This window comes from Panicum virgatum, chromosome 3N (assembly GCF_016808335.1).
Source record: "Panicum virgatum strain AP13 chromosome 3N, P.virgatum_v5, whole genome shotgun sequence".
Taxonomy (NCBI): Eukaryota; Viridiplantae; Streptophyta; class Magnoliopsida; order Poales; family Poaceae; genus Panicum; species Panicum virgatum.
In genome coordinates this window covers 37,396,494-37,468,582 of record NC_053147.1, presented here as the reverse complement: position 1 = coordinate 37,468,582, position 72,089 = coordinate 37,396,494, and the positions used below count along the sequence as shown (strand labels likewise).

The window sequence follows — 72,089 nt, the reverse complement described above, 5'->3', positions numbered from 1 at the left end:
TGACTCTGTCAAAAGAGGCCTACTTACAATACAGACTCTGGTTACAAGGAATGTCCTTTATAACCTTGACATGTGCGCCTCACTAAAAACTCCATCCCAAAAATCCTGTGGGAAAAAAGGGAATGGAGAAAAGAGCACGCACATGCTTCGATTTATATGAGTGCCAGCCTTAGATCTTTAGGGATTTGACTTCGCAGATAGCTTTGCTTCTGAGTTTCGAATGGTGAGTGGCTTCTTATTTGAGCTTCAGGCAGAGCTCCATCTTCTAAGATGAACTGGTCCTCCAGTACACCCCCACGGTAGTCTTCATCACCGAGAGTCAATGTGGTTGGAGTCGTCGTGGCCGAAGCTTGCCGTAGCATCTTCGAGTCTTCTCTCACGAGCGCCGGACAAGACATCATCATCTAGGATGAACTGGTCCTCCAGTACACCCCCAGCCCCTCTTGGCTGGTGCTCGTGAGATAAGCTTCACATATAGTGGAAGTAGTTGACGTAGATGTCGCAGAGATTGAAGTAGCGGTCGAAGGTGGCGAGCCCCTCAAGCCGAAGTAGCGGCGAGAGCAATGTTGGAGGTGAAGCCAAAGGTCCTGGCGAGCCCCTTGAGCCGAAGTGGCAAGGGTGACGTCCAAGGTGAAGCCGAAGGTCCCAGTGAGCCCCTCGAGCCGAAGTGGCGAGGGCGACATCGGTGGTGAAGCCGAAGGTCCCGGCGAGTCCCTATAGCCAAAGTGGCGAGGGCAACGTCGGTCGTGAAGCCGAAGGTCCCGGTGAGCCCCTCGAGCCAAAGTGGTGATGACGATGTCGTAGGAGAAGCTGAAGGTCCCGGCAATGCGAAGCTTTCAGCACCAAGCTTTGCCAAATCTTCAACTTGTATGAAGTTGATCCGACGATTTGTACCTGAAAGAGGTGATGTATTTGCAAGGGTGTAGAATGGTTCGGCGACCATTTCTCGAAGTTAACCATAAACATAAGTGCTTTTTGCACCCTCCTTTGTTTTAGTTAGCCGAAGGTGTTTTGGCTTCGTATTCCTTAGGATCGAGAGCCCCTTGGCTTTTTTGTGCTTGTTGCACTTTTCTTTTTCTTAACCGAAGGTGTTTTGGCTTCGCATCCCTTAGGATCGATAGCCCATTGGCTTTCTTTTGAGGTCATAAGCCTCTTAACTCCTTGGAGCTATTCTTTTTCTTTTTCTTTTTCTTTTTTGCCATGCATGATGATGTCTTCATGCAATGTGATGATTTGATGTGTGCTTTTGATGCATGTGAATGGAGATAGATGCATTTGCATAGGTACCACCAAAAGAGATCAATTCAATAATATGTGAGAGCCGAAGGTCGATGAGAGATAACTCCTGATGAAAATTCATATACCATGAAAAACAATATATCAAGTACTAAGGTTTAGGATGAAAACCAATATCCCTGCAAAAGGAAAATGAAGGTCTAGCATAATGGTGTGTTAGCCTGATGCGGAAGAGGAATACTCACATTAATGATAACCTGCATGCTAGAGAAAAAAATTCAATATTCAAGATGTAACTCCTCATAGGCCCCTTGGGACCAAGTGCTTTGAGTGAAGCCTAGATTGGAGGTCATAAGATGTTTCAATTTCGAGACCCTTAGGTCCGGAAGCCACTTGGCATTAGATTGCTTATTGCAATTTTAGATAAGTATGCAAAGTTCACAAAGAATGTGAGCTTTGCTAACTTACACAATTTAAGCATGCAAGATGCGACGGTCGATGTTTGCAACTCTTTGTTGCTTCGACCCATGATAAGATTGCGAATAACCTTATCTAATGTCAGTAAGATCCATAGCCTTCTCTGAGGTAAATAAAAGCCATAACTTTATCTGATCTTCTCTAAGGTCAATAAGAGTGATAATCTTCTCTGACCCTTGCTGAGATCAATGTGAGTGATAACCTTCTCTGACCTTCTTTAAGGTCAATGAGAGTGATAACATTCTCTGATCTCTGAGATCAATATGAGTGATAACCTTCCTTGACCTTCCCTGAGGTCAATAAGGGCCATAACCTTCTCCGGTGATTGATGGAGATTGAAAACCAGTAAGGTATTAGCCTTCCCAAAAAGCAAGTATGATAACTTCTTGCTAGAACGTTTCCCATGATGAGATATTTTGCCAAACCTTCGCTAGGTACTTAGTAGAAAAGTCTAGACTTTCTGTGAGGACCAATAGAGATGGAGTATTAAGAAACCAATAACTCTTCCTTGCGGCAAGCAAAGATCACTACAACATACTATTTATTCTGTGACAGTATTTTCGCGACGGTTTCAAAAAACGTTAGCAACTTGCTCTCATGTATATTAAGCCCAAAAAACTGTAACATTTTATCAATTCTGTCACGATCGGGCCCAGTAAACTGTAATGTTTACACAAATCTGTCGCAAACATAAAAAAAATTATCATGAAAAAATTAAAAATAAAATGACAACATGAGGAGCTTGAACCCAGGTCTTGAGCCCCATCATCAATAAAGTGACCTACCATTGCACCACACGTTGGAATGTTATAATGTTTAGTGAAAAAATTAAATTCATATTAAATCTATTAAACGAGCTGCGATTCCCCCACCTCCGCCCAGTCACCCGACCACCTACGCCAGCTCCCCGGCCACGTCACCCGCCCCGGCACCCAGCCAGCTCCCCGGCGCCCAGAAATTATAATCTAGCGTGGCAAAAAAATTGGGCGGACGGCGGGTCTCGAACCCACGACCTAGAATTTGGGAGGCGGCTGCGTTACCACTGCGCTACAAGTCCTGTTTTGTTGTACTCAGAAGTTTGGCTTAGATATACTTAAACATATGGTTGGTTAAACTCAAGCACTTGGAAATTTCCCCGATTCAGATCCAGTCCGATGGCGCCGCCTGCCTCCCGACCACCGGTCCCCGCGACGCCGTCGCCGCCTGTCTTCCCGGCCACCAGTACCCCGCCACGCCGTCACCGCCGCCCACCACATCTTGCATCAACGGCTGCTAGAGGACGACATCAACGGCATCACACGCTTGCCCACCATTCCCGCCGAGCGTCTCGTCGTCCAGCGACTGGCTGCACGGCGTGCGTGAGTCAAAGCAGCGCGAGGAAGAGAGAGTTCTAGCATGCGCCATTGCTGCTGCCACTCGTGCTGTTAGCTGCTGCGGTGGCTCGCTGGTGTCAGTGTTGGTGGCTACTGTGGCTGAAGCAGGCATTCCAAGGGCATCCAGTGACACTACAGGTATGAAATTTCTTTCAATTTGTTGAATGTATAGCTTTGAATTAGTGTAAAGTTGTTGATTTGTGTCTTTTTCTGCGATGCATTCTTAGATGGATCGGAGTTGGGTTCATGGAAGATTGTTTTCCACTGAACACATTGATGGTGTCAGACAGTTTATGAGCTTCATTGAAGGAAAATTCAGTGAGAGCGTTGAAATTTTGTGCCCGTGTGCTAGATGCCTGAATCAGAAGTATCTTTGTCAATCCCTTGTGAAGAAGCACATTTTGATGAATGGCATGGACAACAGCTATACTCGATAGATTCATCATGGAGAGAGCTTCAATGTTAATGTTGTTGAGCACCCAACTGATGTCCATGACAATGCTGATCTTGCCGGTTCCAGCCAAGGGGGAAATGTGAGAGAGGATGATAGTGCAGATCATGCTGGTTTCAGCCATGGGGAAAATGTGAGAGAGTATTATAGTGCTGATCGTTTGGAAGGGCTTTTAGGGGACCTACATGCTGCAGCAGAAGAAGAAGAAAGACAGGATGAAGAAAATGAGGATGGTGATGCAGAACCTCATGACAAAGACTCATTTTTGAAAATAGTCATGAAAGAGGCAAAACGTCAGCTTTATCCTGGATGTACCAAGTTTTCCAAGTTTGCCTTTGTGGTAAAGCTTCTTCATATGAAGTCACTATATAGGATAAGCAATTCTACCTTTTCTGCAATATCGAAGCTATTGGCTGAAGCATTTCCAGAACAGAATATACTCCCCAAATCATATAATGAAGCAAAGAATCTTTTAAAGGAATTAGGTCTTGGATATGAATCAATACATGTGTGCTACAATAATTGCGTGTTGTTCAGAAAGGGCTATGCCCACCTTGACAAATGCCCCGTTTGTGGTATGTCAAGATGGAAAGATGAAGAAAGAAAGAAGATTCCACAGAAGGTGTTACGACATTTTCCATTGGCACCTAGGCTAAAGAGGATATTTGCAACCAAAGAAGCATAAGAACAAGCACAATGGCACAAGTTGAAGCGGAAACCTAGTGAGAATGAAATGGTTCACCCAGCTGATGGTGAGGCATGGCAAGATTTTGACAGAGAATTTCCGGATTTTGTAGATGATGCAAGAAACCTTGGCCTTGCTACTGATGGGTTCAATCCATTTTCAGAAAAGAACGCAAAATACAACATGTGGCCTGTATTTGTGGTGCCATACAACCTCCCACCTTGGGCATGCACGGAGGAGTCGAATTTCATGATGGCTTTGCTTATTCCAGGTCCTAAATGCCCCGGGAAGGACTTTGATGTATTTTTGGAGCCTCTTGTGGAAGATTTGCTCGAGCTTTGGACTAGTGTGCCTGCTTATGATGCTCTTACTCGCAAAATGTTTAAGCTTCATGCTGCAGTTTTGTGGTGCATCCATGATTATCCTGCTTTGAGCACTCTTTCAGGGCGTACCACAAAAGAGTATTTTGCATGTACTCACTGTGACAAGCACCCTCTTACGTACGGCCTGTGGAGCAAAATTGGGTACTTTGGACACTTCCGTTTTCTTCCAGAGGGACATCCCTTGCGGAGAAACAATGAAATTGCTAGACTTCATGAAAGCAATGATCCACCAGGTGAATTCTCTATAGAAGAGTTGCTGGCTGAATTGGAGAAAGTTGAACATGTTAGGCCGGGGAAGCTGCAAGGAGGTGTGAAGAGGAAGCATTCTGAACTCGAACGTGGTCGTGTGAAAATTTGGAGCCGGATGGTTAGTTTATGGAAGTTGCCATATTGGCGTAAATTGAAGCTAAGACACAATCTCGATGTCATGCACATTGAGAAAAACATATGCGAGAGCCTGATTGCCACAATTCTCAATATAATTGGGAAGACAAAGGACACAGCTAAAGCTAGGCTTGATCTGAAAGGTTTGGGAATTAAAGAGGAGCTGCAATTTAGAGAGGATGGAGATTCATGTGAGATGCCTCGTGCTCGATATACCTTGACCAATGATAAAAAGGACTTTTGTGAATTTCTACGACAACTAAAGTTTCCGGATGGATTTGCTTCCAACATCTCAAGATGTCTAAATGGTGATGGGACCAAGGTACAAGGGCTAAAAACTCATGATTGTCATATTCTTTTGCAATGATTGTTCATTTTACTTCGGCGCCTCAATATGTTTATGATGAAAGTGACTTTGATCAAATGGTGTGGTATGTGCTGAACAACTGTAGTCAAGCTGAGAAATATGTTGAGTAAGTTCTAATAATCAATGCCTTGTATATATATAGATGAATCGCTGTTAATATAAATCTTGTTTGACTCCAGCTTGTTTTTTTCCAGAATGTTTAGAGAAGAACTAGAGGGAGCAGGGGCATCTAACATTGAAAAATCGCTTCGGCTAGGATTTCAGAATTGGTTCAGGAACCATGTAAACTCACATTCATACTATTTTAGCCATATTTTTACTATAGATTCTAATATATATGTGTTGCACGTTGACAGGTCATGAGGTTGAGGAATATTGATCAAGAAGAGGTGGATGATGATCTCTTTGCCTTGGCATGTGGTCCTGATTTCAGAGTCAAGAAGTACTCATGCGTTGTAAATGGTGTGCGGTTCAACACTATTGATCATGACAAGAATAAGAAGACCCAAAACAGTGGAGTAATGGCACAAGGGGCACATAATGGTCAGCCCATTGATTTTTTTGGAACCTTGAAAGAGATCATCCAGGTAGAATATCTAGAGGATGATAGGTCAGCAGTTTTGTTTAAATGTGACTGGTTTAAACTGGATGGGAAGAAGAATGGACTCAGAGATGATGGCTTTTTCAAAAGCATCAATATTGGAAGGCTATGGTACAAGAATGATCGTTTTATCTTGGCCACTCAGGCTAGAAAGGTTTTCTATTTGCCAGACACCAAGTGGGGAGAAAATTGGCAAGTTGTCCAGACTTTTGACCATAGACATCTTTACAATGTGAGGGAAATTGAGAATGTACGCTACAGTGCTCCTGCATATCAAGAGGATGAGTCACGTGAGGAGGATGGTAGAAGACAAACAGTTTCAAACACTACATATGACCAGCCTCTGAATAGAGATGATGAATAAGGCATTATGTTTGAAGCTGCTGATATTGCTCACCTCATGAAAGAAAGAGAGCAACAAGCACAAGTCAGTGATGGCGAAGACGATGAGGATGACACACTGTTGGAGTACTGCAGCGATGATGAAGGTGGTGCTGAAATTGACGTCGACAGTGATGATGAATAACAAGCAGTACTCCAACTGGGCATTTGTATCATGTTGTATTTGTTTAACAAGCAGACATTATAGTGTTCCTGATCTGGGCATTTATTTAACAAGCAGACTTGTTTTTCTTTAACAAGTAGAATGTAATCCTTGAAAAGAATGTACATGCTGTGTCCCATTGTCTTGCTTTGTGCAGAATGGACAAATGATAATTTCTTGTCATATATAAACATGGCAACCATCACACAGAACACAAATATACCAGTCAGGTTCAAGAGATCATAGAGTTTTCATTTCAAAGATCATACATAACACAAATATACACAGCCACAAGGACTAGAAGTTCATTTCTAAGATCACACTAGCACTAGAGGGTGTTATAGATGCTTAGAGGGAACACAAGAACAGACATGGACAAAAGCATTGTGACCCATCCACTACAGTCCACCAAAATCAAGCGTCGACTATCATCTTGCGTGCATCCACTAGATGTTTCTTGCCTTCTTCAACGCCTTTATCAGTGCACGCTGAAGCTCATTCTTCCTAGCCTTTTCCTTTGCAAGCTCTTTCTCAAGGATACTATTCTTCACCTCTGCCCATGCGTCCACCTTCTTCCTAGCCTTTTCCTTTGCAAGCACTTCCTCAAAAATACCTATCTTCACCTATGATGCAGCTGCCTCATTGTGCAAGTCCCAGAAGCTCATGTGAGCCTGCAAGATGTAAAAAAACAAACTGATCAAAATAGTACAAGTATTCATCTATTTCTGAATGCAAACTTGGTATAAAAATTAGCAAACAAAGTCATCTATTATAACTGTTTTAGTAACACAGTCATCTATTATAACTCTTTTAGTCTGATATCATTCAACTCTACAATGACCTCTTGATGGTGCTAAAGCCGAGAAACTTTGAACATGTACATCAACCTCAAGATAGCATAATGACCAATTGGTATAAAAATTAGCAATGGCATAGTTATTCGGAGTTCTGAGCTCTGTTTTGCATAGCAAACCAGACATTATATACAAGCTTTGCATAGAACTAGTAATTACAAACAACATGATAAGGGTTCTAGATCCAATACTTAATCTCATGAATACACTGGACACAAGCAGGCTGGACACAAGAAACTCTCTTCCAAATTACACTTCTTGGCATAAGCATTTAGCAACTAGCAATGCATACCAGGTATAAAAATTCTGAAAAAAATAAGACATATTGTTGAGGAGGATAACCTTCTCTGTATCCATGGACGGCGAGGTCACCTTCTTCTTTGTAGCCTTCTCCTTCCCCATCTTGTGCAGAGACACCGAGCTTGTTGAGGAGGAGGGGGAAGCGTGGCGGGCCTCCTGGCTACCATTGCTGCCTTGCAGCCGTGGTGGAGCCACCCGCTTCTTGGGCGTGGAAGAAGAGGCGCCTGTCTTCCCTGCGCCCGGCTTCTTCCCCGCGCCCACCTTCTTCCCCGCGCGTAGCTTCGTCCCCGCGCCCAGCTTCTTCCCTGGCAACCAACGGCCGATCTTCTCCTCTCGGAGTTGTAGATCCACCATAGCCCGGCGCTTCCGAGACGGCATCCTCCGTGCATCGCCAAGTCATGGAGGGAGACGAGGCGCGGCGGGTGGACTTGTGGCCGGAGAGTGAGAGGAGGGGCCGGAGAGGAAGAAGAGGGGGCAGACAGATAGAGGCGAGGCGGAGAGATAGAGATAGAGGAAGAGGAGGTGAGGGGGCGGAGAGATAGAGAGGCGACAAGGCATCTTATCTCACAGAAGGATAATGTGATAAATAAAATTGTATATGGGACCTTGCCGAATTCACTCTCATAGCGCAATGGTATGGTCGTTGGTTTGGAGCACGGGATCCACGGTTCGAATCTGGGCAGTCGCCCCATTTTTTGATGTTTTTTTTCCGTTTAGTAAAAAAATTGCAGCATCCAGGTATCGAACACGAGACCTGCAGCTATAACGCGCCAAGACAATATCACTGCACCACTTCTGTATTCGGTCATCTCCGATGCATTTAAGATATTAGTAAAGCCACCTCCCCACCTGTTGTGTCGGAAGGAAGAACACAGGAATAGTGCGTATTTTCTCTTTTAATCTGCAATCAAATTTTGTATGTGGTTTTTCTCTGTCATACGTAATCCAAATTTGGTGGGTTTTTTTTTGGAATTTTTCTAAAAATGCTATCTTTCCATTAATGACCTTTTTTAGTATAGATTCCTATTTCTCGCATGTTTTTTATATGTATTATCTTGTTCCTTATAAGTACAACAAAGAAAATATATTTGTTTTCCGTAACCATTCGCCATGAAACTTCGTATTTCGTAATATTAATGTAAACACAATGTTATGATCATTTTTGAAAGGCATATGTGCTCAAACATGTTCTAAAGTATGGAAATCTTTAATGTTCAACTAACATTGTATGAAACTATGTGCGAGATGTAGCCATTTATAAACAATGTATGTTCTTCCTTTATCACCAACATCTCAAAATTTTATGAAAAGTTTAGGGACCCAAATTAAGTTTCCATGTCAATTTGTAGGCTGTTTAGACCATATTAAGATGTCATTAGAATTATTACATCTGAAAATTGAGATATAAATTTGCATTATGTGATGTAAGTTCATTATATGTGAAAACGGTTGTAACTGATGTTATTTTATTCAAATACTGCATGTCAAATGATGAATTTTTGATATTTTTTTCTGAATTTTTGGGTCCTGTTTTCTGGGCTTTAAAATTAGAGGAACATTCAATTTGAGCTGTTTTTCTATTTTAGTTGTGATCAAACCATAGAAGCTGCAAGGGTGATCCTTGTCTTAGATTGTTACCTACATTTTTATCTACACATAAACTTTTTTGGTTAAATTTTTGAACTTGAGTAGCTTAGGCATTTGAGAGGGATGCAAGTTTAATTTTAAAAATGGTGTCGGGCCCACGAGTCAGTCTATCAGACTCCCAAAATGAGCAAACGTGCGGGCGCCATCGCCCAAATCAAATCGCACCAGACCAAAAATTCCCAACTAAATTGACTATAATACCCACACATTTTCACTTCCACTAGTCATCAGTTCAAGGGCACACTCGTCTTTGTCCCCGCCACCTCTTCTTTATCCCCCTCCACCTCTTCTTTTCCCAGCCGCCACTGCCACACTCCCACCAAACCCTAGCCGCCGCTGCTGCACTCCCACCAAACCCTAGCCGCCACTGCCACTGCCGCACCCCATCTCCTCCAGATGCGGCGAGGAGCCCCGGCGGCGGTGCCCCGCTTCAAGGACGGCAAGGGTGCGGCCCGCGTCAAGGGCACCTTCTCCACTGCCACAGCGATGACGTCTTCTGTACACCCGTCTCCACCACGCCACTGCAAGGACACCTTCTCCACCGCCACAGCGAGGATGCCTTCTCCACACCCGTCGCCACCACACCACTGCGACGACACCTTCTCCACCGCCACCACGTCGTCAACTTGCAAGAATCCCAGTGCCACCGCACTAGGCGCCACTTCAAGGACCTCCACCATGCCGGCGAAGGGTGGACCAAAGAAGATACTGCAAGGGCCTCGGATGGCAGGTTTGTGCTCATGTTCACTCTGGACTCGTTTAATTAGATGCTCATGTTCAGTCTGTTAGTGCATGAGACTGTTAATCTGAATGAGTACTTATGCTTGATATGTTAGTAGTTGTTCGTAACAAGTCAGATTCTTGATATGTCAGGAGTTGTTAGTGAATCAGATTATTCATATGTTAGTAGTAACAATCAGATTCTTGATTCTTGTGAATGAGTAGTTGTTTGTGATTAATTGTTGTTCATGAATCTTGGGTGAGGTGCTAGTTAGATTACAGAGTACTTTAATTGCAGTTATATTGCAGAGTAGAATTCCTATGTCATTATGGACAAACAGTTGAAGTTCTAGCACTTTACAAATTAACCATATCTTTAGGCACTATACAAGGATGCTATTCCCTTTTGCATCCTATACGTCCATTTCCTGTAGGCTTGTTGTTGCTTTCCTAAAATGTTATACCTTGCTAACTGGTCAACTAATTTGTTCCTGTTTTCTCTTGTCACTTAGAAACTCCAACTACACTCCTTCCATACGAAGAGGTGCGCCTTAGACAGTGTATGCAGAACTGTGCAAGGCTACAACAGCTTGGGATTTCTTCTACTTCGATTTACCCAAACAGGTCTGCCACTTCTCAAGAAAAGAACAAGAGATATCAAAGAGCAAGAGATCAAGACTCGGGATCTGAGTATGATCCTTTACAAGATGATACTGCTGGGGACATATCAGATGGCACTGTAGAGGTGATAGTTCTCCCATATTCTCAGGGCTTCAATTGTACAGTGCTTTACTAATGCAATATAATTCTTTGCATACTCTGTTCAGTAATCCATGCTTCTATTTCAAACAGGGCTCTAAGGGGAAGGATCGCAACAAAACAAACAATGCTTCAGATGGTCCTCAAGGAGTCAAGTTTCAGACTCGTAAGAGGGTTTATGCAGTACAACAACCTACTAGATGTACAAGGTCAAAGAAAAGCACTGCACAACCTAATGCAAGTATTCCAGCAAGTGACAACATTGTTGTGCTACCCTCACCAACTACATTTGAAACTTTTGACAACTTTACAGACTGCACGCAACCTGGTGCTGCTGCTGAAGGCTAGTTCTAGTACCATGTTTCTTGTTGTCATTCTATAACCTATGATTACATGTTGAATGCAATCTAACATGTTGCTTGTTTTTAGATGACGGATGTGATGCCAATCCCCAGTCTGATGGTCATTGTCACAGCCATATGGTCAATGAAGGTGAGTCTTATGTATCAATGTAACTTTCTGCTACTTTGGGGGTTGCATGCTGAATGCATTCTCACTTCCTACCATTTCTAGATGGTTTTAACCAGCATGAAGAAAACACCATGGATGAAGGCGACAACCAGATGACCCATGAAGGTGATTGTTTGCTCATTATTTGCATATCACCTAACTAATTTTATTGCTGAATGCTAATTGCAATTTCAATGATCATTTACAACCAAGAGCAGAGGAGCCATGGAACCGAGGACCTAATATGGGACGTGGCCTCCAGAGGATAAACATAGCTCGTCGTGGCAAGCTGCCGATCATCATACCTGAAGGGCATATCAGGCCTGTGACACAGATGATTGCTGCAAAGTATGCAACTGAATGCAACATTGCTGTAAGGGGCCATGTGCCAATGCTCATATGCTGGAAGGATTACAAGAGAAGACCTGTTGTTATTCAAAACTTTTTGGGATGCCTACGTGTAAGTAAATTCTCAGGGCCTTTACCCCATTTGTGTCTCTAGTTTCAAATCTAGTTGTGCCTTTTTTTTTCCATTATTGAACTACACATACTATGTGTGGCTAGTGCAACCTTGCCTAGACATGTCCTCAAGCTTAATGGTATAAGTTGTTGAAATGGATACCGTTTTGTCTGTTACTTATCTGTACCTGCTGAGTTTCTTTTTTATTCAAGTGCTGGTTAATGCAATATATAGCACATGAAGTAAAAAAAATTGCAATAGTACATGCATCTTCTCTAAGGTTTTCAACAAGCCATCATAACAGCTGCTCAGCTTGTTTCTCTAAGGTTATAACACATTTGCTGCTGTAATGTCGGTCTCATAAATTATATTTCTTATACATAAGTTTTTCCATCTGAATAGGCGAAGTTCGACATCAAGACAGATGATCCTACAACAAAAAATGGTTGTATTGAAATGATGAAGATTGCAATTCGCCAACAACGACACCGGTTGAAGGAAGAATATTTTGATCCTTTTCCACTGTATCAAGTTACCAAAAACTTCACCTGTGAAATTGACAACTGATGAAGACTGGCTTAAACTTGTGGAATCATGGAAGCCTCCCAAGAAAATGGTATGAGAACCAACTCTTGCGATGTACATGATACTTTGGCACTTGGGTAATAACTTGAATTGTGTATATAATGCAGGAGGCATGCCAAAAAAAACAAGGACAGTCGGGCCAAGGTCAAGTTCCCTGCAACAACCGGCTCATGTAGCTACCCTATTTTTGTAGAAAATTTGGTAAGTTAGCCATGTCAATAGTGAATGTCACATGCTTGCGTATCCATTTTGTTATGTTTTGATAGTTAATAAAAATGTTTCTAGTTTCATTGATAGGTGTACAAGGTCTGTTCTGCTAGTTAATATAAATGTTCAATTTTTTTGAAGTGAATTTGCTGTTCAATTTTGTTCAACTGAACTTATTGTTCTGCAGGTACTTAATATAGATGTTAAATGTGAACTTGTCGTTTCTTAACTGAACCTGCATCTTAAATGAACTGGCTGTTTATGTGAACTTGTTGTTTCTTTAAATGTTTCCTATCAAGTTTTGTGACCAATCAAGTAATCTTGCTCCATATATAAATTTTTCTTAGGCAGGTTAGTCTGAGAATACGGAACCTGACGCCTTTGATTTGTTCAAGTTGTGCCACTTTAGCAAGAAGAAACAAGGCTACACGCCTAATGTACAATTGTCTATCGTAAGTCAGCTCTCATATGGCTTTCTTTCAATTTGTTAGGCCATGGTCATGAACATTCTTTTGCTGCTTTCTTGCTAGAATCGAATGGAACAGCAGTTGGCTGCACCACCAGAAGAAGGTGAAGAACCTAAGTCTGCGACTGAAGTTGTAGCTGATGTACTAGATGACAGCACCAAGAAGAATATGTTCCTTCAGAATGTGGGGATCAAGACTGGGAGACCGAGGTCTAATGTACAGAATGTCCAAGCACAACTAGAAGTGGAGAAGAAGGCAAATGTTGAGCTTTGTGCAAAACTGGATGATTTGGAAAGGAGATCGCAGGAAAAAGAACAAGCAAGGTTAAGGGACATGGAGGAGATGCACAACAAGCAAGCTAGCTTGGAAGCGAAACTTCAGCTTATTCTTGATCAACAACGACCAGTTGATTGAATTAATGGTATGTGCAATGCTAGTTCATTAGTTCACTGCTACAATATTTTGTTCTTGCTTTATGCACAATACTAGAGGCTTATTTGCACGGCCAGTTCACTACCTTACATTTTTTGTTTTTGGTCTTGCAAGCAGCTAAAGGATGGCGTGAATTGGTGGACTACATCCAGAATTTCCACCACCAACCTGGAGCTGCTGGTCTGATGCAAGATGCTCTTGCTTGAGCTGCTATTTTGATTCAAGATGCTCATGGTTGAGCTGACTTATTGTTCTTTCTCCTTTAGACTTATTGTTCTTGTGTTGAGCTTGTGCTCCTGGGTTGCAAGTTGAGCTGCATCTCTTAGACTTAGTGATTTGCATGCTTTTGATGTGTGAAACTTGTGACTGCTTCTGGATAATGAGCTCTTTTGAAATGGTCTGATTGCTTCTGTTGTGATAATGGTTTGGATGCTGTTGGGCTGGAATCATTGCGGGCTGAAATATTTATGGGCTGAAATGACTTTGAGCAGAATTCATTGTGTGCTGAAATGTTTATGGGCTGAAATTTTGGGCCAAAAGTGATCCACTAATAAAATTGGCCCATTGAAAAAAAATGATCCACGTCATCATTAGTGCCATGTAAGCAGCCTCATCATCATCCATGTTGGTAGCCATGTCATCATCCACGTTGGCAGCCTTGTCATCATCCACGTAGATGGCCACGTCATCGTCCACATGGATGGCCACGTCATCATCCATGTTGGCAGCCACATCACTATTGGCAACCATGTCATCATCCACATTGGCAGCTACATCACTATCCATGTCAACTTCAATCCTCGACGTTTACTTTTGTCGCTAAAACTAGGCTTTGGACTGGGCTAACTGGGCCTCGGGCTCCTCTGCGACGGTCAGAAACCATCACGGATCGCTTCAATCTGCGACGGTCTTGAAGAATCGTCGATAGATTTAATCAATGACGCTCAATCAACAACGAAATCTCAAACCGTCACGGATGGTGAATTGCGACGGATTTTCAATGATCCGCGACAAAATGATTCCGTCGCAGAATAAATAGTATGTTGTAGTGGATGTTAGTTTTGATAAATAGAACTAGGTTTAATTTAATCCACGTGCACAAGTGTAAGACGGACAAAGACTTTATCGGAAAATTTGAGACAGACGAGCTCATAAGGCCTGACCCTATTCTTGCCTAGAGCAGTTTTTGTTTTGTTCAACTTTTGACGGCTGTGGCTAAAGAAAAAAGAACCGAAGCTTGCCAAAAATGAGCATAGTTTGATTAGTGAAAGAGTAACCTTGGATGTATGAGCTCTTGTGCTTACTTGGCATGTGACCAGGTTTAAAACCACAACCATAGAATGGCTGCCAGCTTCGCTAGGTAACATGATGGACTGGTCGGTGGACAGATATTCAGAAGCTAATAGCTTGCTGGTTACCTTCGGTAGGATCTTCCAGTCGCATATGGTGGAATCGCCAAGTTACAGGACAAAGACCACAATCTGGAAGTCAGCGCTGACAACATAAAGCAGCTCAAGGCTGGACATATAGCTGACATCATATTTTGGCTGAACTATAGCAAGCTTCGATGGACTGCCGGCCGGCCGGTTTCGAGCACCAGCGTGAGAACTCTCCAACTGCACAAGACTCGAAGCCCCGCTAGAAATGATTTTTATGCAAACATAAATAGAATATCTATATACACATCCCGAGGTTAGCTTAAAGAAATAAACAAGAATATAAAGTTTCATATTCTGCATGCTGATAGAACTATTCCAAGCCAGGAAAGATGCTGTAGATGAACATTTAGCCATGTTGTGGTAAAAAGACAAATGAAAAATGAAGTCGAAGCTTACTGCTTCCAATTAGAAAAGCTGACCGAGTTAGTGGTAACCTTCGGTCCTTGTTTTGTGCTGCATGGGGGGTACATGCAGAAAATGCTGCGAGGAATCGACGTAGAGCGGCATGCAGAGCTGATCGAATCTCACAGCTTGGTGTGCGGAGGTTACAGACAAAGTTCGGCGTGGAGCTCGCCTGCGAGGGTTCCCAGATTGCCGCCGAGGTTGCAATTGCCATAAAGGTTCGGTGATGCCATGGAGGTTCGGCTCGCCACGGAGGTCGGGCGTTGCCGACGGCGCGAGGGTTCGGCTCGCCACGGAGGTTGCCGACGAACTGCGAGGGTTCGGCCCACCGCGGAGGTTGCGACGGCCGTGATGGTTCGCGAAGCTTCAGCTCGCGGAGGAGTGTTGGGGAAGCCACCTTCAGCAGGGTGTGAAGACACCAGTTCACGACAAGGCGCCGGCGGTCGAGAGCGAAGGCCTCGGGGCGAACTGGGTGCGAAGACGCCATTTCACGACAAGGCGCCGGCGGGCGAAAGCAAAGACCCCGAAGGGAAGGCCTCGGAGCGAAGTAGCCTCGACGAAGGCCCCTCCCACCGTTGCGGCTGTCAACCTCCGTCCTACACGATCGCGAAGGGTCCGAAGCGAAGGTACAAGGGCGGACGGAAACCTAGCAGAAGAAGAGTGGCGGACTCGCTCGGCGACGGCCCAGATCCGAAGCCCTGGTCGAAGGCGTCCAGCGGCGGAGGATCTAGAACATGACTAGGACCCGCGTGTCGGGCCAGCTGTAATCCATTGAGAGTGTGTATATTTGATATTACCAAAATCTCACGGAATATTCTGTATTTGGGGGCAGTTAGGGGGCAATATAGGAATTTTAGCAAGTGGGTAGGTGAGCCGTTGGGTTATAAATACCCCTCCTGTAACTGTACAAATCATTATGAAATACAAAGCAAACTAGCTGTTGCTTTGATTTTCGTGTCATTATTGTGTCCGCTGCCATTTCTCCCAAGTCTTCGCCTTCTGCCATTCGAGCTGTTGTGACCTCTTCGTCCCGGAGAATGTCCTACACCAACAAGGTCGGTTCTTGCATGGCTTCTACTTGACTGATCGAAGGTAGCAACGAAAAGTTCGTGGCCTGCATGCTTGTTGATGTGATATCTGGTCGATGTTCGTCCACTGTTGGAGAATGGTACATTGGTACCAGCACGTTAGTACCGGTCCAATAGGAGCCGGCACTAACGTGCATGAACCGTACAAAGCGGGCACGTTAGTGCCGGCTAGACACTCCAGCCGGCACTAACGTGCCATCCCCCAACGGTCAGCCCGTCTGCCACAACGGTCAAAAGACACGTTAGTGCCGGCTGGGAATTCTAGCCGGCACTAACTTGGTCAATTGCATGTTAGTGCCGGCTGGTAGTTCTAGCTGGCACTAAACGTACACACTTAGTGCCGGCTAAATCCACCAACCGGCACTAACTTGCCCCGCATAAGCCAGGCACTCCTTCTTCCCCAGCCCGGCCATTTCATTTGGCCGCGCTCCTCCTCTCTCTCATGGCGTGTTAGAGGGGAGGTGCTGCCTATTTCCCCCCAAATTTGTGAGGATTTCACCCATCCAAGTGCACCAAAGGTTAGTAGCTTCTTTCACTCTTCTTTTCACGGTGTTTATTCTTTATTTCATGCTTTCTAGATAAAGAAAATAGTGATTTTAAAGTTGAGGAAAAATGAGCATAATTTTCCGATTTGTTCATTAATTTGAGCAAAATAGAATCAATTTGTTACTTTTTAGAGAAGGTTTTCTAGATAGTTTGACTATGACACATTTAGAGTAATTTTTTTGAATTATTTCACGGGGACATGTGTATATGTTATTATGCAAAATTTAAGGATGAGGGAAAATGGGCATGATTTATTAATTTGTTCATTAATTTGAGCAATGTAGAATTGATTTGTTGCTTTTTAGAGAATGATTACTATATAGTTTGACTATCACACATTTAGAATGATTTTTTTGAATTATTTCATGGTGACATGTGTATATGTTATTGTGCCAATTTATTTTGCTATTTAGTTTAAATTTACTAGATAGGTGGCCTATGACACATTTATATTTTTTTTGAATTACTTCATAGTAACCTATTTTTACTTTTTAGGGATAATGAGCATGTTTTTTTTTTAATTTGTACAGATGGACCGGCAATGGATGCACGGAAGCCGGAGCACCTCGGCGTGGATTCAGGGTTTAGATTCTTTTCTCAAGGTGGCAATGGCAAATAGGTCGCCAAAAGGTTTAATGTATTGTCCATGCAGTGTTTGCGAAAATAAAAAGGAATTCCGAAAAATAGATACTCTATGGAATCACTTGGCCTTGAATGGTTTCATGAGTAACTATAGCCTTTGGACTAAGCACGGCGAAGTTGGAGTTATGATGGAAGATAATGAAGAAGATGACGATGGTGATAACAATCTTCCAGATTGGGCATGGGTTCAGGAAGCAGGTGGCTTTCAAGATGAACCAATGGACGAGGGTGAAGCAAATGTTGCACAAGAGGAGTCACCTGACGAGCTAGGTCAGGCGTTGCTTGATGCACAGAAAGACAGTGAAACTATGAAGGAGGCATTAAAGTTCGAGAAGATGTTGGAGGATCACAAAAGGCCGTTGTTCCCTAGTTGCAAACCGGAGCAGAAGAAGTTGGGTACCACGCTAGAGATGCTGAAATGGAAGGCAACTAATGGTGTCACCGATAAGGGATTTGGTGAGCTATTAAAGATTGTAAAGAACATGCTTCCTGAGGGTAATGAACTGCCGTCAACAACATACGAAGCTAAAAAGATGGTTTGCCCTCTTGGATTGGACGTGCAGAAGATTCGCGCATGTCCTAACGACTGCATCCTGTATCGTGGCGAATACGAGAACTTGGAAGCTTGTCCTGTTTGTAGCGCATTGCGGTATAAGATCAGGCGAGATGATCCAGGTGATGTTGACGGGCAGCCGGTAAAGAAGAGAGTTCCTGCAAAGTTGGTGTGGTACTTCCCTATAATCCCACGTCTGAAGCGCTTTTTCAAAAACAAGGATAACGCTAAGTTGATACGGTGGCACAAAGAAGACCGTAAGGAGGATCACATGATCAGACACCCAGCAGATGGGTTCCAGTGGAGAAACCTTAACCGAGAGTATTCTCAATTTGACAACGACCCAAGGAATATAAGATTTGCTCTAAGTGCGGATGGAATGAATCCGTACGGTGAGTTTGGCAGCGCTCATAGTACATGGCCCGTGACCCTATGTATGTTCAACCTTCCTCCTTGGTTGTGCCTGAAGCGTAAGTTCATCATGATGCCGGTGCTTATAGAAGGGCCAAAAGAACCTGGCAACGATATTGATGTGTTTCTGCAACCCTTGATGGATGATCTCTTACTGCTCTGGAAAGAAGGAGTACATGTGTGGGATGAGTATAAACAGGAGCCTTTCAACCTCCGAGCTTTGCTTTTTGTATGCATCAATGATTGGCCTGCACTTGCAAAACTTTCTGGACAGTCGAACATGGGATACATGGCTTGAACCCACTGTTATGATGAAACCGATGGCATTTATTTGAAACACTGTAAGAAGTGCGTATACATGGGCCATCGCCGATTCCTTCCTACCAATCACCCCCTAAGAACCGAAGGGAAGCATTTCAAAGGAGAGCCCGAAACTCGTCCTAAGCCTCTGTTCCGTAATGGAAAGCGTGTGTTCTCGATGATCAAGGATGTGAAGGTGGTATTTGGAAAGGGTCCTGGTAGCCAACCTGTTCCGAAGGATGACCAGGGACATGTTCCAATGTGGAAGAAGAAGTCTATAATGTGGAACCTACCTTATTGGCAAGTCTTACAGGTTCGCAACGCAATTGATGTGATGCATCTGTCGAAGAATCTTTGCGTCAACCTACTAGGCTTTCTGGGAGTGTATGGTAAGTCAAAAGACACATTGGAAGCAAGGCGCGACATGTGGATGCTAGCTAGACGACAAGGCTTGCAACCCGAGAAGAGAGACAAAGGATGCCACTATTTAAAACCTGCCAGCTATAATCTGAGCAAAGAGGAGAAGGAAAGTATGTTCGATTGCTTGAACAGTATCAAGGTCCCATCTGGGTACTCCTCAAATATACAGGGCATAATAAATGTGAAAGAGAAGAAAATCCAAAACTTGAAGTCCCATGACTGCCACGTTCTGATGACACAATTACTTCCGGTTATACCGAGGGGTGTTCTACCGGAAAATGTGAGATTGGCAGTTGTAAAGCTTTGTGCATTCATGAATGAAATTTCACAAAAAGAAATTAATCCAAATAATCTAATAAAGCTGCAGAAAGACATTGTCGAATGTCTTGTCAGCTTCGAGATGGCCTTCCCACCTTCCTTCTTCAATATTATGACACACCTTCTAGTTCATATTGTGACAGAAATAACTATCCTGGGTCCTGTTTTTCTACACAATATGTTCCCTTTCGAGAGGTTCATGGCAGTATTGAAGAAGTACGTGCGTAAACGTTCTCGCCCAGAAGGATGCATTGCTAAGGGATATGGAACAGAGGAGGTCATTGAGTTTTGCGTTGACTATCTTCCTGATCTCAATCCGATTGGGCTCCCCATGTCACACCATGAGGGGCGACTAAAGGGAAAAGGCACACTAGGAAAGAAATGTAATGTGAACATCCCTTGTAGTGAATTCAGCCAAGCAAACTTCACGGTTCTTCAGAATTCATCCAAGGTGGCTCCATATATTGATGAGCACATGAATATTATACAGTCTGAAAATCCACAGAAGAATCTTGCTTGGATTACACGCCAACATATAAAAACTTTTGACGGTTGGTTCAGACCAAAATTATTGGGCAACAATACAGTTGATCAAGAACTTCAATGGCTGGCTAGGGGACCATCAATCACTGTCCAGCAATACCAAGGGTACGAAATAAATGGGTATACATTTTATACGAGAGCTCAAGACAAAAAAAGCACCAACCAAAACAGTGGTGTCCGTATGTGTATAGTAAACAGTAATGGAGAAAAGAACAACTACTATGGTGTCATAGAAGAGATATGGGAACTTGAATATGGACCCATAGTTGTCCCTTTATTTCGTTGCGAATGGGTGGCTGGAGGAGGCGTAACGAAGGACCGGTATGGGATGACCATAGTTGACTTTAAAAAGATTGGATATAAAGATGAACCATTCGTTCTAGCCAAGGATGTGACACAAGTGTTCTATGTGAAGGACATGTCGAGCAAACCGAAGAAGAAGTCGGATAAGACGCCTGAAGCAGACAAGGCTGGAAATGAGCCGAAACGGCACATAGTTCTTCCCGGAAAAAGAAAAGTAGTTGGAGTTGAGGATATTTCGGACAATTCGGAAGATTATGATCAGATTGATAACCTTCCTCCACTCTCAGTTGACGTTGACCCTAGCATCCTCTTATCCAAAGAGGACACACCTTACTTACGTTGTGATCACGCTCAAGGCACTTTCGTCAAAAGGAAGATTATCAATGTTCCAGTAGATAATAATAATGAGTAGTAGTTTTATATAATTTATATATAAAATTTAGTGTAATTGGGAACTGGCGTGGCCAATTCTCAATTCCCGCCAGATGGTACACGTTAGTGCCGGCTGGTAATTCCAGCCGGCACTAACTTTAGCAAGTTAGTGCCGGCTAGAATTACCAGCCGGCACTAACCGAGCCATCCCCCAACATATTACCCCCTTCGCCAAATTCAGATCAACGTCGTCCCCAACCCACCGCCTCGACGTCGCCCCTGCTCGCTCACCCGCCCGCGCCCCCTGCTCGCTCGCCCGCACTCGTGCGCCGCCGCACCGCCCTCGCCCCCTGCTCCGACCGCAGCGCCGGCACGACGTCCTCCGGCGCCTCGTCCCCGGTGCCGCCCTGCCACCGCCGCCCCGACCTCGTCGTCCTCGGCACCCCGACGCCACCCTACCCCGGCCCCGTGCGTGTGCCGCCACCTCGTCTCCGACGCGGCGCCCCTCGAAGCCGCCCTGCACCGGCCCCGTGCGCCACCGCCCCCGCCCCTGCCCTCGCCCCCGCGGCCGCGCGTGGATCCCCGGCCAACCCTCGCCTGCGTGCGTCGGCGTGGGTCCCCGTCGACCTCCCCGGCCCGGCATGCCGTGCCGGCCGCGCATCCCTCACGCGTCCCCAGGCTGCCGCGCCGGCGCGACCTCCGGCTCGTCCCCGACGCCGCCCTGCCCCCGGCCCCGTGCGCCGCCCCGACCTCTAGGTATTTTGATCCGAACTGATTCTTGCCCTCACTAATCCATGGTTTTGGGAGCCAAATGATACAATTCTTGTATGTTTACAATTAATCTTCAATTTTGATAGACTACAATTCTGAACCAAACAATAAGCAAATGCATGTAACTACAATTCTGAATTAAATGTTCTTGGAGCATGTAATGCCAACAAATTTTGATCTCATTCGATTCACTTGCTATTTTCAGTTAGAAAAAAACAAAACATTTGGGAGTGACAATTTAGCCCAAGAAATTGCATGGGTTTTGCAGCTTACACAACACTTTTTCGCATCCTAAATGATTACTGTTGGTTTTGGAGCTCTGGTTCATCCAAACATTGTGAATATGAGAGGGAGAAAGAAGAATTACATTTGATCTGCATAGTAGGGTCGTCTGTAATCACTACTCTGTATGCATTGTTCATGACTCAAAAGTCATATTCAGTATGAAATATCAAAACCCCTACTTTTCCATGGTTGTGTTCACAGTGCTCACAGTGTTTACTTGACTGCAAAGAGTGCAAGTTAAATTTCAACCCTTCTGTGTTAACATGATATCATGTTACATTTACTAATATCATATTTTTATAATTTTTGTTTAGTTTGGTTTGTAAATATTTTGAATGAATGGATCTAATAATTTAGCTGAGACCTCAGCATTCCAAAGATTCTTCTGGTCCGTGACTCTTCCACTTGAATATAACAAAATTGCCAGGGATTTAGCTCCTGCTTAGCAATTCCACAATCTCATAGATCATGATCTTTGGCACCTAAAAATTATCATTGCTTTGTTTGATTATCATGGCCAAGGTGATCATGCTATCTCAGTGTGATGCACAGCTAGCACAGCTGTTTCACAGTTATTGTTGTTAAGAGACCACAACTGACGACCTCGTATGCTTGACACAGTTTACCAATGAACTCGAGGACACATAATGTTCATTTACTGGTTCAGTTTCTGAGAGATTAACTCGGGTTCCTACATAGCTACATAGCTTTGGCACCAATCCTTTGGACAAATCAACTAATAATAGTGTATTTTATATTCCTGCATCTGTAGGCAGTAAATACGGAAAGAAAGTATGTTTACGCAGACTTAGGAAGGAGAAGAGTTAAGTGAAAAGGGAATGGTGCTCACGGGGCGCAAGCCTCTGAAAAATACTGGACTTATACCTTCTGTCTCTGGGGAGCTCATGCACCATCAAGCAGCTCATGCATTAGCTATCGGCACTGCAACTTAATTAAAATAGAGCTGCTAGATATCCTTGGAAACGACACTAAAACACCATAGTAGGCACAGCAATCATCATTAAATTACATTGTAGGCGATGGCGACCAAGCTGACATCCAGCCGGAGCTTCCACCTAGAGAAGTCCCTCTCAGTTCATCCAAATTTGTTTTCATATGCCAGATTTCATTCTCGATACCTTGGATTTTCTTGCTTACATGAAAGCTTGACAATATTTTTGCAAATATGTACATTTTATTAGTATTAGAAAATACTTAATGTTTTTTATTGTTTTAGGTAGTGGAAATGGATCCTACGGACAACCAAGACGAGTTAATGCACGAGCTCATTCATGGTAGTACTGGGCACATAGCTCCAGAGTTTGATGAGGACGAGAATGATGGCAGCCAATTTTAAACTTGCATTATCATGGCGACGAGGAGCAAGATATTAGTGGGGAGGAAGAAGAAAATGTCGAGGAAGCCGAGGTATAAAAGTTTAGTGATTCTTTCAGGTATCAGGATAAATGTTTTGTCAATATATATGTTAGGAGCAAGATATTGTTTGTGACACAAGCGGCCCAGCTGCGAACTATTTGTGTTATGTTGCTAGCTTTGTTGATGATTTCAGTCCTTGTGTAAGCAGTCATGCTCCAGCTAAAAATTCTTATGAATGTTTCAGTCAATAATTATTGATCTGGAACCCTTGCTTGCGGGTTATGAAGGTTACGCATACCTGCCGCGACGTCCACTAGTTGCTAGCAACCCGCTTGATAAATTTGCGATTCTTTCAGGCATCAGGATCGACGAAGCATAAACGGAAACGTGGCTCCAAGAGGAAGATGGTAGGATGTACGACCATCACGGAGATCAACGAAACAACCGGCGAGCCACTAGCCCCTGGTCAAATTAAGACAACATTTGTAAATCAATTGGGATATCTTGTTAGGGAAAGCGTCCCCATAAAGTACAAGCTTTGGAAGAGAAATAAAGTCTCTGATCGACCTGAAATAAAGTCTCTGATCGACCTGAAGATATCGTGCCAGATTCAGAGAAAGATTTGTTATGGAAAGAGGTGTCGTTGCACTTCAACTTTCCCCCAGGCAAAGCTGACAAAGTAAAGGGATGGGCATTTAAGAAGATGGCAATTCAGTTCGGCTCGTTCAAGAAAAAATTGGTGGCAAACTTTGTCAACAAGGGCCTCACACCAGATTTTGATAAAGTCTGGAAGAAGCAACGAGAGTGGTGGAATGAATTCGTGAATTACAAGCACAGTGCTGATAGCATGGCAGCCTCGATTCAAGGCAAAATGAATGCTAGCAAAAAGACAAACTTCCATAGACTTGGGCCTGGAGGTTATAAGGTTGCTGTTCCGAAATGGGAAAAGATGGAAAATAATTTAATTGCAAAAGGAATCGTACCGCAGACCTTGAGTTGGCCCAAACGAGCAAGGTATTACTTCTATGCTCATGGAGGCACACTAGACCCCGACACTGGAATGTTTGTGACTAGCGACGTACTAAGAGAGGCTGCCCAAAGACTCGACGACGCAATGAGACGTACGGAAGAAGGAACCTTCCAGCCCAACAGAGAGAATGACGAGCTGACTTACGCTCTTGGGAATGCGGAGCACACTGGACGGACCCGAGGCGTGGGCGTAGTTCCATGGAAATATGGCTTTTCCGGAGATCTCGAAACCTACCGAAGCCGATGCAGAAGCAAGGCAGTAGTGGCAGAGAAGATCTGTAGCCTAGAAAACCGGATAATGTCACTTGAGGCAGCAGTTGGGCAACGCTCGGACCAACCAGCTGCCAATGTCGAGATCAGCCCCTCTTCTCAGCGTCGTAGTAGTGTTGCTTCCACAGAGCACCCTAATTTGGGTGCCGACAGGCCGAGGGACCCCATTGATGACATCACCGTTAGGACCCAATGTGAGCTTCTGGTTCTTTATGGGAAAAAGCTCAAAGTTTGTGCTGAGGGTTATGCGGAAGTCCAAGAAGAAGGCGGGACAATACATTGCCAGCCGATTCCTGAAGGATTCGCCAGAGTGTTTGTTGACCGAATTATTGAAGAATGCTGGGAAGATTTGGACCTCCCGATCCCTATAGGTCCTGAAGAAGCAGAACTACAACATGCCGTACACACATGGATCGCGTGGCCAAAGCGCGACATAAGATTGGTGCAAGCAGCCACAGATTCCGCTCGGTGCTCAAGGCAAAGATCACCAACGCCAGCTGACAGGAATCCTAGTGTTGGCCCACCTTCTCCACCGCCTGCACGGGACCCCAGCATGGATCCGCCATCACCAGCCGCACAAAGCGAGCCCATTCCGGCATCATCACCAGCCGCACAATAGAATCAGAGTCAGCGACAGAAGGCATACACGGTACCTTCGGTCCAACCATCTCATAAGCAGCAAAGAAAGAAGAAAGCGAAGGCTCCAGAAGAGGAAGAGGCAGAAGAATTGTTTCAAACCTTCTTGCTGAAGCGCAAGCTACTGAGGGAGGCTGCGAACAAGAAGCCAGAAATAGATCCGGGTGCAAAGACACACTTCATTAAACACTTCATTAAAGATCCCACCAAGGAGAAAGAAAGGGAGTCGGATTATGATCGTCAGATCAGAAAGTGCTACAGCAACCCCAAGAATTGGCGGCTTAATGCAAAGACCGTTCCCCAGCTCGGAGAGCAGTCCAAACAATCGATCCCTCCGTTGATAGTGCCGCGTGAAGAATGTCCCGATGAATCAAGAGATCCGTTGACCATGGCTGGGATGATATTGCAAACTGATCTAACAAGGGCTCAATTGCTTGGGGAGGCCCTACAGAATGCACGCGGCAAGAAAAAGTTTGTACTTGGTGAACCTTTGATATGGCCAGAGTTGCTACCATTCCTACCAACGAGAATGGCCGAGTTACACAAATGGTATGCCGTGCAATCTAAAGCTAATGAATTAGAGATGTTCCCAGCTCGGATTAAAGATGAGCATTTCTGGCGGGGGGCAGATGATGTATATATCGAGTTTGCAGCACTTTACGATTTATACCATCAAGATGCCCTTCACAAGTACCTCATGAGTGTATGGTGCATGTAAGTATTGTCTCTCGTTTCATTATTTTTAGCCTTGTGTGTTGACTGATCCCCATTTTTCTTGTGTCCCGTAGGTCAAAAATTCAAATTTGCCGAAAGAAGAACTTCCATAACGTCGGGTTCTTCGACCCCGATATTATACACGAGAAATCGTTAGCGCAAAATTCTAGAGACATAGTCAATGTTATATACAGGGGGTTGCGTAAAAATAGCATGTGTCCCTTCATTCTCTTGCCATACAACCATCAGTGAGTCGTTCTTTGTTAGCCTTTTTTTTTCAATCCCTTCATATTAATAATACTATTTAATAACTATTATAATCAACATTAATTGGTTATGCGTATGTATATGCACAGCTTTCATTGGATATTGCTTTGTATTCGGATTGAGGAGCACAAGGTCTTGGTGTACGACTCGTTAAGGCAAGATATATCAAAGTACCAAGATATTGTCGAGGTGGTAAATACTGCATGGAGTCGCTACCTCCACAAACACATAGGCTTGCCCATAGGTGAAATCGAGCCTCTTCATTGGGTGACTGATTTTCCGGTATGAATATACTCTCGCTACTAATGTCATTCGCAATAAACATCAGAAAAATTCTATATCGTAACCCACATTTGTCCATAGTGTTGGAGACGGGGCAAAGGAAACAACTTATGTGGATACTATGTATGCGAGTGGATCAACTCTTTTGCAAGTGAAAAAGGGCAAATGACAGTGGAGGCATTCAATGTACGTGAGCACAATCACATCTGCTCTTTATTTTAATTCATTATTTTTTATTCTCATGTTTTTATCGAAAAAATGTGACAGCGTTGGTGGATGAAAGAAGAACTCATTGAAATCGCTCGGATCAGGGCAATTCAAGAAGCTATATGCGGATTTCTACTCGATGAAGTCATAAATCCTAAGGGCGAATTTCATGGCGATCTCCATAAAGCGTCGCCCAAGAAGATCCGACGACGAGGAAGTTGATAAGTTACTATAGTTGTTGTGTTTAATAATTTGTAATATCTCATGTACTTTTGAACTCCTAAGTGTTCCATACATGACAAATATATATATATATATATATATATATATATATATATATAATGTTAGTGTAATATGCTGTTCTAATAATACTGTGCAATGCAAAGAGTACGACTATGTAGTCACATACGGTAGAAATACGCATAGCCATACATATAAAAACGAAAAGAAAAGAAATATAAAGAAGAAAAAACATTTAGTGCCGGCTAGTAATACCAGCCGGCACTAACCTTGCTGTCAGGCCTGAGGCGGGGTCGGGCACGTTAGTGCCGACTGGTATTACGGCCAGAGTAGCCGGTCAGAGTAGCCGGCACTAACATCTGTCACGTTAGTGCCGGCCATTTAGTGCCGGCCACAGGGACCGGCACTAATACGCCCTGTGAACGGCACTAATAAGCCGTTCTCCAGCAGTGGTCTGAGCGATGGTGATGCAAAGAGGACGTCGAAGTTGTCGGCGGCAGCTTCGATCCACTCAGCATGCGGAGATATCGAAGGTGATGAGATGATAACGTCACTACCTGCTACCTGTCGTGGCACCTTTGATAGAGATTTGCAGAGAGTGGCTTGCTCACAAAAGTGTACAGTTAGTGCATCATATGGATGAAGCTTCGTGAGACAGATTAGAGAGCAAGATCATTACTTATTAGAAAAAAGAATTTACTATTCTTGCGAAGGCAATCGAAGGTGGCATCACTAAATTAATATAACTGGAGAGGGGAGACCTGACCTTCGACCTTAACTTTTTTTTTTTTGCACAGTGATCTTACGGTGGGAGCGGCGATGGTGAAGGTTAAACTTCCTGCCATGTGAGCTTGCCTTGTTGTGCTTGTCACGGAGTTCAGGCGAGCCGCGAAGGTTTCAGCTTGCCGCGGGAGTCGCCGATGTTTGCGAGGGTTCGACTGGCAACGAAGGTTGCAGACGGCCGCAAGGGTTCAGCTCGGCGGCCGCTGAAGATGACCGCAAAGCTTCAGCTCGCTGTAAAGGTTCTGAGCTTGCTGAGGATGTTGTGCTCTACGCGGAGCTTCATGAGCTCGCCGCGGAGGTTGCCGACGGTTGCGAGGGTTCGACTCGCCGCGGAGGTTGCGACAGCCGCGCAATGTTTTGGCCTGCGGTTTCTGCGAGGGTTGCAGTGCGCAGAGGTTGCTATGATCCCTGTCTGGAACCTTCGCATGAAAATCAGGTTAGCTAATAAAAGAAAATGCTAATTGTGTGCGGATGCGGGGAGCATGGTGCGCAGCTGGATGACGGGCAGCCAATGCAACCATCCTCCGGAGGTAGCGGCCGGGCATCTTCGATGCTTTGTTCGATATGCTGGATGTGTTCTTGGCTTCTTGCCTTTCGACGTCCCAAGGTGAGTGCAGGTGATTGATCGAAGGTGATGGAAAGATGACGTCAGGTCCTTCAGCTCTTGCTACTTGGCATCTTCGTCTTGGGACGTCTCTGGTTGGTTGCCTCCATGCCATATTCCACGGAGGCACGGACCACGGTGGCGATGCAGCCCGCATCACGCAAAGGTGGCGAGCGGCTAGCTGGACGACGGACGGGCAACCACCCAGTGGGCAGTGTCCACGGATCCACGGCTAGCTAGCTTCGATTATTTATTTATTGATAGAAAAAATACCATGGCCAAGAGAGGGAAAAAATCCACCACAGATGCTGAGCTTCGATAGCCAGCTGTGTGATAACAAGAGATGACAGCAGTGCTAAAAATAAGAGCTGTACTGCGGCTTACTGGTTAATTAGTGCAGAATGGTCAGGCCACAAAAGCAAAACTTTTTGCTGGAATTAAGAGCAGGTGGGATACTTATCTGATCATTTGGTCATGAGTCAGACCTTCGCTCAGGCCGATGGCTAAGGTGCATCGGACCTTCGGTTATTGGCCCACCTGACGGGTCATCGAAGTTGCTGAAGCGAGCGATGGTGTCCACTGGAAAAACTTATGGATTGTCGAAGGTTCCTGGGCTGTTTTTGCTTTTGCTTTTGCAGTCGTGGCTTGCATGGCATCCACGTGAACGACCGGTGGGAGCAAACGAAAAGCTCGTGGCCTGCATGGCTGTATCCTTGCCTAAAAGCTTTGCATAACGAACCAGGTTAGCTAATAAGAGCTAATCAAAATAGATAACGGATGGATGTCCTTCGCTGGCAGCGAAGCTTCTGGCCTCAGAGCTATGTCGTCTGGTCATGTCGGTCGAGAGGGGAGCTTATCGAAGGTGACGTGGACACGTGGTGATTGACTTGATACCTGCTGCAATCTTGCATCGTACCTTCGGTTCATGATTTTTTTCACATCAGTTACCGTGAGCATACTGAACATATCTTTATGGTCTTAACCTTCGCTCGGTTATTTGCAGAAGGAAATGCTCGTTGGATGCATGAGCGGTCAAAATCAATAAACTATAACCATGCTTGGAGTTTCGTGTTGCAACCTGAAGCAAAGCTAGCTGCTGCCTTATGCTTGCATGCGAGCGAATACAGATACGTGATAAAAGAGATGCATGCATGGGTAGTGCATGCTTGCACGTGTAAATTATTGGGCCTTAGCCTGATGATAGCTTCGTGCTTTGTTCAGCTAGGTGTACAAGCTTCACTAGGCCAGAAACGATTTGTGTTGACAAGGACTATTTACCGCGCTGGCGGGCGTTGTTAGAACCCGCCAGCACCCACCAGGGCGTAGTTAGATTTCGGAATGTGTGTGGAGTCATTGCCAGGGACCAACTACAGACCTGGATCACCACTAATGATTGGAAGAAGGTGCTTGATTTGATTAAGGAGTCTATGTGGGTTGCACTGCAAGCATGCTTTAGGTTCCCGGAAGGTAAACCAAAGGAAGATGCAAAGAAATTTGCGATTATCACCTTAGGGACAGCTTTCAGGAACTTCTGGCATACTCTCCATAAAGATTATGCCAAGACCGGGTTGAGTCCTAAAATCAAATTCGGAAAGATTCCTGATGCAATGTGGGAAGAGTTCAAATTGATGAAGGAAACGCCAGAGGCAAAAGCTTTGAGTGAAAAGATGACTGAGAAGGCTCAAAAGGCCGCCGAGAATCCCCATCACTTGGGTGCTGGTGGCTACGATGGCAAGATCCCTCACTAGAGGAGAGAGGAAGAAGAACGAAAGAAAGCAGGTTTACCAGATCCGTTTTAAGGCATTTCTGAATGTGGTAAGTACTGGTGCCTAGCTCGACGACCAAGGTACAGAGAGGGCAAGGTTGTATTTGAGAACCCGACCACTGCAGAAATTTATGAAAGATTGGCGCAGATCGTTGATGCGGAAAAACAAGGTCTTTTCCATCCTGACAGGGAGAAAGATCAACTAACTGCTGTGATTGGCACTGCAGAGCACTCTGGACGTGTTCGAGGAGTTTCATCATCGTTGCCCTGGAAACAAGCATTTCCCAATGACCCCGGCTATAAGAAGCGTGACCGTTACAAGAAAGACCTTGAAGAAAAGATGAGAGCAATTGCAAAAGAAGAGTTCTCTCAATTATTGGCCAGCCAGCAAGGGTCCTTAGTGCCAAATATGGCACAAGCTAACCAAGAGGTGATAGTCGCCCAATCTGGATTGATTGCTCCAAGCAGTGTCGGGTCCACGACACAACATAAGTATCCGGTTGATGATATACAAGTGGATACACCTTGCACGTTGGTTGTGCCATATGGAAGGAAACTAAATAAGTTCCGAGAAGTCGCAACTGCCATGGTGTTAACGGGTCACGTGTTTCCAAGGCCACCTGCTCCAGAATATGCCTGGGTACAAGTCGTTAAGGTGATGGACTCTACATGTGAGTTAGACATCACTACTGATGACGGGATTGAGGTTCTTGGAGATGTGATCAATCAATACGTTCAATGGCATCGACGAGATATCATTTTGCAAGGTTGTCCGAGCCAAGAACTACAACCCCTACCAGAGGCGAATATAGAGCACACATACCCTGTCCCGGAAGAAAACAACCGCGAGCAGGATCAAACAACACTTGTAGACAATGACATAGTAGATGATTTTCCACGTCATGATCCGACATCAGCAGAAGCTAACATTGAGACCTGGCACCCCGTCTTATCATCAATGAAGTCAGCAGCCAAGATAACAAAAATGCCATCACCGCAAGCCCCACCAAAGATGCCGGAAATACCTCGTATGATCACTACATATGGAAAGGCACCATCTGCATATGTTGATAAGTTTCTAAGAGCAATGAATAAGATGCCTTCATCTTCCAAAAATAAGGAGGAGCCTCTAGAAAAGGATTTTGATGTTAGGGATCTTTTCTCATATGAAGTTGAAATAACCCCGGAAAATTATGAGCATGGCAAGCCATTCTTGCCTCACTTGGATTTAAAGTTGAGCCCGTGGGAATTGAAAAAGTTTCATGCCTGGATCATGAAGGCGATGAAACATGGGATCAAGGAAATCACCGCGGTGGTCCCACCTTCTGCTTTCAACAATCCAGTCCCGCATCAAATAGTCATTGATTTTGAGGACTTATATAGACTTTACCGACGGCGACATATGGATGTCAATCTCATTACTGTGTTTTGCCTGTAAGTATGACATCTATCTTTGTATATATATGTGAATTTAGATTAATGCATGCTGCTTGACATGTACGTCTGACATCTATATTTGTAGGATGCAATGGCAGGAGGAAGTTAAGAAACAAAGACACAAGGTCGCGTACCTTGACCCGGCGCGAATTCACCAGAACGAGCACAGCTACAAATTGACCGAAAAGGTACAAGAACAACTAAAAGCTGTGAAGACCAAGAAGGCAAAAGATGACATCAAAGAAGAGGCGCACAAAAAAGAAAGGCACAAGGTATCCGCCTACATTGCAAAAGTGATGCTGAAGAGGGTTGATAAGGATTGGCTCATGGCTCCATATGGATTTGAGTAAGTTTGCTTTAATTGCCATATATTATGTGGTAATTAATGTTAATGTAGCATTTAATAAATGATGTTATTATGCAGCAACCATTGGATTGCTATAATGATTATGCCCAAGATCGGAAGAGCAGTGGTCCTAGACTCAGCCGACTATGACGAAAACGATACAGGGAGTTCATAGGCATTTTACAAAAGATATTTCTTGACATTCCAATTCCATGCATATTTAGTTTGTCAATAATTTATACATTCCTAAATTATTACATTATTAATTATTACTATATGTCAGTCTAACCTTACAAAGCGTACCACCTCCACGTCATGAAATGCGGGCCACATCCACCGAACAGGATGGAAGTTATGAACATTCGATATCATTTCCATGTAAGAACATAGCACTTAAACTTTATTGGTTATGTAAGTACGCACTCCTAATATATAATTTTTTTATGAAGTGCCACAAGCAACCTCCTGGCTCGGTGCTATGTGGCTACTACGTGTGCGAGTTCCTTAGAAACAGTGGGAGGTACCGAACAAACCCTGAAGACATAAGTCATATATATTCTACTATATACTAATAACATGATTTAACATGACACTTGAACATACGACATCTTACTTTTTTTTCAGATGCCGGAAATACCTGTGGCCAACAATAGACTTGGCGACACGGAGATCGACAACATTATCGCTGACATTGCAAGGTTCATCCAACACGAGATTTGTCATGTGGCCGGCGAATACTTTGACCACGGTGGGGTGCTGGCTTTGGATGAGAACAACAACCTTAGCAACTGGACAAAGGACAATTAATGGTTGTTTTTCTTTGAATAATTGGTGTAAATATTAATATTATTGTAAACATGATGGTTGCTCTTGTTACTAAATATTAGTTGCTTGGAAACATTAGTCATTTTAATTGATGCACCATGTTAAAGTATTGATGCAACGTACAGTGATATCTTGCAAGAAATATTAACTTTCAATTAATGGGAAATAAATTTAAATTTAAATTGACAAAAAATAAAATTATAGCATAGGAAAAATCTTTGTGCTGGCGGGTTAGTTAAGCTATCCGCCAGTACTGAATCAGTTTGTCCTGGCGGTTCCTTAAGACAGCCGCGAGCACAGATCCCAATTTGTACCGGCGGGCGACTTAAGATGCCTGCCAGTAAAGATACAATTTGTGCTGGCGGGTGACCCGCCCGCCAGCACAAATGGCCATTTGTGCTGGCACAAGAATGCTGGCGGGCGTCCCACCCGCCAGCACAGATATGTTTTGCCCGCCACGCCAAATCGTTTCTGGGCTAGTGCTTGTGTAGCAAATCAAAGGACCGAGATGATTAAAAACGGTGCTTTTTATTTCTTGAGACAAACCATAAAAGGTTAGTGGTTTAAAGTAATGTATGTAAAAGAATGGGACGTGGCCTTCGATTGGTGGTGACATCATGGTAACCTTGATTAGTGTAACCTCGACGGCTGGCCGGTAAGAGGTGCGAAGGTTCTTGCTGCGAGGCTTAAACTTGCTACAAGGATCATATCGATGCTTGCCGAGAGGAGGTTCAGCTTGCAGAAGAGCTTCCAGGCTCGCCGCGGAGGTTAAGCTGTCGTCAGCGCTAGGCACCAGGTTGTCTTGCTGCGAGGTTGTCGCTCGCCCCGGAGGTTCAGCTGCCGGCGGAGGTCGCGGCTTGCTGCGGAGGTTGCCGCTCTTCCCGAAGGTTCAGCTGCTGGCGGAGGTCGCGGCTTGCCGTGGAGGTTGCCGCTCTTCCCGAAGGTTGTGCTGCCGGGCTGCCGGCGGAGGTTGCAGCTTGTCGCGGCCGGGAAGTTTGCGCGTGCTTAAATAGTTTTGGCCTTCGCAGGTAGGGAGCTTCGCTTTGGAGCTTCAAGTGATTCACCACTTTCAGCTTCTGGTTGAACGATTGCATGGCCCATGGAAAAGAACCATCGGAGGTTCCCGGGTCCTCGCCTCACATCTTGTGGGTGATCATTTGGCCTGCACGGACCATCTCTCCGGAGGTTTTGTATTAGAAATCGGGTTAGCAAATAGTGGCTTAATCGAAATAGCTAATCGGTTGGATGGATGTCCTTCTCTGATGACGAAGCTGCCGGCTTCGAAGCAATGTTGACCGGTAATGTTGGTTATCTCAGGGGCGGAGCTGCCTTGTGCCACCGGGGTCGCCGGACCCGATGGAATTTGCTAAATTCAATGGAAAACTACTGTTCAATACTATTCAATCATGCGTAATCATACGTATGACCCCAGTGATTAAGTGTGCCGACCCCGGTGGTTTTGTGGTCTGGCTTCGCCCCTGGGTTATCTGCGAGCAGAGGTGCTGATGGCACTGATGCCTTGTGACATGAATGGGCAGCTTCGATTGGAGAACGTTGGGAATGCACGTCCTCGATTGGTTCAATGTACGTCTTGATCGAAGCTGACGTCGAGGTTGCCGGCGGCAGCTTCGATCCATACGTTCGCTTAAGCCTAGTCTCCTGCATACATGGGTCAAGAGCACGGAGGTGGATGCCCTGTGCGGCTGTACGTGCCTCTTCTCTGCGAAGCTTCCGCAACGTCTTCGCTGCGCTTTCACTTCTTGCACAGTAAAAATGGAGATTGAAGGTAACATAATTAAAGTGATAAATTTGGAGAGGAACATGACCTTCGATCGTGTTGGTCTACTAGGCTCATTCGGCAAAATAACACGTGCGTGAAAGTGATCGGGTGCTCTAGCCTAAGAGGGGGAGGGGGTGAATTAGGCACTAATAAAAAACTTAGACCTATGCTCCAACTAGTTTGCACAAAACTTAAACTAAAACAAGCTATCTAGATGTGCAACTAGGTTGTTCTAGTGTGAAACCCCTATCCCAAAAGAGTTATGCACCCTATAGCCTTTCCTAACAAGAAACTACTCTATGAAAGTAAAGGCACAAAGATTGCAAGTAATAAATGCGGAAGCTTAAAAACCGGGATAGGAGATAGCAAACTCTTGACGCGGGTGTTTATCCCGTGGTTCGGTTAGCCACAAAGACACACCTACATCCACGTTGTTGTAGCACCCACTAAGAGTATTGCTACTCGGCCACCAAGTCTCTTCCGTAAACACAATCACGGTCACCTTGGCCCCGGGTTCCACTAAGGAGCTTCTCCACAAAGGATGTGGGTCTCCACGTCCCCCGTACAAAGTGTCGTCGCCGCTCCACACCAAGTCGGAGGGTCGATGACGTTGCCGGTGAGCTTCACGCTCCAAGGTGCCGGCGCACCAAGCTCTTGTTTTGGTTCACTAGAGAACCACAGCACAAAGGCTCAAGGCCTTGCAATCACACTCACTAAGAGCTAATCTAGCACTCACACTTTACAAAGCTAGTGCTATAAGCTAAGGATATGATCTATGAGCTCTTGTATGGCTTGGAGATGTTCTTGGATGTGTATAAGGTGTCTTGAGACTCCAGCAATCTTCAAATGGCCGGGGTGAGGCGTATATATAGGCCACCAAGTCTTATAGCCGTTGCTCCAACGGTCAGCTGAAAATCTGCGTATCAACGGAAGAACCGATGCCTCTGGCAGGGGTAGCGTCGGTTCTTCCGGTCACTCATAAACCGAAGTAGCCGTTGAAGTCCTGACAGCTGACGCAGTGACCACCGGTTGAACCGATGCTTTGTACCGATGCATCACCAGTTCATCCGGTGCTTAAGAATCTTCTACTGGGCGCTGACGTCATTGCACCGACGCAATACTCCGATGCACCGTCGGTTGAACCGGTGCTGAAGAATCTTCTCCTGGGTGCTTGACATCGTCTCTGGAACATAGGACGCCCAATGCACCGATGCCCATTTTTGACCCGTCAGTTCAACCGGTGCCTATAGGCAGACTTGGCTTCGATTCCCTTCTACACCAGAATTTCATAGCGTCGGTTCTTCCGACTACCATCGGATGCACCGATGCCCTTGGCGTCGGTTCTTCCGGTGCTCCTGATCCGAAGAGCTTTCAGGGCGGAACCCCCGTAGGGGCGGCCCTTCGGCCCTTGCTACGCCTATCTTCTCTTTCTCTTTGTCATCACTTGAACCTAAAAGCCTGAGAATGATCATCTTAACAATCATATTAGTCCAAGTGTTGTGTTATCATTCGATCACCAAAATCACTTGAAATGGCATAAAAGGTGCCATGTTCCTTACAGTGCGGAGTCCTGATTGTTTGTGCTTTTGCAAAGCAAAAAATGGAGAACGAAGGTGGCAGGATTAAAATATTTTGTGAGCGAAGGCAATACATAACCTTCGATCTTGACTTTGTGTCTTTTGCCGAGATGAAAACCATAACCTTCGGCCATATACTTTGCTCTGTTCTTTTCTTTAGTGGTATCATCGTGAGCTTTTATTTCATGCGAAACCACAGCAGGCCCCGCTGTTGGGGATCGGACGAGCCGAAACCCAGCAGAGAAGGTAAAGTGGCTAAAGCTCAATGTAATAACCTTATAGTGAGAGGGAGAGCAAGTGAGAAAGAGAGCAAATGGCCAAAAGTCCCCACCTCCACCCCATGGGGGGGCTATTTATAGGGAGGAGGAGGTGATTGTTTGTGTTTATTCCATTGGTGGGGTCAAATATTACAAAAAGGTCTCTAGAATTTACAAACAGGTCTCTAGAATTTACAAATAGGTCCCTGAATGCTGTAAATAAGACCCTAGACCTCACAAACAAGCCCTTAAACCACTACTTTGGGCCTCTTTTGTACACAAAGGTGTGCCTACCCCTTGTAAACCTAAGCCGAAACCCCAACAGCTTTCATAATCCAATGACGAATACGACCGCTAATAAGACTAACACACTCTTTAGGGCGAAACTCATGCGAATGTTCAATGCGCTCCAATTGATTGTGTACCGCCGCCCAAGCGAACGCACAGTGCTCGAAGGCATTATGTTACAAAGTTATTTCTAAGTAGATATTAATTACAGCTCATTATGACTCATTAAGAAGTAAACATTAATTACTCATGTCACTTTCAAATTGCAATTTATCTATAGTATACATGTATAAAACCAAAATCTACGTAAAAGCATACCAACTAACTAAACCATGTCACTTGAAAATAATTGGAAAAATCACTATAAATAACCACATTCAACCTATCCAATAAGCCTTCTCTCAAATTGAAGTCAACGGTTGTATACATCTCAAATCAACGCATAAATCAACGAAATCATGCTCATTCAGTCATTCTCACTATTACTAAAGATCACAAATTTCTCTATGGAGCATGAAACAAAGCATGAAGACCATCAAAGAAGAGAGCATGAAGTTGCAAACCTCTGGCGCACTTGGATGAGTGAAATCCTTACCAAACTTGAAAAAATGGCAGCACCCCCTCTCTAAAACGCAATGAAGAAGAAGAAGCCTGAGCTCGGTCAAATGTTTGTCTTGTGCTCGGGGAGGAAGAAGGTGCTATGATTTATAGGAGACTGTTAAGGTTTAGCTGCCTAGCCTGCTCAGAGATACACTAAGCAGTAGGATTGTAGGTAGGGAATAGCCGAGTGCTGGAACCGATGGTGCAAGAAACACAAAGCTTTAGATAGGTTTGGGCCGCGAGGTGCGTAATACCCTTACGTCTTGTGTGTTGTTTGTATTGCCTTAGATGAAGTTATGTTTCAAGGGGATCTCTACATGCCCTCATATAGTCGGGTGGACAGGGTTACATGGATATCCTAGCTGAATACTACTGGAGCAGTCCTTCCCAATGTCTATTGGGTAGTTTCTTTCTATTCGACTAGTTCTACTCCCGTATGAGTAGTTACACTAGGACAAGGTACATGCCATGTGATATCCCTTATTCTAGAACTTTCCACGCCTGTGAGCAGTCCCGATACTCCGGGTCTGGTAGAGACCCATTAGTACCGGCTGGTGGCTCGAGCCGGTACTAGACCTCTCCGCTTAGTATCGGCTGGTTGCTCCAGCCAATACTAAATGCCTGCTAGCCGTTGCGCGCCGGCATCTGTGGCACTCTTTAGTACCGGGCGGTCTAAGTGTGGGCATTAGTACCAGTAGAAAAGATGCCCAGTACTAAGGTCATTGGATGAATGTGAAGCTTTCTAGGTGATAGCGGAGGACTAGTGCTCGCCAACAGACTCCACCAGCAGAACGTGCGGAGCACGCACGATGCGGACGCGCACGGCGCGAACGGCGCACACACGACGCGGGCGACGCCCGTGCATGCAGCGAAGGACTCGGCCGTCCAGAATCATCAGCATGCAATTGTAATCCGGCCCTGGTGCAGCCCTGTATATGTACAACTGAGAGTGCAATGAAAATTTTTGCGGTTGTCCTCTCCATTGCTTCTCCTCTTTCTTGGTATTCGATTTCGAGCGATCCTCTGTGGATTCTCCATTCGCCTACACCTCTTCCGCAGCCATGGCTTCCCCAGCCCACTCTTCCTCCTCCTCGGACTCCTCCGGCGCCGTCGCTCTTCCACCTGCCCCAGCGTCTATCGTCCAACAGATCAACATCCGCTCCCATGTTCCCATCGTCCTCAGCCTCAAGTAGTTGAACTACGGCCAATGGCGTTGCTCCTTCGACTCCGTCCTCTGCAAGTTCGGTCTTGCCATGCACGTCTTCTCGCTGCCGCCCCTCGACAACCGCGACACCAAGTGGATCCTCAATGACCACAGCGTCGTCAACTGGCTCCACACGACGGTGAACAAGGAGATCTTCAACCTCATCTACAAGCCCAAAGCCTCCGCCGTCACCATCTGAAACACTATAGAGGGCCTCTTCCGCGACAATGAGATGCACCGCACCGTCCTCGTCAAGGCCGAACTCCGTTCCCTCCAGCAAGGTGACATGAGCATCGACGACTACTGCGGCCAACTCAAGCACCTCGCCGACGTTCTTCGCGATCTTGGCCATCCCGTCTCCGAGCCAAGCTAGGTGCTCAACTTGCTACGTGGTCTCAACCCACGGTACCGCCATCTCAAGCCGATCATCACCTCCAAGTCGCCGCCGCACAACTTCGCCTTGGCTCGCTCCTTCCTTCTTCTGGAGGAGTTGTGTGACAAGCACGACGACAAGGTCGCCTCCGGCCAGGCCTACGCCGCCAGCCACGGCAACTCCTCCTCCAACACCGAGAAAGTCAGCTACCCCCGGAACAAGTGCCAGAAGAATAGGCGGCGTGGCGGCAGCTCCGGCAACAACTCCGGTGGTACCTCCCGCGGGTCCTTTGCTGGCCTCTTCGGTGGTTCACAGGGCCCTCGCTCCTCCGCCCAGACCGGCGGCAGCACCGGCGCCCAGCAACCCCCTACCACCCCTGCCGGTCTGCCATGGGCCGCGGGCTACAATCCTTGGACCGGGCTCGTGCAGGCGTGGCCCATGCCTTTCCGTGTGCCTGGCGCCGGCGTCCTCGGTCCACGTCCACCAATTCAGCACCAACAGGCCATGACGGCCCATCACCAGCTGATGCATCCGGCCCATCCATCCCCGGCGCCTCCACTCTGGGACCAAAACGCCTTCTTCTCTGCCTTCACGTCCGCCGGCGTTCCTCACCAGACACCTTCACCTCCCAACGCCGGCGATTGGTTCCTCGACACCGGTGCTACAAGTCATGTCCAACACCTCTGGTATACTCTCTTCCTCCATCCTTGTCGATTCCTCCTCCTTTATCACTGTTGGCAACGGCGCTCGTCTGCCGGTCACCCGATCGGCCTGAACCTCCATTCCAACCTCCCACTCCCCTCTGCATCTAAACAACGTCCTTGTCTCACCACATCTCGTCAAGAACCTTATTTCTATTCGTTAACTTACTTGTGATAATAATGTATCTGTTGAATTTGACCCTCATGGCTTCTCTGTCAAGGATCTTCCAACCCGCAAGGTGACACTCCGATGTGAGAGCTCCGGTGACCTCTACCCACTTCGGATGCCTCCACAGCTCGCGCTCAGCTCGTCATGCTCCCGCGATCTCTGGCACCAACGGCTTGGGCATCCATGCAATCAAACTCTTTCCATGATTCTTAGAACTTTCGATTTCCATTGTAATAAGACAGCCTTGCATACTTGTTCCTCTTCTCAGTTAGGCAAGCATTTCAAGCTGCCCTTCACCTCTAGCACAGTCACATATTTCCCTTTTCAACTAGTTCATGCCGATGTATGGCACTACGGGACTGTGCGTATTTGCCGCGTGCTGCATCTCAGGCACACGGTAAAGAGGGCCTTTGCCGTGTGCCCGAACTGCAGCACACGGAAAAGATATAGCACACGGCAAAGAGGGCCTTTGCTGTGTGCCCCGTAAAAAGACACGGTAAAGATTCGACACCCGGTAAAAATCTTTCATTGACCGTGGTCTTGTGAAAAAAAACACGACAAAGCAAAGCACACGGTAAAGCTTTCTTCTTTGCCATGTGCCAGACGTTGGGCACACGGCAAACATTTTGGCACCGTTTGGAATGGCTGTGGCCATTTTGTTTGCCGTGTGCCGGCCGTTTGGCACACGGCAAAGGAGGCCCGTCCACCGTTCATTTTTCTTTGCCGTGTGCTGAAAAAAACGCACGGCAAATGTACTGATTTACCGTGTGTTTTCTTTGTTTGCCGAGTGCATATTATTAGGCACACGGCAAAGTTTTCAAATTTTTTTTGATTCTGGTGTCCCAACTTTTTCTTTTATGTGCATACAATACATGTTGCTCCCTAGTAAACTTTGGTATTTGTATTTATAGTTTTACTATATTTAATGATTTAATTTGTTTAATCAAATTTCTTGCGATTAAGCTAGAAGTGTTTTGAGTGGTGGAATATAATGAACCCAAAAATGATATTCAAGTTCAGGAGGTCAATGTGAGGACATATGCCTGAAAACCAAAGTAAATTTTGAAGATCTTGTTCACGAACCATGACTAGGATCTTTTGGCCGAATCATATTAAAATTATATAAATTACATATGAAGTCAAAAAATCATAAAATTTGGCATGATATCATAATTTCATGTGTGGAAGCCATGAAATTTTTTTAAGAAGGATCCGTTGAAGTTTCGTCGAATGCTTGTTAAAAATCTGAGAATATGCGTACAAGAGCTGTCGAGTTGAGAAGTAACAGTTCAGATTTCGAATGAAACTTACGGTTGATTTTGATTTTGACTTCTAAAATTTTTGTATATGCAATACCCATCTTAGATTCCTTGATTCCAAAATTTGGTAATTTTTCGCTTCTGTTTTGTATTTTTATTTTATTTTTTCAGTTAAATAGAATCATGTGATATAATATAGAAACACATGAAATAATAGAATTTTTTTCATAAAACCATAAAACTTGAATTATTTAGTGTATTTGGCATGTATTTTCAATGTTCATTAGATAAAATTTTGTATAACCAATTTTGAATTTGAATTTGGAGAGATTTTAAAAAACCTGTTTTGCCGTGTGCCGTGCCTGGGACACACGGCAAATAGGTTATTTGCCGTGTGCCATGGATCGTGGCAAATGGCAAAGGACCTATTTGCCGTGTGCCCTGGATCGTGGCACACGGCAAAGGACCTATTTGCCGTGTGCCCTGGATCTTGGCGCACGGCAAACACGCTCACCCAATACTTAGCCGTTTGCTTTGTCGCCCCCCACGTACACCACACACGCACCGTGCCGCCGCTCCGCCACCTCGCCCAGCCGCCGCGCCGCCGTGCCGCCGCGCACGCCCTCTGCCGCCCTCGCCACCTCGCCGAGCCGCCGCGCGCACCGGTGCCAACGCCCTCTCCCCCACCCCGCTGCGCGCACCGATCCGCCGCGCGCGCGCCACCCACCCCGCCGTGCCGCCGCGCGCGCCCTCCGCCGCCCTCGCCACCTCGCCCATCTTGCCGAGCCGCCGTGCGCACCGTCGTGCCAATGCCCTCTCCCCCCCACCCACCTCGCCGCCCCGCCGTGCCGCCGCGTGGGGCCTCCGCCACCTCGGCTAGCCGAGCCACCGCCCCGCCCGCGGGGGCCTCCGCCACCTCGCCGAGCCAAGCCGTGGCCATGCCGTGCCGCGGTTCGGGGCCTCCGCCACCTCCCCGAGCCGCCGCCCCGCCATGCCACCACGCGTGCCCGCCGCCGCCCTCGCCGAGCTGCCGTCTCGCCGTGCCCCGTCGCCACGCCCCGACACCACGCCAGCCCTGAGTTCCGGTGCCCTGCCCCGCCCCGGCACCACGTCGGCCACGCACTGGCGCCCCGCCGCGGCGCTCCACCGCTCCACCGACGCTTTTCCACCCCGCTGTGGCTCAACATCCCATAGGTGAGCCAGTGCATTGATGCTTTTTTTTGCAGGGTTAGAAAACTTCAATTTCGAGGGGAGAGGTGGTACTAAAATTTTCAATTGACACCATTCTGTATCTATTTTGGCAGGAGAGGCTTTTGTGCACACCGTCCTCGAGCCGTCGCACCGACACGCGCGACATCGCCTAGGCCACCGTCGAGCCCTAGGTGAGGACGATGCAAACAACACTTCATTCCGTTTCATGTTCATATAGGAGTAACCGAGTTAGGCGTCACCCGTTCGAAGGAGATACAGTTTGATATATGAAGATCTTTGCATATGTATGACCGTATCTATTTCGAATTGTCCACGTTTTTTGGACAGCCTGATAGGGTGCGTAGATGGGGTTAGTTCTCATGGTCTACGCCGATTCGAGACAGAGTCTCGGCATCATCTCCTCATTGTTCTCCGGATACACAATCTCCTTTTTCGGGACGTGTATTTGGAGAACAGTGGGGTGGTGCTGCCGAAATTCTTCCTCGGATCGGTGTAGAGCATGAGAACCAACCCCAGCTACGCATCCTCTCGGGTGGGATTAGGACCTATCTTAACCTATTAGAATTGGTAGACATCGTGTAGATGCAAGGATGATCTTTTATATTATATTACTCATTGATATGATAGAGGATGGATAACCATGCGTGGATGTATACTGGATGGAAATGTGGGGGTCAGTTGTCCGGGGAGTGGATTGACAAGACCGAGGCTTTCTTGGACGGAGCATTTGCAAAGCTCAAAGGAGGCAATACCACCTAGTGTGTCCGTGCAACAAATGTGCAAACACGCATCGACAAACACGTGAAATCATGACGAATCATCTTTGTAATTATGGATTTATGAGAAATTATACCCGATGGACCTACCATGGCGAAGCCAATCGTATGAGAGACGAAGTTGTTAGGCAACGCATCGAAGAACTTGACGCTCATGCCGGGGTTGCAGACATGTTAGATAACTTTCATGAAGCACATTTTGATGAAGGACATAGGGAGGAGGAGGAGCCAGAGGCAACCGCGAAGGCATACTATGACATGTTGGCTGCAGTCCAGCAACCCCTTCACGGTCATACCAAGGTTTCACAATTGGATGCCATTGGCCGCCTAATGGCTGTGAAGTCCCAATTTACCTTTAGTCGAGACGCCTTTGATGTTATGTTACAAGTTATTGGCAGCATGCTTCCAGAAGGGCACATTCTTCCAAAGAGAATGTATGAGGCATAGAAACTCCTTCGTGCACTGAAGATGCCATATGAACAGATACATGCTTGTCCCAAGGGATGCATCTTATTTAGGAAAGAACACGCTGAAGCAAAGTACTGTCAGAAGAGGCAGCTCGCGGTACCCGTGAAAGTCCTACGGTACCTGCCGCCCATACCAAGAATCCAACGTCTGTTCATGACCAAGGAATCCACGAAGCAGATGACATGGCACAAAATGGTAACTCGTTACAATCCTGATAAGCTTGTGCATCCATCCGATGCTCAATCATGGACCCATTTTGATGGGATTCATCATCACAAAGCTTTGGAGGCTCGTAATGTACGTGTTGTGCTGGCGACAGATGGTTTCAGTCCCTATGGAATGTCGGCTGCCCCTTACACTTGTTGGCCCGTGTTCGTTATCCCACTGAATCTCCCACCTGGCGTTATTTTTCAACAACAGAACATATTCTTGTCGTTGATAATTCCTGGACACCCTGGAAATAATATGAGTGTGTACATGGAGCCCCTGATTGACGATTTACTCCGTTCTTGGGACGATGGGGTTTGGACATACGATCGAGCTACAAAGACAAACTTCAAAATGTATGTTTGGTACCACTATTCCCTACATGATCTGCCGGCGTATGGGATATTCTGTGGCTGGTGTGTCCACGGGAAGTTCCCTTGTCCAGTATGCAAGGCAGCATTAATGTTCATTTTGTTGCGGAAGGGTGGCAAGTATTCTTCGTTCGACAAACATCAACAATTCCTACCTCTTGACCATCCATTCAGACAAGATAAGAAGAACTTTACAAAAGGTGTTGAAGTTAAAGACCATCCACCGCAGATGATGACGGGTGCCGACATTTGTGCTCAATTAGATGGTCTCGTGATCAATGCTGAAGGTGGGGGTTTTGTGGGATATGGTGAGCAACATGCTTGGGCGCAGAAGTCAGGCTTGTGGAGGCTCCCCTATATGGCTGACCTTCTTCTTCCACATAACATTGATATGATGCACTCCGAAAAGAATGTCGGCGAGGCATTGTTCGGAACAATCATGGACATTTCAGATAAGACAAAGGATAATGTTAAGGCCAGAGTGGATCAGACAACGTTATGCGATAGACCAAAGCTAGAAATGAGGCCTCCCAGATCAGGCAAGGCATGGAGAAAGCCTAAGGCCGATTTCGTTCTAACGAGGCCCTAGAGGAGACAAGTCCTAGAATGGTTCCAAACCTTGATGTTCCCTGATGGGTATGCGGCGAATCTGAGAAGGGGAGTGAACTTGACCACTATGCGAACAACGGGCTCAAGAGTCATGACTACCATATATGGATCGAGCAGCTACTTCCAGTTATGGTTAGAGGCTACCTCCCTGATCAAATCTAGCAAGTGCTGGCAGAGTTGAGCTTTTTCTTCCGCCAGCTTTGTGCTAAGGAGTTATCTCTAAAAGTAGTTGAAGAAATGGAAAGAATGGCGCCTGTGTTGCTCTGTAAGCTGGAGAAGATTTTTCCACCCGGCTTCTTCAATCCGATGCAGCATATGATTTTACACCTCCCATACGAGGCACGAATGGGTGGGCCCGTGCAGCACCGTTGGTGCTATTCAATTGAGAGATATCAAAAGATACTTAGAACGAAATGTAAAAATAAATGCAAAATTGAAGCTTCCATCGTAGAGGCATATATTCTGGAGGAGGTATCAAACTTCACATCAAAATACTATGCTGACAACCTTCCTAGCGTCCACAATCCACTCCCTCGTTACAATACTGCGGAATCTAACTCCACCCTGAGTCTTTTCCGAGGCCAACTTGGAAGTGTAAGTGCTGCAACCATCAAGACCTTGGATATTCAAGAGTGGCGTGCTATCATGCTATATGTGTTGACCAATCTTTCCGAAGTTTTGCCCTACATAGAGTAAGTTCTCAGCATTCATTTAGTTCTCAAGTCATTTCCCTTTTCTGCATCCAACCCTATCATTCGTCTTTTGTATAGAGAATTTCATATGCAATTCTGGCGTCGATCAAGGGCTCCTAGCCTCCATGAAACTGAGACCCTACTTAGACAGGGCACGGGAAATGGAAGTCCTGATTTCATTTCTTGGTTCAAACAGAAGGTAATGTCCAATTCTGCTCGTTTGTAGTATATGACATTACAAGTTTCTCGTACGTGCGAATAATATGACGAACTTGGAGGCACAAAATGATGCGTCGATGAGTGCCGAGTTGCGGCAGGTTGCCAATGGCTGTGCCTATAGGGTCAAGTTGTTTGGAGCTTATGACGTTAATGGATATCGATTTCATACAACAAAGCACGAGCAGATTCGGCCCAATCGAAGAACAACAAATACCAAAGTTTTCATGCCAGGAGATGATGGGCTCGAGTACTACAGAACACTTGAAGAAATATATGAACTGTCGTTTCATGGGTCTGTACCTCTGAAACCTGTCATATTCAAATGTCATTGGTTTGATCCTCAAGCTATGAGACGTACCCCGAATATTGGGCTAGTCGAAATTCAGCGGTCATCCATGTACCCAGGAGACGATGTGTATGTTATAGCTCAATAGGCGACACAAGTTTATTATCTGTCATACCCGTGCCAAACCGACAATCGTCTCAAGGGTTGGGATGTTGTGTATAAGGTGTCCCCTCATGGTAAACTACTTGTCCCAAACAATGAAGATTACAACATAGACCCAAACACATATACAGGAGAGTTCTTTCAAAAAGATGGGCTACAAGGGAGTTTCCAAATAGATTTAACCGAAGCAATCGGAATGGAAGTAGACAATGAAAGTTTTGTTCACGAGGATGCCGGGGATGAGGTTCATAATGCGAAGGACTTGGAATTACTTGAGCGATTACGTTTAGGCAATGACAGTGATGATGAAAGTGTTCCTCCTTTGGAGCACGCCGTTGATGATATCGACGGATGTGATAGCGATGATGAGACTTACGATCCAGCTAATCCCGATCTTGAAGAGTATTTCTAATACATGTAAGATTCGTATTTGCAACAATTATATCAGTTTTTTACTTGTTCTAATTATGTTTGTTTGTTACTACTTGCAACAATTAATTTGTAATACATGTTCGGATTATGTTTTTTACTACTTGCATTAATTAATTTCTAAATATTTTTCTGATTGGTTTGCCCCTTTTAATTTCAGGTGATAGATAAAAGATGGTGGGGCACGGCGGAGGTATGATGCAGTCATTGGAGGTCGTGCTGCGCAGAGTTGCTGGGAGAGGTGAGTCCTCCCAGATGGCTGGAGGGAGGACGAGGAGGAGGAGGGGTGAGGCAAGTTCGTCGGTGCCTCCACTAGATGAGGACGCCGGCACATCACAGACAACGAGGAGCGGCAGGAGTAGCAGGAGGATGAGGGGGCCTCGCGCGATGTCACCCTCCCCTGAGGACGAGGAGCAGGAGCAGGACCAGGAGGAGGACCAGCAGGAGCAGGACGAGGAGGACCAGGAGCAGGACCAGGAGGAGGACCAGCAGCAGCAGGAGCAGGACCAGGAGGAGGAGGAGGAGGAGGAGGAGGCCTCTAGTGAGGAGGACGACGACCAGGGAGGGGTGGCAGGAGACATACATGCCGTCTGGATGCGAGGCCCCACTCGTCTCCCAAACCGACCTATACCGCTCAAGCAACGGCCGATTATTCGGCCGGACGGTAAAAGGTAAGTAACTTTAGCCTATTTCATTACATTTCATACTTATATATTTCAATTCCAATTTTACACAAATATTTTTGGCAGGAATTTTGTAATCATCGTTCCAAGTGTTCACAAACGCATCCCCAATGGCATTCTGGGCCTGCTTTGCAAGGACCACTACCCTGGATACATCGAGATTGACGGCCGTCTTCAGCCGGCGTCGGCTTGGGAGCACTACATCCAAGCCATCGATAGACCGGACCGGGAAGGCAGGTGCTTTGCTAGCAAGGCAGAGTGGGTGTTGTAGGAACTATGGGTAAGTCTTGTATGCGCTATAATTGTCAATACATCTCATTAATTGGACATTCTTGATATAATGGCTTCATTCATCATCATGTGCAGGATTTCTACAGGTGCGAGGAGGGAATGATGACCGTTGCACGCGAGGTGGCAAACACGGCCTGTCACAAGCTGGTGGCGGATATGCTCTACGAGGCGCGCATCCAGGCCAACTGTGATTACAAACGTCGCATCGAAAAAGTGAAGACCAAGAAAGGGGTTGTGTGAAACCTCAGGCTAACTCGGGAACAATATATGAGGGTAAATATAAAATATTATTAATATTGACTTTTACTAAAATGAAGTATGCTACAGTTGATCTTCTTATATGTCATGTATGACCTGCAGGTGATTCCTTGGTGGTTAGCCGGGAATGAACAGTGCTGGGACATGATAATCGATAGGTGGTATGCGAAAGGTTGGGTGGAGATGCACGAGTCTTGCCGGCAGTGGCATTTGATGATGCCAGGTGCACCGCACCATCAGGGCAACAGTCACCTACGACAGTAAGCGGCCAGATGGGTAAGTGAATTCATTTCTTCATTTTAACACTCAACCGTACACAATTTGTAATCATCTTTCTTCTTTCACAGTCGGCCTCACATGGAGGCGAGCCTTGCCCCCCGATCAAGGCGTGGGCTTTGGCCCACAAAGGGAAGGTGACATCGGATGTCAACTACAACTCGGCGGACCCCCCAAAAGCGTATAGCCACGCGACTGTCCACAGTCGCCTCAGTGAGTACAACTCGATGGCAACGGAGGTGAATGGGCCGGACTTTGATCCGATCACGGAGCCCATTGATGCAGAAGTCGTGATGAGGGTGGGAGGAGGGAAGAAGCATGGCCGGTACTGGATTGGAGACAGCTTGATTGACACCGCCAGTACTCCTACTCTCGCGCAGAGTCGAGCCAGGAGCACCAGCTGTAGCCCAACCATACGCCCACGTCAAAGCACTACAGAGATCCAGATGGAGGCACTGAAGGTTATTTCTGTTACAGCAAAGGTTTATTAATTTTGACATATGCTTCTTGGTACTCTAACCATGCAATCTAATTTTGTAGGCCCAGGTGCAACGGGACTTTGAAGCACAGCTCCTAGCACAGCAGCAGGCGTGGGCGGCCGAGCGGGAGAGGATGCAGCAAGACCTTCGGCAGACACAGGAAGCCTCCCAGCAGAATCAGATGCAGCTGGCCCTGGCTTTTCAGTTCATGCAGACTCTGGGCTCGCAAATGGGTCTTTCACCACCGCAATTCCCTCAGACTAATATCCCTGCGCGTGCAGCTACCCCTACTCCTGTGAGCGATTTCACAACCTTCTAATTTCATTTATCGTTATTTGACTAATAGACAACTCTATCATAACTTAGAAATAATGCCTTAGAAACAAAGACTTAGAAACAATGTCTTAGAAACAAAGACTTCAAATTAATGACTTTGAATTTGCAGCCTCAATCGGCAGCATCAAATGATGGGCCAACAGAAATGTCCCCTTCGCCGATACCTCAGAATGTGTGGCCGCCTCCTCATTGGGTGACTTACATGCAGCAGTTCCAGCAGAACCCTTCATGGTCGCAGCACCCGCCGCCGCCGCCGCCGCCGCCGTAGTCGTGAGTTGTGGTTGTATGGACATGCACTATTTGTATAGAGTATCGTTTGAACTTGTGCTTATATGGACATGTATGAACTACCAGTGCTTGTATGGACTTGTATCGACTACATTTGGGCTTGTATGCATTGCGATATTTGCTATATTTGCATTAGGACTTCTATGGATTGAATGTGATGCAAATTGTGATATATGAAATGATCGTGACATTTGATGCAATATATATGAATTGCCTGTGATGTTAATTTGATTGGAATCTGAAATATTTGTGATTAAACAAAAAAATGAATCTGAAAATTAATTTTGCCGTGTGCCACCATTTTTGGTCGTGTGCCATGGCAAGGCACACGGCAAATCTGCCATTCTTTGCCGTGTGCCTGTCCACTTGGCACACGGTAAAGGTGGCTGTGTTTGCCGTGTGCCTAGGACAGGGCACACGGCAAAGGGGCTATGTTTGCCGTGTGCCAAGCCGTTACGGCACACGGCAAACAGGCTGTTCAACGGGGGGTTACGCCAGTGCACTTTATTTTGCCGTGGGCCCAATAATGCACACGGCAAAGTGTTTGTCGTGTGCCCGAGATGTAGCACACGACAAACTAGCTCTTTGCCGGCCATTGTTTGCCGTGAGCTGTTTGCTGTGTGTTACACTCGACAAACACTTTGCCGAGTGTAAACCGGCCTTTGCCGTGTGCCCTTGGCACACGGCAAATAGGCACAGTCCCGTAGTGTGGACATCTCCGGTGTACAGCTTTTCTGGCTACAAATACTATCTCACCTTGCTTGATGATTTCACCCACTATATCTCGACATTTCCCATGCGAAACAAGTCCGAGGCACTCCCCATCTTGCGTGATTTTCATGCTTACATTGGCACACATTTTTGTTTGTGCTTACTTGCCTTGTAGACTGATAACGGGAAGGAGTTCGATACTACTGTGCTCCGCTCACTTCTCTCCACTCACGGCGCGTCGTTCCGGCTCTCCTGCCCATACACGTCGCAGCAGAACGGCAAGGCCGAATGAACCTTGCACACTCTCAACGACTGTGTCCACACTCTGCTCGTGCACAGCGGCGCCGAGTTCACGTTCTGGGCGGAGGCCCTCACCACGGCCACCTTCCTCATCAACCGCCGGACATGTTGCGCCATAGGCACCACGACTCCATTCGAGCTACTCTTCGGCACACCGCCCGTCTACGACACCCTGCGCGTCTTCGGCGCGCTGTGCTACCCCAACACTACCGCGACGACTGGCCACAAGTTCCAGCCTCGCTCCACAGCGTGCGTCTTCATCGTCTATCCGCCGGATCATTGTGGGTATCGGTGCTTGGGCCTCAACACCCGGTGCGTACTCACGTCCAGACATGTCATCTTCGATGAGAGCCAATTCCCATTCCGGTCTCGCACCGTGACGCCTACCACTGCGATGCCTGCCACTGACTCCACTCCACCGACACAAGACACCATTGTTGTGCTCCCAACAGCTCTAGTTCCACCTGCCACCACTGCCTCTGCTTCTTCGCCGCCCTTCCTTCCCATAACCAGCATCGGCACCGCCCCTCACGCCACCACTAGCTCTCCTGCCTCCACCTCCAAGCCATCACAACCGCCTGCAACCAACTCACCTACAACTGGCCATCCCATGGTCACTTGTGCCAAAGCTGGGATCCACAAGACGAACCCCAGATATGCTCTAGCCACGTTCCACACCACCATTTCGCTAGTTCCGGGGTCTGTTTGCAACTGGTGGACATCTTCACGAAGGGGCTCTCGTCCTCGCTCTTTGACGAGTTCCGTTCCAATCTCCGCGTCCAGGTTCCCAGCGCTAAGATTGAGGGTGCTCGCTAACAGACTCCACCAGCGGAACGCGCGGAGCGCGCATGGCGCGCGCACGACGCGGACGCACACGGCATGAACGGCGCGGACATGACGCGGGCGACGCCCGTGCATGCAGCGAAGGACTCGGCAACCCAGAATCATCGACATGGAATTGTAATCCGGCCCTGGTGCCGCCCTGTATATGTACAACTGAGAGTGCAATGAAAATTCTATCGGTTGTCCTCTCCATTGCTTCTCCTCTTTCACTAGAGTAGTAGGACTTTGCTAGGAAAAGGATGGATTTCTTACATCGAGGATCTATATATTGACGAATGTTGAGTACTCTATCCTTCTTGTGATGAGTGAATTGTCAACCGTGCGGTGTGATCGTGCGCTTGGTCTTTGGTTGCAGGTACATGGGAGTCGAGTGTCGACGGAGAGTTGCCATGGAGAAGCTCAGGCCGGGCGGCAGTTGTGGCGTCCACTCCTGGATCGAGGACGCAAGTGGCGACGGAAGGCGGGTTTCTTGGTTTGCGCCACAAAACCAAGGAGGCGGACGGCGGTTGAAGACGCCAAGTCATGGAGGCACAGGTGTCGGTCTCGGGACTGACGGAGGCGATGGGCGTCGAGCGGCGTCTAGGGCCGTCAGAAGGCCGAGGTGGGAACGGCGTCTAGGGCCACGGCGTGGAGGCAGGAATCTTCCCGCGCGTGGAGTTTTGGCGGTTTTCTCAAAACCGGCCATCTACCCGGGTTTCGCGGACCCCTCAAAACAGCGAACCGGATCTTCATCCACACGGCGGTATCGCGGAGAAGACTTCGACTCGAAGAAAGAACATCTACGGTCGGATGAGTCCTTGTATCTTTTTCCGGTTTTGCCCCTACGGGCTTTCTAGTGTCTAATAGAGTCTAGGGGTAGTTTAGTCTTTGAGTCTAGAGTCAGTGGGTTAAATACACCCTCCCAACTCTCTCCCCCCCCCTCTCTCTCTCTCTCTTGCCTTTTCACTAGCGCAAGAACAGAGCAGCAGCTCTGCTCCCGTCGCCCCCTCTTTCTCCTCCCTGTCTCTCTGCTCCATCTCTCCTATCTAGGATTAGAGGTATGGATTCTTGAGACTTTTGTACTGAGATTGTGTGGGAAAGGAGGCCCAATCCTCCTTGTGCCCTTCGGGGTTTTGAATTCGTGTCAATCTCGTACGTTTGGTGTTTTGTTTTGGATGAATTCGATTTTCCCTTGTCGATTCTTGTGTACGAGATGAGAGGTTGTTTCTTGACGATTTTGTGACTCCTTGGGGTGTTCTTAATCCATCTTGCCTAGCCCTAAAACCCTCGGTTTCACGAGCTCTTTCAAATTAAAGTTTTGGCGTTCTTGAGAAAACCCCAATCTTGCTTAGGATTTCATCGATTTCTCCCAAACCATGGATTAATTCGTCGATTCCTTCCGTGGACGTGTTCACAAGTCCCTTGTGATCATGCCTGCAAAATTTGGTGAGATTTGGAGTTGATTTGGCCACTCGATCATCGAGTTCTTGGAAGAACGCGGGTTGAAAAACATTTCTGGACAAAGTTCTTCCAAGCACCGGTTAAACCGATGCTTGTGCTCATTGGCGTCGGTTCAACCGGTGAGTGGAGTTTTTGTACGTTAGGGTTTTCTACTTTGCATTTGGTTGCACCGGTGCATTTTCTCTCTTGTGCATCGGTTCAACCGGTGATACCGAGCCAGTACTTGTCTGCTTGCTGTTTGACTCGTTACACCGACGTATAGAAATTTCTGAGCATCGGTTCAACCGGTGTTCAGTGTGATTCGTTTTGCAGTGTCTCTGGACAACTGCACAGGTGTTCGAATTTTCGTTACGTCGGTTTAACCGGTGCGTTGAAGTCATTTTGCATTCCCTCTGGACAACTGCACCGGTGATTGGATTCGATTTTGCCGGATCATCCAGTGTGTGCTAACACCGGTTGAACCGACACAGTGTCAAACCTCACGTCGGATCAACCGGTGCTCGTTTCTCTCTACTACCGGCTCTGCTCATCAGTTGAACCGACGCTGTTCAAATCAGTTCGTCGGATCAACCAGTGAGTTATACCGTGCTGTGTCTTGCTGTTTCTCGCGCTGCCTTCCAGTGTTTTCTTCCGCGTTGGATCTTGTTTGTTCCTAGGGCCTTCTTGTGTTGGTGTAGCTTCTCCATAGCTACTCCACACTGTGCCTAGAACTCTAGAGTTGGGAGTGTACTTCGGGACTAAGCCGATCTCTCCGATTGCAATAATTTTTAATCGGCTCCCATTCACCCCCCCTTTGGTCGCCCTTTTGGTCCCTCAATTGGTATCAGTGCTTGGTTAAGGTTTTCAATGCCCTAACCGGTTCAAAAACCACTTGGCGACCATGGTGAGTCTTGGTAAAATCCCAGAGTTTACCGGCGAGGACTATGCTTATTGGAAGGTTCGCATGCGTGCCTTCTTGCAAAGCATGGGAGCCGAGGTCTGGGATATCACCAAGAACCAGGCATACGAGGTGCTTGCCGTTCGGACCTCACCTCCTCAGGTGTCCGAGCACGAGGCTAAAGCCAAGGCTATCAATGCCTTGTTCGCTGGCGTTTCTCTTGCGGAGTTCTCACGCGTCCAGGGTTTTTAGGAAGCCCACAAAGTTTGGACGTGCCTTGAGAACTACCACAAGGGCACACCTCAGGTGAAGGCCAGATTGTTCGAGAGTCACCGGCGTGAATATGAGAATTTCACACAGGGGCCGGGTGAGAGCATTGGCGACATGTTCAGTCGGTTTCAATCGATTGTGAACAAAGTCAATGCGAACAGATCTGCTGATGCCCTTGAGTACACAGAGCATGAGAAGGCCTTAAGTTGCTCTACGCACTTGACCGCTCTATGTGGGATCTCAAGGTGAACACGATCATCGAGTCTGCAGGCTATGAGACTCTAACCGTGAATGAGCTTTTCAGCAAGCTCAAGGCCACCGAGGTGGATAACCAGACACGAGCCAAGCTCAATGGTGCCCCTCCTTCCAAGAGCATCGCTCTTGTGACTGGCCCAGGTGGATCGAGCTCTAACGCTAACTCTGCTCTTGGCTTTTCTCTTGCCTCTCTGCCCTCTGTTACAGATGAGCAGCTAGAGACGCTGGGCGACGACGACTTGTGCCTTCTCATCAGCAAGTTCCAGCGTGTCTACCACAACCGGCAGAGGCAGAAGAACCCCGGGTGTTACCACTGCGGCAATCCGAACCACTTCATCGCCGAGTGCCCCAAGAAGTCCGGCGGTGGCCAGAACAACAACCCCGACTACTACCGCCACCGCGGCCGCGACGAGGGAGGCTCCAACAAGGAGCGTCGGCGCCACAAGCACCATAGTCGTGACCGGGGAGGACGCTTCGACAAGGAGTCGCTAAAGAAGTGCTTCCAATACAAGGCCAAGAAGCGGGAGAAGGCCTTCCTGGCGCAGCTCAGCGACCTCGACAAGAGCTCCAACACCGACCGCTCTTCTTCACCGACCTCTGACAACGACGACAAGAAGAAGAAGAAGCGGGACAAGGATGCCACCGGCTTCATCAGCCTTTGCTTGGCAGCCGGTCGGCGCAAGGGCTTCTGCACCATGGCGGGTGAAGCAAATGGTGCTCGTGCGTCTTCGGGTGAACATGCTACACCGACACACATCGACTCTTCTCCTAGATCCGAGAGTGATTCAGAGGTAAACTCAACCATCGACCTCCTTGATACTGAGGTTAGGGAGTTATACGCCACTCTCGACAACCAGAAGAGGTTGCTTAAGGAAGCAGCTAGAGAGCGTAGAAAGCTTAGGGCTGAACTGGCTTGTGCTAGGAAGAAATCTAGTGAGGATGAGTGCGTTGGCTGCATATCTTACATGAATGATCTTGTTGCTCTCTGTGCCAAGCATGATGAGAACGTCGTGAACTTGGATGTTGCCAATACCTCACTTTTTGACGTGTCTCACAAGCCAGCCAAGGCCAAGCATGAGCTTGAACTGGTTAAGGACGCTCCCATTGTTAGTGATATGCTTGAATGCGATGAGTGTCCTATCTTTAAGTCTGATCTAGCTTCTTTGCAGTCTAAGTTTGCCACTGTTGTTTGTGAACTAGAGGAGCTTAGATCTAGGCATGCTCTGCTTGGTGCCTGTAAGCTTTGTCCCATGCTTAGGTCGGAGCTAGATGAGAAGAACGCCTTGATTAAGTCTTTGGGGAAGACTAAGGTCGGGGAGTCTAGCCCACCTATTGATTGTCATGTTTGCTCTGGTTTGATCTCTGTTTTGGATAATCTTGCGGTAGAGAAAGCCAACTTGGAGAATGAGAATACCTATCTTAGGGCGATTCTTAGTTAAGTTTCTGCTAGTGAGCCGCAGTTGGGCATGATGATCAAGCAGTTGAAGCGTGGTAATGGGTTTGGGGTCGGTTACACATACACAAAGTCTGACTTTGATAAGTTGTATGGTAAGATCGGCAAGGCTGCTGGAGCTCCAAGTGCTCTGAACACTGCTAGCACGAGCACACAGCCTTCACTTGTTGACCCCGTGGATGATGTCTTTAAGGAACCATCAAAAGCACCTCCATAGAAGCAAGTTTGGGTCCCAAAGCCCAATGAGCTGAGGAATCCCCTCGATACGCTCCCTGCTGCCGCAGCCCAGGTTACCCAGAAGAAGGGGGCTGCTCCTTCCCGTCCGCAGGTTAGGCCTCCACCTCCCAAGAGAGAGGTGAGGTACCACTGCGAGTATTGTGACAGAGAGGGTCACCTGGAGGAGTTTTGCTTCAGGAGGAAGCGGGCTGTGAGGCATGAGTAGGAGAGATGCAACTTGGACATGTACTCTGCTCGGGTGCATGGTCCTCCTCGGCGTGGTGGTATGCAAGATGCTAGGGCGCGCCGTGTAGGTGGAGGACAGGGAGACGGTGGTGTTTACCGTGCTCCAGGGGGTGGTCGCTTTGCCGTTCGTGCTCCTGGTCGTCCTCAGTACGACTATGGACCACGGGACTGAGGCTTTGGAGGAGGTTACGATGCACCACGCTTTCCTCGCGGTGGTGGTCGTCAGCCTCACGGTAGACGGGACAGAGGATACGCTTTTACTGATTTTGCTAACCCTTCTGTAGAGCAAATGGCTCGACACTGGTTTGCTTCACACTTTGCTAACCCCAGTATTGAGACATTTGCTCACCCTTTGTCTCACTACTGATGTGCAGGTTGGAGGCTTGGAGAACAGGTGGATCATGGACTCCGGTTGTTCATGCCATATGACCGGGAATGACAAATGGTTCTCCAGCCTCACCCCAACGCGCCACAAAGAATACATCATATTTGGGGATAATGGTAAGGGCAAGGTACGTGGTGTTGGCGCTGTTAGAGTTTCTGGTCGCTTCACTCTAAGAGAGGTTGCCTTGGTCTCGAATCTTGGCTTTAATTTGCTCTCTGTTTCGTAACTTCTTGATGAGGGGTTTGAAGTTCGCTTCAAGGAGGGTTGTTCTCGAGTTTTGGATTCCAGAGGAGACCTGGTTTGCCGGATCATTCCTCGTGACCGAGTTTTCTTGGTTGATTTCTCTGGAACTCCTTTTGGCCCTTCTTGTTGCTTGTTGGCTGGTCCTTCTTCTGATCTGTGGAAGTGGCATAGGAGACTTGGACATTTGAGCTTCGACTTGTTATCTAGACTTAGCTCACTTGGCCTAATCCGAGGACTGCCTAAATTGAAGTTTGAAAAGGACCTTGTTTGCCACCCGTGTCGCCACGGGAAGATGATTACTACTTCTCATCCGCCTGTTAATCAAGTGATGACCACTCACCCTGGAGAGTTTCTACACATAGACACAGTTGGTCCTTCTAGGGTGATGTCAGTTGGTGGGAAGTGGTACGTTCTTGTGATTGTGGACGAGTTTTCTCGCTATTCTTGGGTCTTTTTCATGTGAACCAAGGATGAGGCTTTCGAGTTTGTTCGAGACTTGATCCTGAGGTTGAAAAATGAGCTACCCCAGGCCATGCGGGCGATTCGCAGTGATAATGGCACAGAATTCAAAAACACTCGTTTTGATACCTTTTGCAGTGATCAAGGGCTTGAACACCAGTATTATTCTCCCTACACTCCACAGCAGAATGGGGTTGTAGAGCGGAAGAATCGGACGCTGGTTGAGATGGCGGGGACGATGCTCGACGAGCATAGGACTCCTCGAAAGTACTGGGCTGAGGCGGTCAATACCGCTTGTTATGTGTCCAACCGCATTTTCTTGCGTGCTTTCATGCACAAGACTTCTTATGAGTTGCGATTTGGACGCCAGCCCCGTGTTGACCATCTCAAAGTTTTCGGTTGCCGGTGTTTTGTGCTGAAAGAAGGAAATCTTGATAAGTTTTAGCCTCGCTCGTCTGACGGCATTTTTCTTGGTTATGCGTCTCATTCCATAGCATACCGTGTGTTGCTTGTTGATTCTAACATCGTCAGAGAGACTTGTGAAGTCACTTTCGACGAGACTACATCGTGCAATGCTTCTGTCTTTGAAGCTGCAGGAGAAGATGAGCTCGGCACCTCCATCTTTGAAGATGAGGAGGAAGAAGCTGCGGAGGGTGATGCTGAGGCTACCACGTGTGCTGTGGACCCAGTCGACTTCGCCACGAGCTCAGACGATGATGACGGCCCCGATCCTACTACATCTACTTCCCGGGGGCCAGTCGAGCAGGTGACTCAGCCTTCACCAGCTGCTCCTGAGGAGGCACTAGATTTGGTTGAGGAGGAGGCGACTTCGACAAGGGAAGCACCGTGACACATTCAGTGTCGTCATCCACCTCAACAAATGCTAGGTGACCTCAATGAGCGAGTCACATGGTCCAAGGTAACAAGTATCGCTGGCTTTGCTCATTCAGCGTTTGTTGCCTCTTTTGAGCCCAAAGATATTGGACACGCTCTTTCTGATTCTAATTGGGTCAATGCCATGCATGAGGAACTCAAAAATTTTGAAAGAAACCAAGTTTGGGTTTTAGTCGAGCCTCCACCTGCTTGTAATCCCATCGGAACGAAGTGAGTTTTCAAAAACAAGCAGGGTGAGGATGGGTTGGTTGTTCGAAACAAGGCTCATCTTGTTGCCCAGGGGTTTTGCCAAAAAGAAGGGATTGATTTTGAGGAAACTTTTGCCCCTGTTGCTCGTTTGGAAGCAATTCAAATTTTTCTTGCATTTGCTGCTTCTAAGGGTTTTAAAGTTTTCCAAATGGACGTTAAATCTTCCTTCTTAAATGGTTTTATCGAAGAAGAGGTTTATGTGAAACAACCCCCTAGTTTTGAAAATCCCAAGTTTCCAAACCGTGTTTATAAACATCAGAAAGCACTTTATAGTTTGAAACAGGCACCTAGAGCTTGGTATGATAGACTGAAAACATTTTTGTTGGCTCAAGGTTTTAAAATGGGATGTGTGGATAAAACCTTATTCCTCATGCGGTCTGGCACTGATTTTCTATTAGTTCAGATATACGTGGATGATATTATCTTTGGTGGCTCTTCTCACGCTCTTGTCTCCAAGTTTTCTGAGCAGATGTCCAGGGAGTTCGAGATGAGCATGATGGGTGAGCTGTAGTTCTTCCTCAGACTGCAGATCAAGCAAACTCCTTAGGGCACGTTAGTCCATCAAGCAAAGTACACAAGGACTTGCTGCGGAAGTTCGACATGAGTGACTTGTCTCCTCAGCCGACTCCGATCAGCACATCGACGGCGCTTGATGAGGACTTGGACAGCGAGGCGGTGGACCAGAAGGAGTATAGTAGCATGATTGGCTCTCTCCTGTACCTAACGGCGACGCAGCCAGACATTAAGTTCGGCGTCGGCCTCTGTGCGTGGTATCAGGCTTCGCCGCGCACCTCCCACAGGCAGGTGGTGAAACACATCTTCAGGTATCTGAAATTCACCCCTGAGTTTGGTCTTTGGTACTCTGCGGATTCTTCTCTGGTTTTGGTGGGCTTTTCTTATGCCGATTTCGGTGGGTGTCGGTTGGATCGCAAGTCGACATCCGGCACTTGTCAATTTCTCGGTACATCTTTGGTGTCTTGGTCCTCTCGCAAGCAAGCTAGCGTAGCGCTTTCTTCCACAGAAGCTGAGTATGTTGCCGCTGCTAGCTGTTGCTCCCAGATCCTTTGGATGAAAAAACCTTGCAGAATTATGGACTGAGTTTTGATAGGGTTCCCATTTTTATAGACAACATGTCTGCTATTAGCATTGCAAAGAACCCTGTCCTACACTCTAGAACCAAACACATAGATATCCGGTTCCACTTCCTGCGAGATAACCATGAGAGAGGACACATAGACTTGATTCATGTCCCTTCAGAGAGGCAAACCACAGATATCCTAACCAAACCACTTGAACAGGACATCTTTTCTCGCTTGCGAGGGGAGCTTGGGGTTTGTTACCCCTTTTGATCGCTGACTTTTCCTTGGTTAGCTTTGTAGGTCTTGTTTGTTTTTCTCTTCATTCTCTAGGTTTGGTAGTTGCATTGTGCATATGCATTGTACATTTATGCATTTTGCATTTCTTCACTCGCACTAGCATTCGTGTATACTTTGCTATGATCTCCTAGTGCTTCCTAGTGTGTGTTTATAAATGTGATCATGTATAGCTTGCTCCACTGTGTATATGACTTCATCTGAGTTAAGCTATTTTGATTTGAAAATTTGAAAACATGGTCACCCTGTCTTGGCTACTAGCATGTTAGGGCGTGTTGATATGCTTTGCTATCTCATTCATGCTAGTGTAGCCTTTCGTTAAGCAATTCATACTTGACATGATCTAAAATTGATAAAATTGCTTGAATTGTGCTTGAAATGGAATGGAAAGATCCAGGTGGGATTGCTTGTCGCACTGATCGGGCTTTCGGGACGGCTCACTTTGCACTTGTGAGAACCCAGGCAAGGCTGTGCATGACTGAAACGAGTGCCTTAAGCTTCTGATTGCCTTTGGCATAGGCTTGGTCTCATTGCTAAGTAAGGCTTGACAAGCTTTCAACCCCTGGCATTAAATTGCTTGATATAATGAGATTGCAAAATCAATGCTTACAACATGCTTGGATGTTTTTGGCTCACCTGTATGAGTTTGATTAGCAATGTCTTTCATTCCCTACTTGCTAGTGCTAGATCAAGGGTGATGCTTTTATTTCTCCTAAACTGGAACTTGCCTAGCTCTAGACTGATTTGAGCAAGATGCAGGTCTTGTTTATGGATGCACACGTGCTTATGACTAGTTGTTGCTCACATCATTGTATCCCTGAATGCTTTCACTTACACCTCCTGCATTGCATTCATTGCATAGCATATGTTCAGGGGGAGTCTCAGTTTCAGGGGGAGCTTTAGGTCTTAGCCTTGATGTGTGCATGTGCCAACAAAGGGGGAGAAGGTTAGTGATCGAACAAAAACTTGTTGTGCACAGGGCTTTGAGAGTGCATACATGTGGTGAGAGTTGCACTGGTAAGGGGGGAATGTGCACAGGGCTTTGAGAGTGCATACATGTGGTGAGAGTTGCACTGGTAAGGGGGAAATGCATTTCAGTGGGAGTTTCTGCTTTGTTTAGCTCCTGGTTTTCCCTTCGCGTCTGGCATGACTGTGTCGAGCCCTGCCTCTGCCTTTGAGGAGTCATGTCTGTGTTTGATCGATTGTGTCGAGCCGTTGCCGTTGTCTGAGAGAATCGATCTTTGCTTGATTAAGTGACTTGTTCTTGCTTCATTCGAGCTTTTGTCACATGTTCAAGTTCTCTCTTGCTTCTTTATTCTTCACTGTTTTTGTTTCAATCTTGGTTCGTTTGTGGTGTGTTGACAATGCACTCATCAAGGGGGAGATTGAGGAATGTTGAGTACTCTATCCTGCTTGTGATGAGTGAATTGTCAACCGTGCGGTGTGATCATGCGCTTGGTCTTTGGTTGCAGGTACACGTGCGGCGTCTAGGGCCGTCAGAAGGCCGAGGCGGGGAACGGCGTCTAGGGCCACGGCGTGGAGGCGGGAATCTTCCCGCGCGTGGAGTTTTGGCGGTTTTCTCAAAACCGGCCATCTACCCGGGTTTCGCGGACCCCCCAAAACCGCGAACCGGATCTTCATCCACACGGCGGCATCGCAGAGAAGACTTCGACTCGAAGAAAGAACCTCGACCGTCGGATGAGTCCTTGTATCCTTTTCTGGTTTTGCCCCTACGGGCTTTCTAGTGTTTAATAGAGTCTAGGGGTAGTTTAGTCTTTGAGTCTAGAGTCAGTGGATTAAATACCACCTCCCCCTCTCCCTCTCTCTCTCCCTCTTTTGCCTTTTCACTAGCGCAAGAACAGAACAGCAGCTCTGCTCCCGTCGCCCCCTCTTTCTCTTCCCTGTCTCTCTGCTCCATCTCTCCTCTCTAGGATTAGAGGTATGGATTCTTGAGACTTTTGTACTGAGATTGTGTGGGAAAGGAGGCCCAATCCTCCTTATGCCCTCCGGGGTTTTGAATTCGTGTCAATTTCGTACGTTTGGTGTTTTGTTTTGGATGAATTCGATTTTCCCTTGTCGATTCTTGTGTACGAGATGAGAGGTTGTTTCTTGACGATTTTGTGACTCCTTGGGGTGTTCTTAATCCATCTTGCCTAGCCCTAAAACCCTCGGTTTCACGAGCTCTTTCAAATTGAAGTTTTGGCGTTCTTGAGAAAACCCCAATCTTGCTTAGGATTTCATCGATTTCTCCCAAACCATGGATTAATTCGTCGATTCCTTCCGTGGACGTGTTCACAAGTCCCTTGTGATCATGCCTGCAAAATTTGGTGAGATTTGGAGTTGATTTGGCCACTCGATCATCGAGTTCTTGGAAGAACGCGGGTTGAAAAACATTTCTGGACAAAGTTCTTCCAAGCACCGGTTAAACCGACGCTTGTGCTCATTGGCGTCGGTTCAACCGGTGAGTGGAGTTTTTGTACGTTAGGGTTTTCTGCTTTGCATTTGGTTGCACCGGTGCATTTTCTCTCTTGTGCATCGGTTCAACCGGTGATACCGAGCCAGTACTTGTCTGCTTGCTGTTTGACTCATTACACCGACGTATAGAAATTTCTGAGCATCGGTTCAACCGGTGTTCAGTGTGATTCGTTTTGCAGTGTCTCTGGACAACTGCACAGGTGTTCGAATTTTCGTTACGTCGGTTTAACCGGTGCGTTGAAGTCATTTTGCAGTCCCTCTGGACAACTGCACCGGTGATTGGATTCGATTTTGATGGATCATCCGGTGTGTGCTAACACCGGTTGAACCGACGCAGTGTCAATCCTCACGTCGGATCAACCGGTGCTCGTTTCTCTCTGCTGCCGGCTCTGCTCATCGGTTGAACCGACGCTGTTCAAATCAGTGCGTCGGATCAACCGGTGAGTTATACCGTGCTGTGTCTTGCTGTTTCTCGCGCTGCCTTCCAGTGTTTTCTTCCGTATTGGATCTTGTTTGTTCCTAGGGCCTTCTTGTGTTGGTGTAACTTCTCCATAGCTACTCCACACTGTGCCTAGGACTCTAAAGTTGGGAGTGTACTTCAGGACTAAGCCGATCTCTCCGATTGCAAGAATTTTTAATCGGCTCCCATTCACCCCCCTCTGGTCGCCCTTTGGGTCCCTCGTATATGAAACTGAATATAAAGGTAAAGGGTAGGTGAAATTAGACTAGTATATGTTGTATTGTTGTTACACGGAAGAGTACACATCTGCCCCCTACATGTGGATATTACTACAATTTGTTTGATTTTGGACAAACGATGGGGAGCTTCATTTCTACCTACATGTCACTACTCTTCCCGATCCCGCTGGAAATATGTTTGTTACACCTCATAAAAAATTAAGAAACCATCCTGGACATTTTTGGACACAAGAAGTCCCACAAAATTAGCTAGAGCTTCTGAAACAACTTCTGCATGCTTCCAATAACAGATTCAATAATTCTGAAAAAAAAAGATCTATAACTTTTGAGTAAAATCATTAGCACAAACATTTGTGTCCATTTAGATACTAGTGCTAAAATAATGAGTTTTTACATGAGAAGAAAACCTCGAAGTTCTGCTAAACAGATCTAGTCGGGTCATAGAAGTCTACTGCCTGCCGTCTTGACAGACACCGCTATTTTACAAATAGTTCCTTACTTTGGTTCCTCTGCATTTAGGTCACTGACGTGTGGGTTGGGACCATGTGTCAGCGCAGGGCCAAAGTCAGGGAAAACTCATCCTATGTTACGGTTATTCTACACCTAGCAGTCAAATTGCTGACTAAAATGATATGAAATATTGAACCCTATTACCCATATTACTGAATCATATTTAGTAAAAGTTGTTAGTAATCGTGCCATTAGCTAAAATGTAGCTACACCTAAAGAGTAGAAGAGCACATAGGCATTAACTGGTACATGCTCCATAATAATTTAAACATTACAAGGTCCAATGCCAAACGTAACATATTCCAAATCCGAAAGCATATGATATCATATTCACATAAGGATAGAAATGGAGAACTTTCAGGCTTTTCAGCACAAAATGGATACATACTCCACAATTTAAAACAGGCCAAGGTCCACTGCCAAATATATTGTAATCCAATTTAACCCAAAATCCCAAAGGATGGGAAGCCCGGGCTGTTCGGGCCCAAAAGCTGCAAAAAATAGGAAAGATAGAGCTTGCAAAATGAACAGGATGGCTGAAATTAACAAGCGACAAAACAGCATAACAGACCAGGTTAGAGGTTAGTTAATCTAATTCAATCTGAGATTAACCTTCCATATATAAACTTGAACAATAGATCCAATTCAAGAAAAAACAAAAGTACAGAAAAGACTCATAGCTTTCTTGACAATTTTGCTAGAAATGATGAGGTCATGCTCAAATATTACAAGGCAAGGGGCAGAATGGTACAGAAGCTAAATAAAATCTGAAGGAACCATCAGGGAATGAGAGCGAGTTATATGAATTTGGCACAACACATGACAACACAAATTAGCTCACACGCTGGGTTGAACACCACCTCCAACTCCTGATTTTGCCTCATCAAAATCATCGAAGCTGAGGCTTAGTGTTTGCAGTTTGAACCCAGCTCCCTGTATGGCTTCCACTAGGTTCGAGGCCACTCCGGTAGCTTGTACTGTTGTCTCCTTTGTTAACTGAAAAAGACGAGATACCGTGATTGTACATCAAGGACAGAAGTATAGCACATCAATACATCATATTAAGAAAGAAAAGAACACATAAATGGAAATGTATCAGTTGGAACTGGCCATTCTATGGTCATCATTGTGACTCTTAGCTTTCGAAATGTAACACAGAATTGACTGCAGAATATTACAGACGAGACCAGTGTCTACTGTATTTCCAGAATATCCATTGCACTCAAACATTTGAGCAGATAATGTACATCAATTCACTTGCAGTTTTGACCTAAGTGGTGCTTGGTACTGTATGAGCTACAAACTGGGTCTTCGTGTCCTTTTCAGTGCAGAACTGATATATATGCTTAACATACGAATGAAAGGCAACGAAAAGTAAAAATGGCCAGGAAATCATGTCAAGTAAAAACCTCCCCATGAAGCTTTGACTTGAAGATTAATATTTATTCAATCATAAAAGACTTTGTTGCTACAGTTTGTGTACTGGACATCAGCAACGATAAGGTTTTTTTCTTCATTACCATGATGGCTATTGTACCTCAATGTGCTCCAACATTGGTCAAATGTCATTTATGGTCCATGACATTGCTGGTCTGGTTGTGTGATTTTGGCTCCAGTTCAAAACTATTATTCTTAGTCATGATTCTCGTACTCGAAAACGCAATGCAGTTTAAGGGCAACATAACAAAAAAGCAGCTTTCTAGCAACAGAACAGATGAACTCCTGAGAAAATGGAATTTATAAAATTGTCCGTGTCCAGCAAAACGCCCAAGTCAAACAATAATTAACTAGTGTGATACAATAAATACCTATTAATTACTCCATAGCCAAGAAGAAAGAAGTAATTTATTTTGCTGCAACTGAAGAAAAGTTCTATCTGTGACCAACATCATCTGGAACCTGGATTAGAGAGCCTTGCTTTGAATATTCAAGCCCAGTTTTGAACAGTTGCAAAGTTGAATTTTTTAGATTCTAGACTTTCAATGAAACAGTAGTTTACAAATTGATTTGACTGTTCCATTTAACTTTGAAGGCTGCAAGACAGGCATCTCCTTTGCACCTAATGTTTTCTCCTAAGTAAATTCAAGTTTCTGGAAAACTACGTTCCTTCTTCAAACCACAGATTAAATAATACGATTTTCCTTTTCCTCGAGAGAAAGATGAAACTGTTTCTGCACATGGTAGCTACAACAGTTCGAGCCGGACTGCACATAATGCGCCATAGAAAACCTATGCACACAGACGACCGCACGAACTTGTGCCTAGTGGGAGCAGTAACTGAACGAGAAGTGCACATAATGCGCCATAGAAAACCTATGCACACAGACGATCGCACTAACTTAGTGGGAGCAGTAACTAAACGAGAAGTGCCAAGAAAAGCTGACGTACCACAACACTTGCAATGCCTTCTTCGATGAGCACCTCCAGGTCCTTGACCCCTTCCATACCCTGCAATATAGAATAGAATATTGCTTACTCCATCAATTTAACGATTTTTTTACTTTTCTCTAAAACAATTCAACGATTTTGTATTTCTTTCTGTCAAGTAATTTCCAAAAAAAAACTAAATCAGGAGAAACAAGGGTGAATTGAAACCTCGAGCGTTTCAGTGATCTTGGGAATGGCCCTCTCTTCCATAGTGCCCTCCGCCTTGAAATAGAGGATGAGGGAGTCGGAGGTGTAGGCGGGCGCCGCCGCCTCCGCCGTTGCCGCGCGCAGCACCGCCAGGCGGCGGCTTCTGCTCCTCCACCCAGTAGCGCAGGAGAGCTGAAGGGAAACGCGGTGAGGAAGAAGGGATACAGCGGCGGCGAAGGGGAGCGGGTAGGTGGAAGCCGGCGACATCATCTTGGCCAGAGCGCGCTCCTTGCTCCTCCGCCTCTTATCTCAATTTGGCTTCAGTTTCAGTCCTCGCTTAGCTTCCCTTTTTTTTTCGCTTGGCCGACTGGTTTATGGGAAGACGAGAGGATTTCTTAGGCGTTTCGGCGTTTCCTTTTGGATAGGGTGGTCTAAATCACTTACAAAGTTACATGTACACGAGCGAGCTACGGTTTAAGAGAAAACAATACAAATTATATATTGTACAGCACACTAGCTATCTTGTAGCCCGCTTTATCTATTCTCCACTACTAAAAAGAAGGTGATAGAATAAAACTTTGGTGCGACCACTACTACGCATCGGTACCGAAGCAGCGGGTAGCTTTGGCTAGTGGCGCTCAAAGAGAGAATTTTTAATACCGGGTTAAAGTATCACCCGATCCTAAAACTCGCGAATAGACACCGGGTGGTGCCACCAACCGATACCAAAAGCACGAAGCGAAATAGGCACCGGATGGTAGCACCAACCGGTGCCTAATGCGCTGACAATGACACCAGGACTTGCGATTACCTGGCGCCGTCAGGTGCCCAGGGCAAAAGCACCGGTTGTTAACGTCAACCGGTGCCGATGCCTAATATTTGACACCTATTGTTCAGCACCAACCGGTGTTTTTGTGCCACCACTATAAATATTCCCGCCCCCTTCCCTCCTCCAAGCTGTCGTGAATTCACTGGTCATGGCAGCTGAGTGAGTGGAGGGGAGGCGAATTTTTTCAATTTTTTTAAAAGGTTAGTAATATTGTTTTCAATACTTTAGCAAATTAATTTTATAGATGTAGTTAGCATTTAATTTAGTTTATACACATGATAAATATTTGTAGATGTATTTTGGACCCGATTTAGTTTTATGGTTTTATATTATTGTTATATAAATTATTAGGCATAAGATAACTATTTATTTAGATGTAGTTAGAAATTTGGTTATTTTATTATTATATCAGGCATAATATAATTATTTATAGTATATAATTTTGATGACACTCATAATCAATCATTAATTTATTTAATTTATTATTTTTACTTCCAATATTGATTAAAAATGGTTTATGTTGACACTCGTTTGATGTTAATAAATAAAATGTGAACCCAGATGAGTCGGCAATGGATGTACATCACGGACCGGTGTTCAATGAAGTTCATTGATGGCGTGCATGAATTCATAAAAGTTGCTGAGAAACACAAGTACGGTGGTTTCGTTTGCTATCCATGCAAAAACTGCAAGAATGAGAAGGATTACTCATCATCAAGAACCATCCACAATCACTTATTCAGTAGTGGTTTCATGCCGAACTACTATGTTTGGACCAAGCATGGAGAAAGAGAAATTTTGCTGGATAATAATGAAAAAAAAGAGGACATGATTTCTGACTTTGCAAGCAATTACGATGCCTTTTTTATGGCACTGCAATGGGTGAGCCTAAAGAAGATGCTGAAGGGCACATTGTTGAAGATGATCTGGCTCAGATGCTGCGCGAAGCTGAGGAAGTTTACAAAACAGAAAAGGAATCGAGAGATCTGAAGCGTATGTTGGAGGACTACAGAACATTGTTGTACCCAGATTGCAAATAAGGCCAAAAGAAGTTGGGTACCACATTGGAATTGTTGAATGGAAGACATCAAATGGTTTGTCTGACAAGGGATTCGAGGAGTTGCTGAAACTTACAAAAAACTTACTCTCTGAGGGTAACACCTTACCGGAGACAACACACAAGATAAAAAAGTAAGGTTGTTTGTCCTTTAGGATTAGAAGCACAGAAGATACATACATGTCCTAATGATTGCATCTTATATCGAGGTGAATATGAAAATTTGGATTCCTACCCTGTATGCAACGCATGCCGGTATAAGATCCCTCGAGATGATTCTGGCGACGTTGAGGGGATGTGTGTCAAGAACAGGGTGCCTGCCAAGGTGACGTGGTATTTCCCTCTAATACCACGTCTGAAACGTTTATTTATGAACAAAACGAATGCAAAATTAATGCGATGCCACAAAGAAGAACGTAAGTAAGACAATATGTTGAGACACCCCGCTGATGGGTTGCAGTGGAGAAAGGTGAACAGTACATTCCCAACATTTGCAAATGATACGAGGAATATAAGGTTCGGCTTAAGTACGGATGTCATGAAAACTTTCGGTAAGCAGATCAGTGGCCATAGTACCTGGCCTGTGACACTCTGTATATACAATATTCCTCCTTGGTTGTGTATGAAGCGGAAATTCATTATGATGCCGGTGCTTATCTCCGGCCCGAAGCAACCTGATAATGATATAGATGTGTATCTGAAACCACTAATTGGTGATCTTCTATTGTTTTGGAAAGAGGAGGGTGTCAGACCCAGGGCAGCGAGATTGCTCATAGGCATAGAATGTTCTAGAGTAAGGGATAGCTCATAGATATACCTTACCTCTTTTGTAACTACCCGAATAGGTGTAGAACTAGCTGCAGTATAAGGAAACTACCCGATCGTGTTGTAGAAGGACTCCAATTGTACTCAGCTAAGACTTTCCATGTAACCCTGTCCCCCCGGATATATAAGGGCGGGCAGGGACCCCCTCGAAACACATCTACACCTCAGGCAATACAAACCACCACACAGGACGTAGAGTATTACCCAACTCGTGGCCCGAACCTGTCTAAATCTTTGTATTCCTTGCACCATCGAGTTCCAAAGCCGTCAATCCCTACCTACAAACCCTACTGCTAAGGGTATCCCTGAGCAGGCTTGGCGGTAAAACACCGATAGCTGGCGCGCCAGATAGGGGACTCGGCGAGTTCATCGGCGAGTTCGATGGCCACTTTCGCTTTCAGCACCATGACGCCACCCAGAGGCGCCACCTTCATCTTCGGTTCGTGGGTCTGCGTCGCCAATGGTTTAGGCGGCTTAGATAGCCACTTAACCAACTCTCCCACGCAGAAGAGCTCCACATCGGTAGACTCCAACAAGCTCGCCAGATCTCATGATCGCGGCATTATGTTGCTTCCCAACCTCGCCAAGGAGATCGAGCCGAAACTCGAAAACAACTCGAGTTCTATTCGGACTCAGATTGATCTCAAACCAAAATCCACTCGGATTGGGACTCTTATTGTGCAACCCGTCTTTGGTTTGTGCAATTCATCGTCTGTTTACAAACAGATGATTAGATCCTCTTATGAAAATAGCTTGGATCGCCTACTTCACGTCGAAAACCAATCAGCCACCGCTAGCCGGGACGCACCCATTTTTGACATTTACCCAGATCTAGTCGAGTCACCTCAAGACAGTCTGGATTTCATCACCAATGCGCTGGCTAAGATGCAATTCAGATCTTGCCGAGTTCATACCCTCGCAGAACTACTCAACAACCTGCGAGAAGTCGCCAGCATTGATGATCTCCTGTTTCAACACGGCACTCCCCTCGAAACCGAGAGGGAAACTGACTCCGGTGAAACTGTCCTAGCTGATTACGAATCAGACCTGGAAAGCTTCTCTCACGAGCGTTTGGTTCCGGTAATCATCCAGCCCGGGGGTGCTCCAAGCCACCATGATCCAAACGAAGCCTTGGATCAGATCTCAGCAGACAATCTGACCCAAGATGCTCCAGCTGATGAAGACAAAGTCACTCGTACAGCTCACAGGGAAAGGAATCAACACAAAGAAATGCGCAGAACTCGTGCGGCCGAACGTGCTCGTCTCCCGCCACGCAATCTCAACAACGAATTCAACAATGCTGCGGATCATATCTTCAGAACACCAATCGCCGCAATGATAGAAGCAATCCTGCGACTCATGACAAAGCCCCAGAATCCTGAGTTGGAACGAGTCATAAATCTCACAAAAAATGCTGTTGAACAACTCGAGAGACAGAACCCCCTGTCCTCGCTTCACGGTACGCGATCAAGGGCTACTGCAACAGCAATACCTCAAGCAAGCCATACCCCCAGAGGCCACCAGCGTCAACAGCAACAGGAACAACAGAATCAAAGAAACCAAGAGGATCATGAAGCTGCGAGTAGTCATCGCCCTAGAGGTGGCCAACCACAAGCAAACCAAGCTCCTGGCCCCCAGCCAAACCGCAACAACAACAACCGTGGGAACAACAGGGAAGAGGTAGCCGATTCTATTGTGGACGCATGGGACATCATCAATGCAAGACACAGAGCGCAACTTGTGGATAACTCCGACCGCTTCCAAGCCCTAAGCAAGGCTTTCGACAACATCGAGTACCCGAAGAATTTCAAGCCTACGAACATCCAAAGGTATGATGGTAAGCAAGATACTGCTCAATGGTTACGATTATACTCGACCGCTATTAGTATTGCAGGGGGAGACACCAACACCAAGGTCCTCTACCTCCCGATGGCCCTGGATCCCGCACCCCTCACATGGCTCGAAAGCTTGGCGCGCGAGTCAATCCACTCGTGGGAGGACCTCAAGAAGGCATTCGTCGACAACTTCTAATGGTCGTTACACCGAGTAGCTACTCGCCACGCCCTATCCATGATCAAGCAGGAGCAAGGCGAGTCGATCAGATCCTACATCAAGCGCTTCTTCGACACAAGAGCTACCATCCCCAACGTCACCGACGACGACATCATCGACTACTTCTACAGCGGCATCACCGTCCAGTCACTATACTGCGACTTTGGGCGTAATCGGCCCAAAACGGTGGTAGATCTACGTGACATAATGCAGTGCTGGGAAGATGAAGAGGAGCAAGAACGGAGTCGCTTTCCCCGCCGCAACAACGACAACAACGGGAAGCGCCACAACGACCGTGGTGGGCCCAGAAACCAGCGGGATCCTACGCGTAAGCGTAAGCCTGACGACACTGTCGGCACTATGGATCGCACACCGCGTGGTAAGAAGGGCGACAAGCCGCAGGACCAGTTCGACAAGATCCTTCACAATAAGAGTTGCCCAATCCACGCCAAGAGCAACCACTCGATGTGGGAGTGCACGATCCTACGCAAGTCTTTCCAGTCGGCACCCGCAACCGCCCCTAGAAAAAACAAGACAAAGACGACGAAGACGACAAGAAGGACCACGACGGTTTCCAACAGCAACAAAACGTCGTCAACGTTATATTTGGAGGAGATCCTAGCTTCTCCAAGCGAGCTCAGAAGCTCCTACTCAGAGAGATCCTCTCAGTCGAACCAGCAATTCAGAGGCCACTCAAATATAGCGAGGTCCCCATTACCTTCTCTAGGGAGGATCAGTGGACCAGCTTCTCTGAACCTGGAAAGTTCCCGCTAGTACTCGATCCAGTCGTTCAGGGCTCCAAGCTTACTTGAGTACCCATTGACGGCGGAAGTGGGCTCAACCTGATCTTTGCAAGCACATTGGTAAAGATGGGCCTCAACTATATGAGTCTGCTTACTCCAAGCAAGGCTCCATTCTACGGTATCATTCCTGGGAATTCCTCTACACCAATTGGCTCGATTAATCTCCCAGTCACATTTGGTACAGAACAGAACTTCCGGACAGAATATATCAAATTCGAAGTAGCCGACTTCAAATCTTCCTACCACGCTATCTTGGGAAGACCTGCACTAGCCAAATTCATGGTAATGCCGCACTATGTCTATCTGCTCCTCAAGATGCCAGGCAACACAAGAGTCCTTTCACTACGCGGAGACCTCCTCAAGTCTTTCGAATGTGACAAGGAAGCAATAGATCATGCGGCCATAATCCGGGTTTCTAGCTCTGTCAGCGAAATACTTGCTGCTACTAAGGAACTCTCCCTCAAGGAGTCGATGCCTTCCAAAAAGCAAAGCCAATCATCGGTTAAACCAACTGGTGATGTGGGCACCAAGACTATCCAGTTACAGGAGGGAGACGACTCCAAGACAACCATCATCGGAGCAGGACTGGGTGACAAATAGGAACTCGAGCTCGTCAACTTCCTTAGGGCCAACCGAGACGTATTCGCATGGAAACCAGCGGATATGCCCGGGGTTCCTAAGGAGTTGATCGAGCATGCCTTGTAGGTCGACCCTAACGTCACACTAAAGAAGCAACGGCTACGGCGTTTCTCACCAGACAAGCGAGAGGCCATCAAGAAAGAGGTGGAAAAACTACTCGCAGCAGGGTTCATCAAGGAAGTCTACCATCTCGAATGGTTGGCTAACCCTGTGCTCGTCCAGAAGAAGAACAACAAGTGGAGGATGTGCGTCGACTACACCGATCTAAAAAAGCACAGCCCAAAGGATCCTTTCGGTCTACCACACATTGATCAAGTAATCGACTCAACAGCAGGATGTGTCCTATTATCCTTCCTCGATTGCTACTTAGGGTATCATCAGGTCACCCTGAAAGAAGAAGACCAAATTAGGACGGCCTTCATCACACCTTATGGGGCATACGCCTACAAGACCATGTCCTTCGGGTTGAAAAATGCTGGTGCCACCTACCAGCGCGTGATACAGCTGTGCTTCGCCGATCAGCTACATCATAATGTTGAAGCCTA

The 72,089-nt window shown here is 46.4% G+C and overlaps 1 protein-coding gene and 1 long non-coding RNA gene across 2 annotated transcripts; one reads left to right on the top strand and one right to left on the bottom strand.

Moving 5' to 3' along the window:
• Positions 1–30,425: 30,425 nt before the first annotated feature.
• On the top strand, positions 30,426–48,798 carry LOC120668149. Its single transcript, XR_005672258.1, has 3 exons — positions 30,426–30,439; positions 48,368–48,538; positions 48,689–48,798. It is a non-coding gene; the product is annotated as an uncharacterized LOC120668149 (long non-coding RNA).
• Positions 48,799–63,351: 14,553 nt separating this feature from the next.
• LOC120665879 lies at positions 63,352–65,844 on the bottom strand. The gene is made up of 3 exons (XM_039945582.1): positions 65,361–65,844; positions 65,154–65,213; positions 63,352–63,761 (listed from the first exon to the last, which is right to left on the bottom strand). The coding sequence occupies exons 1-3, from the start codon at positions 65,607–65,609 to the stop codon at positions 63,603–63,605; spliced, it is 468 nt and encodes a 155-aa protein (XP_039801516.1). The 5' UTR covers positions 65,610–65,844; the 3' UTR covers positions 63,352–63,602.
• Positions 65,845–72,089: the final 6,245 nt, after the last annotated feature.

What these genes read in the sequence shown, in the direction of transcription:
- LOC120665879 (XM_039945582.1), bottom strand. Translation starts at nt 65,609, where the DNA reads ATGATGTCGCCGGCTTCCACCTACCCGCTCCCCTTCGCCGCCGCTGTA. An exon ending in AGATCACTGAAACGCTCGAG is followed by an intron (nt 65,214 to 65,360) that starts GTTTCAATTCAC and finishes TCTATATTGCAG; the next exon opens with GGTATGGAAGGGGTCAAGGA. An exon ending in AAGGCATTGCAAGTGTTGTG is followed by an intron (nt 63,762 to 65,153) that starts GTACGTCAGCTT and finishes CGTCTTTTTCAG; the next exon opens with TTAACAAAGGAGACAACAGT.